Genomic DNA, 71,823 nt, shown 5'->3' with positions numbered 1-71,823 from the left:
TGAAATATAGATGATATGCAACAAAGGACCCAGCTGGACTTGAACCAGTTTAGACAAATGGAGGCAGTGAAGGAAGACTTGTCTATTTGGGCAACCATACAGTAACCAAACTATAAAGTATTGCACCTAATATAAGATATCACACGCACCCACATGTACAGGTGTGAAGAAGCTTTTGTTCTGCATTCTTCATAAGTTCACAAATAATAGTCCTAAAGAGGAAAACAGAAGTAGATCCAATATGACCTTAATTATATCATACTTTAGGAAATGCCCTTTTGATCAGTTCAGTGCTTGTGTTTCATAAACGAGGCTTACGGGTCTTTTAAAAATCAATGGTGGAAGAAGTATTCAGATATTTCCCCAAACACTCAAGTAAAAGTACAAAAGTGTTGGCATCAAAATCAACTTAAAGTACAAAAAGTAAAATTAGCTACCTGTTATAGAGAATGGCTCATTTCAGATTTGTATATTACAATATCTGGATTATAATGATGGATGCAATTATGTGTTTATCACTTTTAATGATGCAGCTGGTTAAGGGGAGCTCATTTTAAATACTTTATATAGGCCTACTGTGTAGTGTAACCTGTAATAATGCCTCATCATTTATTAGTTGATTTATATTTTGTATGAATAATCTGAATCTGCACAGTGACTTGTAACTACAGCTGTCGAATAAATGTGAGTGGAAATAGAAAGTACTGGTAACATAAAATGGAAATACTCGAGTTAAGTACAAGTCAGCGGTGTAGTCTACGTGATAGGCAGGTATACGCAGTATACCCACAAAGAAAGCTCCAGGATTTCCATATACCCACTCAAAAATGTGCAATGGCACATAAAAACAACAAATTATAATTTTAAATGTTCTGAATTGTCATCTGCGGGTTTTTTTTTTCTCCTTCACATTTCCATGGGGGAGGACACCATATATATAGGCCCATACATATACAGTACAGCATTGTTTCTCAAATGGAGGTACGTGTACCCCTAGGGGTACTTTGGAGGACACTCGCTTTTTTCAAAAGAAGAATTCCGCCTTTTTCAAGGTTTTTGTCACATTTTTCGAAGTTTTTTATACCATTTTCCACCTGTTCTTGCCTTACTTCCTTCTACCAACGTTTTAAGTTTTTTTTTTAAGTTTTTGTTGCCTTTTTTCATTAGCATTTACATGTTTTTCAGTTACATGGCTGTTGTTGGTATATCTATCGCTGATCAGAGTATACTTGGCTTAAAGAAACAATTCAAAAGGGGTACATTATTAAAAAAAAAGGTTGAGAACCACTACAGTACAGTATACCCACTACAATACATTACCACACCACTGGTACAACTACCTCAAATTAGGTTTTAGTACTTGAGGAAATATATTTAATTAGGCTACCTTCTGTCTAAAATAAAAGACTGGAGTAGATCTTTGCATAGGGGACTTGTCTAATTTGGGGTTGAACGGGTTAACCAATCAGACAAGAGGACAGAGGGCTATAAATATAGCTTCACGTACAAGAAAAACATCGGCAGGGTCACATTCCTTTATGTGTGGGTGTGTCAGAAATGTTGTGTTCAACGCTACTACGTTTCGGTTTAAATAAAGGTTCTGTCGGGGCTGAACGGGCCCCAGGGGGTTTGAACTATTGCCAGTGAATGCACAGGTGTTGTTTTCGTCTGTCCTATCACTGGCGGCGAGAAGAAGTCATCATCATAGGTCATCATAGGCTTCTTCCGACATCAACCTGTGAGGCGTGTCTCGGTTGGCTACGGGCGGTCACGAGACTGGTGACATCACGTAGGTGTTAAAACCGGCTGTATGAAGAAGTCCCAGCAGTTCCGACTCCGACAGACAGACAGACAGACAGACGGACAGGGCGAGCCACACCTGAGGACACTAGTTATCTTCTGCAGTTATGGCTCCGCAGACGCGATGGTTTCACCTGTTCCTCCTTTTGTGCTGCGTGCGGAGCTTCCAGTGTATGACAACGATAGGTAAAGAGATATCTTTTTATTTCTCTTTATCTCTGTTGTTTTTGTTGTCTTAAAACATTAAAGTCAGACAAGATTATAGGATCCAAAAAGCGCTTTACTGAACTACATACGTCGAGTATAGGCCATGTTTGTTTGATGTGTTGGTCCTGATTGCCTTCATGTACTGTGTTAGTCTGTCAGAAGTAGTTTGATAACACTAAATGATTAAGATTAATGTAAAGTGAGTCGCTGTCATTCAGATGGTTTAAAGTCCAAGTGTGTAACTAAGTACATGTAGCCTACGTATCTTACTTAGCCTACACGTTAGAGGTACATTTGATCTAACTTTATACTTGTATTCCACCACATCTCAGAGGTAAATATTGTACTTTTGACTTCATTACATTTGTCTGACAGCTTTTAGTTACTTTTCAGATGACCTTTTTTCACCCCCTCTCTGTCTGGGGGAAACCAGTATCTCCGGTTGTGTTTATGTTGAATGTTTGTGATGAAGTGTTCCTTTATGTGTTGAGAAAATTCTCCTACTTCCTAAAGCTAAATAACGTCTTTATGGATCATCTGCATCATCAAAAACCTGAAAGCAGGGCTGTTTTTCTGACGCCATGATACGTGATTCTCACAGGACAGCAAGGCTACAAACCTATTCTCATATGGTGCAATGCTGTAGATTCAGGTTTGGGTCAGATTACTTTGAAATGTAATCCATTACTGATTACAAATTACATGGCAATTTTTGTAATCAGTAATGTAATCAGTTGGATTACCCAAAACATGTAATGTAATCTGATTACTTTAGGATTACTCTTAGATCACTTCAGCAAATCTGCACCTTAAGTAAAAGACACCGCCACAGAATTGATCAATGAATTCTCATTTTATTTTTCTCTTTATTATTTCATTACATCTAAGAAATCTTTTTGCTCTCATTAAAGCATTCCTGTATGAACTAACTAAAAACTTTATTAACTAAAGACGTTATATTTATTACTGAGTACTTTCTGTACTCTGAACATATCAGTTTCTCAGTACATATCCTCATATCAATCTGTTTAACTCTTTTCTCACATCATACTGAATGTTTAAAACTAAAAACATTCCTAAAACATTTTTCTATCTTTTCTCATATTTCTCTCTCTGAACATTTCTCATAACTTGAATGAATGAATCCTAGGATAACGTTAAGATATATATATATATATATATATATATATATATATATATATAAATAAATATAAAATCCAATATACCATTATGAGTGGTCGACATAACGTTTAGCCTAACCATTGCTACCATGATCAATACTGATTTGGCAAATGCAAATTGAACCTTCACTAAATGGTGAAATAGGTGAAACCATTAGTTTATCATCATTGGACCACCTGATGGCTAGCAATGTTTGTTTGAAGAATGCTGAGCATGTTCCTGTAATGTTAATGCTAACGTTCAACTTCCCTCCATGTGTTTCTTCAGATTTGAAGTAGATGTTAGCGCCGTTGATAATACTTGCACTTTTGCTTTGCACAACTTGCACACAACATACACATTATTATTATTATTATTATTATTTATTTTTTTTATTATAATTTTGTCTTTAAATCAAAGTTGTGGCGATATCGCCAACTAAATGCATTTTTCCCAACTGAAACGGGTCTGTTTTTCGACGTTGACGGCTCCTCCATCTTGAGTTTTGATTTTGAAACATTTTTTTGTCAAGAAACTACACAGGCAATTGGATGATAGTGACATCTATGGGACAAACTGCTTGTCAAATTAAAACATAGTTAGGCTATCATAAAAACGTTGCATTGTTTGCATGATAAAATGTAATCGGGTAGGCTAATCCTCAACAATGTAACTGTAATCTGATTACACATTTTTTCATTATCTGGGCTGATTATAGTTACTTGAATTTTGTAATCTGATTACGTAATCCAGATTACATGTAATCCGTTACTACCCAACCCTGTGTAGATTACACTACCCAACAGCATATTTAGGAGTTACGAGCCTAGTTTAATCATCCACAGCATTGAGTTTCACATGTAGGATCAATTTGTATCATGCGTCCATACTTCTCCAAATTTGCTCCTTCTGTTCCTGTTTGTTGCGTCAAACTTGTTAGAGATACTGTACGTAATTCTCACAGCAAGGCTACAAACCTATGATGTTCATGTTCTCATAGAATATGATGCAGTGCTGTAGATTACATGACCCAACAGCATATTTAGGAGTTAAAATGAGCATAACTGAATCATCCACAGCAGTGAGTTTCACATGTAGGTCAGTTTGTATCATGGCCACCCAGCGTCTTTCTGTTCCTGTTCGTTGCGTCAAATATGTAGTGGCTGGCAGATATCAAGAAAATATGTTTTGAAGAAGAATCTTGTAGCCGGAGATGGGTTATTTAAGATCTCTTTATTAGCACAAGAGAAATGAGACAATTCTTTCTGCAGAAAAGGCTCCCTTCAGCTGTTTTTTTATACTACCTAACACATGGTTACCACGAGACATCCAAACACTCCCAATAAGGTCAGTCATCCCCCTACTGTCCACCATACCTGATCCATCACAGACTCGCCATCCCCCACAGACGTTAAGAACGGCACATGCACCAAAAAGCAAGTCAAAGACAGGTTACGTAAATCCCGAGTCCTCAGAGTCATGAGACCAGAGTCGAGAAGAGTTTATACAGAAAAATAGGAAAGACAGATTAACATAGGTCACAAATAGTAGGTTGAAGTACTAGATTAATACAGGAATGTGAAGAGATAAAACCGAAGTCATTCACCTGTTTAAACTGTGAACCTGTTGCACTTCTGCTTTTCATATGTTTTCATGTCATTATTTGACTCAGAGAACAGAGGCCTCACTGGTACAGAGAAAGCCGAAGGGGTGTGGCTCAACGCCCAAGTCAGTCAAGTGTTGACCAGCCGTCTAACAACCGTCTTCATCCCAATCGTCTACATCATCGTGTTTGTTGTGGGACTGCCCACCAACGCCATGGCAATCTGGGTGTTCCTCTTCAGGACCAAGAAAAGACACCCGTCGTCCATCTACATGGCCAACCTGGCTCTGGCTGACCTGCTGTTTGTCATCTGGATCCCCTTAAAGATAGCGTACCACTTCAACGGCAACAACTGGATCTACGGGGAGGGCTTGTGCAAAGTGCTGGTGGCGTTTTTCTACGGCAACATGTACTGCTCCATCTCCTTCATCACCTGTATAAGTGTTCAGCGTTACTGGGCCGTGGTCCACCCGCTGTCCCATCAGCAGAAAGACAACCGTGTAGCTGTCGCCGTCTCCGTCACGGTCTGGGTGGTGGTCTGGCTCCTCACCATCCCGCTCTACCTGTATGAACAAGAGGTCCGGGTCCCGAACCTCGACATCCAAACCTGCCACGATGTCACCAGGCCCAGTCAGAAGGAAATAGCTGCGGGCTACTTCCTGACAATGGGAATTGTGGGATTTGTTGTGCCCACCGTCGTGTGCATCATATCCTACGTCCTCATGCTCAAGTCTCTCAGGAACAGCATGGCGGACCCCGACATCGCCAAGAGGCGACGAAAAGCCGTGGTCCTGATCATCACCGTGCTGGTGATGTTTTTGGTGTGCTTCACCCCCAGTAATATCATGCTGCTGGTGCACTACGTCCTCCTGTTGGTTGGGGCCAACAACAACCTGTACGGATTTTATATCACCACCCTGTGTTTGGCGAGTCTCAACAGCTGCTTCGACCCCTTTGTTTACTACTTCATCTCCGAGGACTTCAGGGACCATGTGAAGAACACGTTCCTGTGCAGGAGTGAGAGGACAGTGGAGAGGATGAGGGTCTCCTTCAGCGCTCTCAAGTTCTCCAAGAAGAGCAACACGTATACGTCTGATTCAGGGAACACTCGGAGCACTGAGTGCTAGTGCATTTTTGGTTTTTAGGTTAGTCATCATTAAACTCCCCCTAAAATAACTTATTTCGTCTCTGGGAACTTTGGGGAGTCATCTGTGCTAAATACCTCCGAAAAGCTTTAAGCTGTCTAAGTTACTGCTTTTTTTTAAAGACATTTTGTATGCATCCTTGACAATTAGGGCTGCACGATATGAGGAAAATATCTAATTGCAATTATTTTGACTGATATTGCGATTGAGATACGATTCACGATATTGGAAGGAATGATCGATTTTGTATCATTATTCTCATTTTCATTGAAAGTTATTAACATTGAAAGAAATTAAAATGATTTATAGTGTGATTTTTGCGAGGATCTGTACCAAACTAAGATTTTTTTTTTTCTTTAGTCTGTAGGATACGATTTTTAGGCTAGGATGTCTCTGCAGCACCACAATACTTAATTCAGAATGGTTTGACACATTTTGCCTTTAACAAATATTGCTCCCCCCTGCGATTTGGATATTGCACTAGTCCATATTGCGATTTCGATAAAATTGCAAATAATTGTGCAGCCCTATTGACAATTCAACTGATATTGAATGCACTTATTATTCTGTTCCATTTGATTTATTGTGGAACATAAATGATTGTACTTTGGTCCTGTTTTAATGTGTCCGATCTTTTAGTCCATGCTGTTATTTTATTGAGATGAATCATTTTCAGTTTTCTGATGTGCTTGCCAGACCCAACATTTAGCATGTTGAGTGACTCATGATACAAGCTAGATAATATTTATTTTGTTCATTTTTAAAGTAGCCATTTTTAGAAGTTTCATAACTACATTACAAGTTGTATAAATACATTTTAAAGTTTCTTAATAAAAGTAAATGTAAAACATTCCTCCTTCACACTGTCTGCAGGTCTTAAAGTCTCAGAAAGCATTGAACTTGTTTCTTAAAAAATGTCAGTTTGAAATTTAATTTACAAAAGTCTTGAATACTTTGTTTTGCCTAACAGTAATTTAAGAAGTATAAATAGCATAAAAAAAGTTGAAGAAGTCCTATCATTTGCTTATAAAGTTGAACATTTAGCTATGTGAATGGTTTTTGTAGCTGAATGTACAGTATGCAGAAAGTAGAGGCGACCAAAGAAAGTTGAAGAATAAGGAATCCGGTAACAATACTGTTATTGTGTTAATTTATTATTATTTAGCACCAAAGGTCCATTAATAAAAGAAAAAGACCTAATAAGAAACTGCAGGGCCACGTTCAATCATGAGTGCAACAAGCTTTGAGGTACATTTTCTTTCTATTGTGTGGGTGTGTCAGATATGTCCCCAAATCAGTACCGACGTGTAGGCCTATGTACAGATGCGGTGTCAGCCAATTTTGCCGAGGCTTCAGACCTGAATGTCATTTGAAAAGTTAACCGACAAAAATTAAACCGGACAGTAGCCTATGTAAACCCCCGAAATCATAAGTTACCTTATTTCACTGTGCTTTGGCTTTGCACATACTGCATATGGTGACTCAAACACACGGAGCTCTGAAGCAGACCTGTGCATTGCTTATGGTGCGTTCTTTTTGTCTTGTAATCGCGAATAGTAGCTTGAGTGTCACATCTGTGTCAAACTCGGGGTCCTCTGAGTTCAGACGACTTGACGAGTCGTATATACGACCTCGGGGGCGTTCTTTTTGCAACTTCTGGTTCGTAACTCCGAAAAACGACTCGTAGATCGACTTCGGTGGACAAAAAGAACGCACCATTATGGTGCGTTCTTTTTGTTATGTAATCGCGACTAGTAGCTCGAGTGTGACGTCACATCCATGTCGGAAAACGAATAACCGCGGGTTGTTGCGTTCTTTTTGTCACACAATACTACGAGTCGGAGAAAAGATGGATTTTTGTAACATTTTTAGTAACATTTAGGATTCTATTAACCCAGTTATTGACATATTACACAAATATATTTCAAAGTTTGATACATGAAAATTATGTTTTGAATAACATTAACTTTAGGCTACTGCTCTGCATTCTGCTCAAGGCTTGGCTTAAAGCCATTGTTGTCATATAGCAACCGAGTGTCTCTAGTCAATTTCAGCACAAGCTACAAAATAACTAATTAGGTGGTATTTAACTCCTAATAAGACTGTAGAGATATGTCTATGGGTAGCAGTATACAGCGCTATGTTTAACTCCTAATAAGACTGTAGAGACATGCCTATAGGTAGCAGTATACAGCACTATGTTTAACTCCTAATAAGACTGTAGAGATATGTCTATAGGTAGCAGTATACAGCACTATGTTTAACTCCTAATAAGACTGTAGAGATATGTCTATAGGTAGTAGTATACAGCACTATGTTTAACTCCTAATAAGACTGTAGAGACATGCCTATAGGTAGCAGTATACAGCGCTATGTTTAACTCCTAATAAGACTTTAGAGACATGCCTATAGGTAGCAGTATACAACACTATGTTTAACACCTAATAAGACTGTAGAGACATGCCTATAGGTAGCAGTATACAGCACTATGTTTAACTCCTAATAAGACTATAGCAACATGCCTATGGGTAGCAGTATACAGTGCTATGTATACGACTTCTTCATTTGGTTACAACAAAGACAAAAGTGCTTAAAATTGTAGAAAACCACAATGTTTACTACGTGTGATGCACGACGTAGCCATCTTTGAAAGTGAACTCGGGGTCCTCTGAGTTCAGACGACTTGACGAGACGTATATACGACCTCGGTGGCGTTCTTTTTGCAACTTCCGGTTCGTAACTCCGGAAAACAACTCGTAGATCGACTTCGGTGGACAAAAGAACGCACCATTAGTGTCCACTCTCGCTGTAAAAAGTAGAGATGAGCAGCGTGCCTTCCATGGTCTGTGTAGCTACCGGTTTATAATGGACGCGCTCTGCGTCAACATGCTGCGGCAGATGTGTCTTGTGTGAGCTCCGTGTATTTCTGCCGTAGTTTTGGTTTTCCACCTCCGACAGAGCAGCGTACGCTTCCCTAAACGTTTGCTCATTCAGAGACCAAAGACCCAAACGGGGCTCTGCGTCTGTCAGAAGGTCTGAGATCTACCATATCAGCAGAGCAACCGCGTAATGCACAGCAGACTACGGTGCAGGCAGATTATTTTTTTGAAATATAGTGACTTGTAATAGCCTATTATAACTTTATTTTTCTCAAAATATCATAACTCCTCCAAATCTCAGAGAACACAGATATATTTTGAATGTGCACAAGGTTTTGAACGTGATCAGAAATCTTGCTCCGACACATCTGAAATATTACAGTCCAGGGGTTTATTAATTCATTAAAATGAATGAATGTATCATTGAGGTGAATCATTGTCATATGCACATTTAAGGAGGTTACTTCCTCAACAAAAGATGCAAAAGAGGGAAGAGTAAATGATGCCTATAGGCTACATGTGTGCTGACTCAGATATAATTAGAAAAGCCGATCTACAGGAGAATAAATAGATGAAAGCAATACAGAATGCCTGACAGCCTTACTTCTAAATATTCCATAATGTTTTTATATTTTGATTTACATAAAGATATTTCCAGCAAATTGATTCACACACACACACACACCTCATAAATAACCACACAAATCTGGAAACAAAAGCATGGGCTTTGGGTTGCCAGACCAGTTATGATTAGGCCAAATGTTGGTGACAGCTTAATAACATCTACAAACTGGGCAACTAAAAGGAACATACACTGGTTATTAACAAGTTGGGCAAGCCAATCTGTGCAAAAGGCTCAAGTGCTGTGAGCATGGACAGAGCCTGTACAGTGTTCGCTCAGGCCACGCCCCCTTTTTTCCAACATGTTGAGACATGCCCTGGCTTGCAGAGGGCTGTCAGTTGAGTTTCAGTTTATCAGTTAAGTTTCAGTTGGTGTTCGTGTGCGTCAGTGACCACAAGTAAGTTACAGTTATATTATATTATATAGATAAGTTAATATTCACAATTTATTATTGAGTTTACAGTAAACGACAGCTTTTATGTCCATTGTATAGCTTTATGGCATTCTTATTGTAGTTTCCGTTTTCAGGATATGTTGAGCACTGTATATTTAAGTAAATAGGGAGTTATTAGCCTCAAATGTTTTTATGTTAGTTAACATTGATGTTTATTTCTGTTTCCTTTAGAAGCACACTTACACTGTAAAGTGTTTAAAGATATAGTGCCTGTGCATCTGTATTTGAGAATATATATTAAACCTTCAAGGAATATCCCTGCCTTCCGTGTCCTGACTAGACACCCCATATTGGTGACTAAGTTTCATAACCAGTAAGAGTCCCCATTACAATTTATGGTCCTTCGAGCCGGATAGAGTCAACGATATGGCAACCAGTAAAGAAGGAATCAGCCTCCCTGTTTCACCTGTGAGGATTATTTAGTCGGTCAACATAGCTTAGCACAGATGCACAGGCACGAAGAGGAGAGAGAGCCACTCAGTCCTGCTAGAAGCACATCCTCAATTCCATTAACGCAGAATGCAAATGAAGCCATCGTTCATCAGGCTTTGGAGACAGCGCGGCAACAGAGTGAAACGGCTAAGAAACAAACAGAGCTTTTGGAGCTTGTCCTGCAGCACCATTCCCCCCGGTCCTCAGCTCAGGGGTCAAGGAGGTCATCACGGCATCAGACCCCAGTACGACTCTACCCAGACAGAGTAGGTGAACCACTGCCTTCCCCAGTCCGTGCTACTCACCCCCACCGAACTGATGATCACCCAAGCGTATCTGCAGAACTAACCCACCAGCTAAAACAACTAACAATTCCTCCGCCTCTCAGCCGAGTCACTCAACCCCCTCAGCACACGCTCGATCCACGCTATGGCATTCAGGCTATCAGACAGGAGACTGAACATGATACAGCCGCTCATCTTCAGCCCAGCCATCCAAATGGGTCACCCCAGGGTCCACAGCAGCCAGTAGGCTTGCTAAGATATGCCTCATCACATAGCTCACTCTTGTCCTACCCCATGTCAGCTAATTGTCAGCCAAATGCAGCCGCACCCAGCAGCCAACATGAGAAAGGTAGGGAGCCTTGGTTAGGAAACCCACATCTGGTGCCACCTGAGCCTCATCTCTATCTCCCACATGCGGCTCCTCCCAGATTGCTACATGTAAATCCAGCTCCAGATCGGATGATGCCTCTACCCATGCACCAGACAGCACCTCAGCCTTTTTCCGTGCCTCCACCAGTGCACCAGACAGCACCCCAGCCTCTATCCATGCCTCCACCTGTGCACCAGTTAGTACATCAGCCTGCTTATGTACCCCAACCCCTCTACCAAGGGAACCCAGCCATGTTGTCCCATTATCCCTCCACCGTGTATCAGCATGCACCCCCCAATATAGAAGGCCCAACATTTCCTGACTTTACTAAGGAGGATAGGGCTCAATATGTGGAGCTACGCCTTTCACTTAGCACACTCCTTCATCCTTCTCAGTCCGAGCATTACAAGTATGCCATCCTACTGAAGCATGTCAAGGTTCCACATGCACATCGCCTTGTGCTAGCTCATGCAGAGTCAAGTATGCCCTACTCTGAAGCTCTGAAAGCACTGGATGAACGCTATGGACGTCCATATCAGTTTGTGCTGAAGGAGATAGAGGACATGGAACGCCTACCCCCGATCCGAGATGATAAGGCTCTCGACGAGTTCTCCATCAGAGTGCAGTCGCTTGTCGGGATGCTGAAATCTCTCCGAGGTGAAGGCTATGAGGAACTCCACTGCGGCTCAAATGTGAAGCGCCTTCTAAGCAGGCTCCCCAAGCACCAGCAAGAGATTTTCGTCGTCAACAGTATAGGAAAGACCCTGATAAACTGAAGCTATCGCTCCTTGACTTTTCAGAGTGGCTAAAAGCAGAAGTCAGATGTCTGGACATTGAGCCCTCACTTCAAGCACACAGTGAGAAGGACAAGAAAGAATTCAAGCAGCAGAAATCCAAGGTTAAGATCACTACTATTATGCATGGGACAGGCAGTGCCAGTAACCATCCATCCAACACCCCATCCCAAGTAGCTCATTCTATCCAAACCCAAGGGAAGGGTAAGATATACTGCCCTTACTGCGAGGCAGAGCACTACCTCAGTCAATGCGAGAGCTTCGCTAAGCTTACCAAAGCAGAGATGGTGGACTGGATTAAAGTCAAGAGAAGGTGCTGGAGATGTGGTCGTTCTCACCTAGCCTCTGCTTGCGACCTCAAGAAGCCGTGTCGCCTTTGTAAGTCAAAACACCTTTCGGTCCTTCATGAAGTCAACCAGAGGAGTGAGAACGAGCCCACCATCAGGTCGACAGCAGAGACTCACTATTTGGATCAGCCAAATGGATATAGCCAGGTGCTGTTAAAGATTGTCAGAGTCATTTTGCAATACCAGGATAAAGTGCTTGACACGTATGCAGTGCTGGATGATGGCTCTGAGAGAACCATCCTGCTTTCCTCTGCAGCACGCCACCTGGGAGTAGAGGGTCAAGCAGAAGACCTCACACTCCGTACTATCCGCCAAGACATCAAGACACTGTCAGGCTCACGTGTGTCCTTTACTATTGCTCCAGCTTCCCAACCAGCAAAGAGGTTCTCCATTCAAGGCGCATTCAGGGGAACACCTAGGCCTCTCCCAGTACAGCTACCCAGTTACCCAGCTCCAGAGAAGGTATCGGCATCTACGGCGGTCTGGCAATCCCACCCATCGATGGAGCTCAGCCAACCCTCCTGATTGGGTCTGATAATGCTGACCTGATCGTTCCGATTGAACCAGTGCACCTGGGTTCCCCTGGTGGTCCCGCAGCAGTCAAGACTAATCTCGGCTGGACACTCCAGGGTCCAGCAAAGTACCTGCAGCAACAGCTTCCCACCACACAGTGCTTGTTCACCACAGTTTCCTCCCCTTCTGCTGAGCTGTTCAGTCAAGTTGAACGGTTGTGGCAGTTGGATACACTGCCTTTCAAAAGTGAGAAGTTGGTGACCAGATCCAGACAGGACAAGTACTCAGTGGACCTATTGGAGGCCGAGACCATCCGTGTAGAAGTAAACGGAGTACGTCGGTATGCTACACCCCTTCTACGAGTCCCAAACATGCCCAAGCTGCAAGTTTCAAAGGAAGTTGTTATGAAAAACCTGCGAAACACAGAGAAGAGGTTAGTACAAGACCCACTGCGTGCATCTACCTACCAGGAGGAGATCAAGAAACTAGAGATTGCTGGGTACGCCACCAAGATTGATTCCTGTGAGGCGGACTCGTCAGAGGAGTCGTGGTTTCTGCCCCACCACATGGTCAGGCACAACGGCAAGGAACGGATTGTTTTCAACTGCAGCTTCCAGCTTGGCAGACAAAGTCTGAATAACTACCTCCTTCCAGGCCCAGCCTTAGGACCCTCACTCCTCGGAGTCCTCCTGCGCTTCAGAGAGCATCGAGTCGCAGTAAGTGGAGACATTAAAGGGATGTTTCACCAGGTCCGCCTGCTGGACAGAGACAAGCCCTTGCTGAGGTTCCTTTGGAGGAACCTAAAGACGGACGAACAACCATCAGTGTACCAGTGGGAGGTCCTGCCTTTCGGGACAACCTGCAGTCCCTGCTGCGCGATCTTTGCTCTACAGAAACACGTCAATGAGTCAAGTCAACCAGGTGAAAATGTCCGCCACAGTGTAGAACAGTGTTTCTCGTTGATAACTGCCTGCAGAGTCTACCTACTGAAGAAGAAGCCAGTAACCTTGTGACAAAGCTTAGATCCCTTTTAGCTGCAGGTGGCTTCGATATCCGCCAGTGGGCCAGTAACCAGCCAGAGGTGATTCACAACCTGCCTAAGGAGGCCAAGTCTGACAGTAGCGAAAGATGGGTTTCTCAGATGCATGGTGAAGCTCAGGAGATGACGCTAGGCCTCAGTTGGCACTTCATGGAGGACACACTCCACTACAGGCATCGCCCGGTAGCCCCAAGCCAGACGACCATGCGAAATATCTATAAGATACTAGCAAGCCAGTATGACCCTCTAGGTCATATCCTGCCCTTCACCACAAGGGCCAAAGTTCTGGTCCAGAGACTGTGGGCCAAAGACCGTGACTGGGATGACCCAAACTTACCAGTCGACCTCCTACAAGCCTGGACTACATGGGAAGAAGAGCTCCCTCAGCTCCCGACAGTCAGTTTCTCCCGGAGCTACTTCCCACCGGACGTTGATGTAAGTGCCATCACCCTCGAGCTTCACGTCTTCTGTGATGCATCAGAGTCCGCCTATGGGTCAGTTGCTTATCTGCGTGGTGAGGATCCAACTGGCCAAGTCCATGTAGCCTTCGTGCTGGCACGCTCAAGAGTGGCACCGAAGAAACAACAGTCAATGCCACGCCTTGAGCTCTGCGCCGCCCTCACGGAGCTCAGCTTGCCCAGATGATTCAGAGAGAGCTCACCCTTCAGTTGAGGGACACAGTGCTGTGGTCTGACTCCACCACGGTACTTACCTGGATACAGTCAGAGTCCTGCAGATACAAGGTGTTTGTAGGGACTCGTGTATCTGAGATCCAGGAGCTGACGGATCACCGGTCATGGAGGTATGTGGACACACAGAATAACCCCGCAGATGCTATCACCAGAGGGATGACACTGTCCAACCTAGCCGAGCCAAACCAATTTAGTCAAGGTCCTGCCTTCCTTCAGCTACCACGTGAGAGCTGGCCAGCCACAACTTATTTCATGGAAGTCCCAGATGAGACGGAAATGAAGAGGTCTGCATTCTGTGGCGTTATGTCAGCCATCACTGCTCCAGAGATCCCAGCCGCTGAAGACTACTCTACTTTCGAAGATCTCCTTGAGGCAACAAGTAGGTCACTGCACGGGGCGGCCTCCCAGTCAAGCGCCCTCAGTGCAGATGACTACGCAGAGGCAGAACTCAGAATCCTTCAGAGAGCGCAATATGATAGCTTTCCAGACGAATTCAAGTGCCTACAATCAGGGAAAGCACTTCCATCCAGCAGTCGGCTCTTGTCACTTGCTCCAGAGTACGACGTCTCTAGGGGTCTCATCCGAGTAGGTGGTAGGTTGCGCCGTTCTACTAGTCTGGAAGAAGATGTTGTGCACCCAATTGTGCTAGAACCTAAGCACCATATTACCAAACTTATCATACGACAGTATGACAATAAGTTACTCCATTCTGGATCGGAGAGGGTCTTTGCAGAGCTCCGACGCAAGTTTTGGATCCTCCAGGGCCGCGAAGCTGTGCGTCGCCATCAGAGATCCTGCCCGGAGTGCCAGAAATGGAGAGCAAAGCCTGCTATTCCTAAGATGGCAGATCTGCCCCCTTGTCGTCTCCGCCTCCTGAAGCCTCCATTTTATTCAACGGGAGTAGATTGCTTTGGCCCGTTCCAGGTCAAGAGAGGTCGGGGTACGGACAAGAGATGGGGAATAGTTTTCAAGTGTATGACCACCAGGTGCATCCACCTAGATGTGCTGTCTAACATGGATACCGACTCGTTCCTTATGTCACTCAGAAGGTTCGTGGCTAGACGGGAACTCCTTGAGCTTCTCTCTGACTGTGGGACCAACTTCCGCGGAGGGGGGAGCATGAGCTCAAAGCGAGTTTTGAGGCCATGTGCGAAGAGCTGCAGACCAAGATGGCCAAGCACCAGATCCGTTTCCAGTTCAACCCACCAAATGCACCTCACTTTGGTGGAGCTTGGGAGCGGGAGGTAAGATCCATTAAGGCTGCACTCTACGTTACTCTGGGAGCACAGACAGTTACGAAGAAGTCTTGCAGACAGTTCTGATTGAGGTAGAGGGAATCCTCAACTCCAAGCCACTGGGCTATGTGTCGACAGATGTAGCTGATGTGGATCCCGTAACTCCCAACTACCTCCTCATGGGGCGGCCAGACTCTTCGCTTCCTCAAGTGGTGTACCCTGAATCTGAGATTCTCAGTCGGAGAAGGTGGCGGCACAGTCAGGTGTTAGCTGACCAGTTTTGGACCCATTTCATACGGAACTACTTACCTTTCCTGCAGTCAAGACAGAAATGGGTGAAGGACACGGAGAACCTCACTGTTGGTACGGTGGTGATGGTAATCGACCAAAGGTTACCACGTGCACTGTGGCCCGTGGGACGAGTCACGAAGACCATTAGGAGTGTCGATGGGAAAGTGAGGACTGCTGAGGTGCAGGTGGACGAGAGGACCTACACCAGACCAGTAGCCAAGCTCATTGAGTTGCCTGCCATCCCAGAGGATGCCTCGACGACAGCTTCTGGGGATAGTTGAGCCTTTCTGGGAGATAATTTACACTGTAAATTATGGGGCGGCTGTGCAAAAGGCTCAAGTGCTGTGAGCATGGACAGAGCCTGTACAGTGTTCGCTCAGGCCACGCCCCCTTTTTTCCAACATGTTGAGACATGCCCTGGCTTGCAGAGGGCTGTCAGTTGAGTTTCAGTTTATCAGTTAAGTTTCAGTTGGTGTTCGTGTGCGTCAGTGACCACAAGTAAGTTACAGTTATATTATATTATATAGATAAGTTAATATTCACAATTTATTATTGAGTTTACAGTAAACGACAGCTTTAATGTCCATTGTATAGCTTTATGGCATTCTTATTGTAGTTTCCGTTTTCAGGATATGTTGAGCACTGTATATTTAAGTAAATAGGGAGTTATTAGCCTCAAATGTATTTATGTTAGTTAACATTGATGTTTATTTCTGTTTCCTTTAGAAGCACACTTACACTGTAAAGTGTTTAAAGATATAGTGCCTGTGCATCTGTATTTGAGAATATATATTAAACCTTCAAGGAATATCCCTGCCTTCCGTGTCCTGACTAGACACCCCATATTGGTGACTAAGTTTCATAACCAGTAAGAGTCCCCATTACACAATCAGTGTTTTCATTGAATTCAGTTTATTTAAATGGTCCGGGCTAAGCCCCGAATTTACTCAAGTCCTAGAAACGCCCCTGATAAAAGAAAAAGAAGGCAGTGCACATAGCGGTGTGTTCAACACCACCGTTTATGTTTAAATAAACGTGTTGCTACGTTTTGTCGGAGCTGAACAAGCCCCAGGGGTTGCTTACTAGTATAATAATAATAATATCCTTTAGGCTGAACGTCCCTGCACCAGTTATTTTCGCCTGTGTTATCACTGTGATTCAGTCCTATCACTGGCGGTCAACTTCCGACGAGGCGTGTCTCGGTTGGCTACGTACGGTCCGGAGACTGGTGACATCACGTAGGTGTTAAAACCGGCTGTATGAAGAAGTCCCAGCAGTTCCAACCCCGACAGACAGACAGACGGACAGGGCGAGCCACACCTGAGGACACTAGTTATCTTCTGCAGTTATGGCTCCGCAGACGCGATGGTTTCACCTGTTCCTCCTTTTGTGCTGCGTGCGGAGCTTCCAGTGTATGACAACGATAGGTAAAGAGATCTCTTTTTATTTCTCTTTATCTCTGTTGTTTTTGTTGTCTTAAAACATTAAAGTCAAACAAGATTAGGATCCAAAAAGCGCTTTACTGAACTACTAATATAGGCCATGTTTGTTTGATGTGTTGGTCCTGATTGCCTTCATGTACTGTGTTAGTCTGTCAGAAGTAGTTTGATAACACTAAATGATAAATGTAATATGTTAGATGTAAAGTGAGTCGCTGTCATTCGGATGGCTCAAAGTCCAAGTGTGTAACTAAGTACATACTTAGCCTACCTACACGTTAGAGGTACATTTGATCTAACTTTATACTTGTATTCCACTACATCTCAGAGGTAAATATTGTACTTTTGACTTCATTACATTTGTCTGACAGCTTTAGTTACTTTTCAGATGACCGTTTTTCACCCCCTCTCTGTCTGGGGGAAACCACGTATTTCCAGATGTGTTGATGTTGAATGTTTGTGATGAAGTGTTCCTTTATGTGTTGAGAAAAGTCTCCTACTTCCTAAAGCTAAATAACGTCTTTAAAAAGCCTCTTGGATCAGCAGGATCATCTGCATCATCAAAAACAGGGCTGTTTTTCTGACGCCATGAAAAGTTTTACAACCTTTTAGAGATACGTGATTCTCACAGGACAGCAAGGCTATAAAGCTATGATGATCTCATAGAATATGATGCAATGCTGTAGATTACACATATTTAGGAGTTAAAATGAGCATAACTGAATCATCCACAGCAGTGAGTTTCACATTTAGGTCAATTTGTATCATGGCCACCCTGCGTCCATACTGCTCCAAATTTGCTCCTTCTGTTCCTGTTTGTTGCGTCAAATATGTAGTGGCTGGCCGATATCAAAATATTTTTTGAAGAAGAATCTTGTAGACGGAGATGGGTTATTTAAGATCTCTCTTTATTAGCACAAGAGAAATGAGACAATTCTTTCTGCAGAAAAGAATCTTGTGACTCACTTCAGCCTTTGTTTTTTATACTTGTCCAATCCCTCATCTAACCTCCCAAACACATGGGCCCTCATTTATCAACCTAACGTAGAAACCAGCGCAGATATGAGCGCAGAAATCGTCTTACGACAGGCTTCACGTGGGATTCATGAAACGTTCGTATCACACCAATCAGAGCGTAAGAATGGTCGTACATTGATAAATGCGGCGGCTGGAAACGATCGTCATTTAAATATCACGCCCCAATATATTCTGGGTTTTGAGGCCTCGACCCTACAATTTACGACATGGCGAGACGTAATCCGGCTGAGAAGCGGAACTTTTCAGAGGTGGAGATTGAAACCCTGATATCTCAGGTTCATTTGCACTAACGTGTGGACTATTTGGCAGCCTGAAAACTGGTATTAAAGGCTGTAGAAAGAATGCGGGATGAAAAGAGATCACTGATGCGGTCAACAGTGTTGCCGTAGTAAATCGGACTCCAGCTGAAGTTTAGCCTATTTAATTTATACATCCTTGACACATTTTCTATAGTCCTAATAGTAATATACAGGCTTCTATTGCAATCTATTAGGCCTACATGTAGGTGTACCTATAATTAAATAAACACACGGTAGCGGAGTTTATGCAGTGTCTTTTATTTTACTCGTGTTCGTCGGAACGAGGCAACAGCGCGTTTTCCTGTGCGATGTTGTGCAGAACCCCACAGGCTAAAACAATGTTGCAGACATAGAGGTCTTCTAAAAGAGCCAGATCTGCCATTGCTGATACGTGATCAACTGATGACTTCTGCTTCTCCTGTTAAACTGATTATATGCTGCACCGCAAGTCCACACTGATTCGAAAACTTGCGTACACGAGTTCAGACCAGACGTGAGATTTGATCGCAGCCTACGCTCACGTCCAAATTGATAAATGCCGAGCTTTGCGTAGGAATCGGCGTACGCCCGTCGTACGCCTGTTTTAGGTCGTACGCACGTTTCATAAATGAGGGCCATGGTTACCACGAGACCTCCAAACACTCCCAATAAGGTCAGTCATCCCCCTACTGTCCACCATACCTTATTCATCACAGACTCGCCGTCTCCCACAGACTGTAACACGTAGACCAAAAAGCAAGTCAGAGACAGGTTACGTAAATCCCGAGCCCTCAGAGTCATGAGACCAGAGTCGAGAAGAGTTTATACAGAAAAATAGGAAAGACAGATTAACATAGGTCAAAAATAGTAGGTTGAAGTACTAGATTAATACAGGAATGTGAAGAGATAAAACCAAAGTCATTCACCTGTTTAAACTGTCAACCTGTTGAACTTCTGCTTTTCATATGTTTTCATGTCATTATTTGACTCAGAGACATATGGTATCACTGGTAACGAGACAGCCGAAGGGGTGTGGCTCAACACCCAAGTCAGTCAAGTGTTGACCAGCCGTCTAACAACCGTCTTCATCCCAATCGTTTACATCATCGTGTTTGCTGTGGGACTGCCCACCAACGCCATGGCAATCTGGGTGTTCCTGTTCAGGACCAAGAAAAGACACCCGTCGTCCATCTACATGGCCAACCTGGCTCTGGCTGACCTGCTGTTTGTCATCTGGATCCCCTTAAAGATAGCGTACCACTTCAACGGCAACAACTGGATCTACGGGGAGGGCTTGTGCAAAGTGCTGGTGGCGTTTTTCTACGGCAACATGTACTGCTCCATCTCCTTCATCACCTGTATAAGTGTTCAGCGTTACTGGGCCGTGGTCCACCCGCTGTCCCATCAGCAGAAAGACAAGCGTGTAGCTGTCGCCGTCTCCGTCACGGTCTGGGTGGTGGTCTGGCTCCTCACCATCCCGCTCTACCTGTATGAACAAGAGGTCCGGGTCCCGAACCTCGACATCCAAACCTGCCACGATGTCACCATGCCCAGTCAGAAGGAAATAGCTGCGGGCTGCTTCCTGACAATGGGAATTGTGGGATTTGTTGCGCCCACCGTCGTGTGCATCATATCCTACGTCCTCATGCTCAAGTCTCTCAGGAACAGCATGGCGGACCCCGACATCGCCAAGAGGCGACGAAAAGCCGTGGTCCTGATCATCACCGTGCTGGTGATGTTTTTGGTGTGCTTCACCCCCAGTAATATCATGCTGCTGGTGCACTACGTCCTCCTGTTGGTTGGGGCCAACAACAACCTGTACGGATTTTATATCACCACCCTGTGTTTGGCGAGTCTCAACAGCTGCTTCGACCCCTTTGTTTACTACTTCATCTCCAAGGACTTCAGGGACCATGTGAAGAACACGTTCCTGTGCAGGAGTGAGAGGACAGTGGAGAGGATGAGGGTCTCCTTCAGCGCTCTCAAGTTCTCCAAGAAGAGCAACACGTATACGTCTGATTCAGGGAACACTCGGAGCACTGAGTGCTAGTGCATCTTTGGTTTTTAGGCAAGGCAAAGCAGCTTTATTTGTATAGCACATTTCAGCAACAGGGCAATTCCAAGTGCTTTACATAAAACATTAAAGAGCAGTTAGAAAACGATTAAAAAACAAATTAAAACATTAAAAGACAAGAATAAAACTGAAGTATAAGAAATTAAAGAACTGAAAGATACAATGCGCGAATAAAAGTTGCAGTGCAGTGTAAGAAATTAAACATTAAAGAGCAGTTATCGAGTGTCATACAGTGTCATCAATGCAACTTCAGTATAACAAAGAACAGTTATTTAAAGAAAGGCAACATCAAAAAGATAGGTCTTTAGCTTTGATTTAAAAGAACTGAGAGTTGCTGAGGACCTGCAGTTTTCTGGGAGTTTGTTCCAAAGATGTGGAGCATAAAAACTGAACGCTGCTTCCCCCTGTTTAGTTCTGACTCTGGGGACAACAAGTAGACCTGTCCCAGACCACCTGAGAGGTCTGGGTGGGTCATAGTGTAGTAGACCTGTCCCAGACCACCTGAGAGGTCTGGGTGGGTCATAGTGTAGCAGCAGATCAGAATTATATTTTTGCCCTAAACCGTTTAGTGATTTATAAACCAGCAAAAGCATTTTGAAATCAATTCTTTGAGGCACTGGAAGCCAGTGTAGAGACTTCAGTACTGGAGTGATGTGATCAACTTTCCTGGTCTTAGTGAGGACTCGAGCAGCAGCTGCAGCTGTCTGATAGATTTTTTTTTTAGGGAGACCTGTAAAGACACCGTTACAGTAGTCAAGTCTACTGAAGATAAAAGCATGGACAAGTTTTTCCAAATCCTGCTAAGACATAAGTCCTTTAACCCTTGATATATTTTTAAGGTGGTAATTGGCTGACTTTGTAATTGTCTTAATGTGGCTGTTAAAATACAGGTCTGAGTCCATGAGTACATCAAGATTTCTGGCTTTGTCTGTTGTTTTTAACATTGTCGTTTGAAGCTGAGTGCTGACCTTTAATCGTTTCCTCTTTCGCTCCAAAAACAACCACCTCAGTTTTTTCGTCATTTAATTTAAGAAAATGCTGGCACATCCAGTTGTTAATTTGTTCAATGCACTTAGTCAGTTGTTGTATTGGACTATAGTCCCTTGGCGATAAGGTTATATTCATGTTTGTGTCATCCGCATAACTATGGTAACTTTTATTGTTTTCCATAATTTGAGCCAGTGGAAGCATGTAGATGTTAAACAGGAGAGGCCCCAGAACTGAGTCTTGGGGAACTCCGCACGTCATATTTGTATGCTCAGATGTATAATTCCATATAGAGACAAAGTAGTCCCTATTCTTTAAATAAGACTCAAACCACTTCAGTACTGAGCCAGAAAAGCCAACCCAGTCGGTCTAGTAATAGGTCATGGTCGACCATATCAAATGTAGCACTGAGATCAAGTAATACTAAGACTGAAATTTTAAGTTTAAGTGGATGTCCTTAAAGACTTTAACAAGAGCTGTCTCAGTGCTGTGATGTGGTTGAAAACCCGACTGGAAGGGATCAAAACTGTTGTTTAGTGCCAAGAAAAGGTTGAGTTGTTGAGAAACAGTTTTTTCAGTGATTTTACTTAAAAATGGAATGTTTGATATTGGCTTATCAAAAATTGGTTGCTCATTAGTGACGTGTCTAGATTGTTCTTTTTATGACTGCAGTTTTCAGGGCCTGTGGGAAGATACCTGAAAGAAGAGACGTGTTTACAATCTGTAGAAGATTGTAGAAGATTGATTCCTCCAGGTTTTTACGGTTAATCATATGGAATTGGGTCATATTGGAATTTGTTTTGCCTGGACACTGTGACAACACATACCCTGTTTTAATGTGCCTGAAGGATTTCAAACCAAACATTTAGGATGTTGAGGAATGCGTAATACAAGCGAGATAGAATGTATGACTATCTTCTGTCACACTGTCTGCAGGTCTTAAAATTCTTGGTCTGTCTTTCATTTGTTTGTTTTTTAGGTTAATCATCATTAAACTCCCCCTAAAATAGCTTATTTCGTCTGTGGGAACTTTTGGGAGTCATCTGTGCTAAATACCTCCGACAATCTTTAAGCTCTAAGTTACTGCTTTTTTCCAAGACATTTTTTGTTTGCATCCTTGACAATTCAACTGATATTGAATGCACTTTACTCGATGTAGTCTTCTTCCGTTCCATTTGATTTCATGCGGAACATAAATGATTGTACTTTGGTCCTGTTTTAATGTGTCTGATCTTTTAGTGGATGCTGTTATTTTATTAAGATGAATCATTTTCAGTTTTCTGATGTGCCTGAAGGATTTCAGACCAAACATTTAACGTGTTGAATGATGCATGATACAAGCTAGATAATATTTATATAGCTTGTTCATTTTTAAAGTAGCCATTTTTACAAGTTGTATAAGTTTCTTAATAAAAGTAAATGTACAACATTCCTCCTTCACACTGTCTGCAGGTCTTAAGGTCTCAAAAAGCATTGAACTAATTTCTTTAAAATGTCGGTGGTTTTTAAAAGTTTGAAATTTAATTTACAAAAGTCTTGAATACTTTGTTTTGCCTAACAATAATTTAAAAAGTATAAATGGCAGAACAAAAGTTGAAGTCCCATCATTTGCTTAAAGAGCTGAACATTTAATTATTGATTAATGAGGACTACTGTTGACTGCTCCTCAGATATCTGCATGGTACATTGAGACACTTATCTAGACTATCCGTCCAATCTGAGTTTTCTCTCGCACGACTATTTTGCAGTGGCTCTGTGCGGAGTTTAGTGCTGCCCATGACGATTCTGATTGGTTTAACGAAATGCCATTAAACCGGAGCATGTTTTCCTCCAATCTCGAATGCTATGTGGAGTAGCCAGTACGGTGGCCGAGATGGTTCAACACAAATACAAAAGACACAACAGAAACACAAAAGCTTAAACACAAATACAAAAGCTACAACGTAAATGCAAAAGCCACAACACAAATACATAAGCAACAACGGAAGTGAGCAACAACGGAAGTGAGCGTGTTGTTGTTGACAAACGGAGCCGGCGGATGAGCTGGTGGAAAGTTCTTGTATGTTTGAGAAGTGAAACATGGTTCCTTGCTAATTATGATTGCTGTTGCTACGCAACATGGCATCACGACTTTGCGTAAACATACACGCCACTTTCCTAAAGCCAAATGGCGTGTTATCTGTATGCATTTTGAGCTATCCACGTGTCTACGCTATATACAGCGGATGTAAACATACATCCACGTCACCACGTGGCGTGTAAAAAAAACAACAACAAAAAAACAAAAAAAAAGGTTGGGTTTAGGAAAAGATGATTGGGAAAGGCTTGAGTAACACAAAAAAAACGACAGAAACACGATGGTGACCAACGTCACACACTTAGGAAAACAAACGGTTGGGTTTAGGAAAGAAACATTGGGGAAGGCTTAAAAAAAAAAAAAAACGGTTGATAAACGCCACACGCGGGACACGTATTCACTTTAAACATCTGTTTACCATAACCACACACACACACACACTTTCCAAACCAACCATATTGAGGGAATTTGCCGCTGGGTGCTGATCAATAACCACATATACGGTTAACAAGTTACAAGCACATAACAGTGGGATATAATATTTGTGTGATTTAAACGCCTTCACTAAACGTGACAAACTATAGACTTTAAACGTGGCACTCGCACATTAAAAGACGCTGGGCACCATTTAGATAACGTTATAGCTGTAGCTTCGTAGACTAAATGGCAAAGTATACTTATGAAAATAAAAAAGATATTGAACAACATTGCTTATTTGTGACAATCACATAGCGACAGTAATCATAATGAGCCAGGAACCATGTTTCACTTACTTCTCAAACATACAAGAACTTTGTTTGTCAAAAACACGCTCACTTCCGTTGTCGCTTATGTATTTGTGTTGTAGCTTTTGTGTTTGTGTTGTAGCTTTTGTGTTTGTGTTGTAGCTTTTGTATTTGTGTTGAACCGTCTTGGCCACCGTAGACTTGTAACTACAGCTGTCGAATAAATGTAGCTGGTAAAAAGTAATACTCAAGTTAAGTACAAGTACCTCAAATTAGTTTTTAGTACTTGAGGAAATGTATTTAATTAGGCTACCTTTTGTCTAAAATAAAAGATTGGGGTAGATCTTAGGGCACAGGGCACAGGGGACTTGTCTAATTTTGGGGTTGAACAGGTTAACCAATCAGACAGAGGCCAGAGGGGTATAAATAAAAGCTTCTGACAGACTTCGACAGAAATCGGCATGGTCACGTTCAATTATGTGTGGGTGTGTCAGAAATGGTACCCAATCAGCAGAGACGTGTATGTAAACTCATGGTAGGCTAATAAAACAAGGCAACGCTCCTACGTTTCAGTTTAAATAAAGGTTTTCCCACATTTTGTCGGGGCTGAACGTGCCCCAGGCGTTTTTCTTCACTAGTATAATATGAATACCCTTCAATAGGCTAAACTATTGCCAGTGACTGCACAGGTGTTGTTTTTTGTCTGTCCTATCCATTGACATATATGTAATGGACCAATAGACCCCGTTGCTCTGGATGGAGACCAGTGAAGGCTATTAGAAACACTTTTCCGGTGATCGCTAGCTTTACTGCGCAGCCTCCAACTGAGAGAGACAACGTAGATGTGATGTGAGCAACGTGTCTGAAAGTTGTAAGTCTTCTGGTAGCTGTGCCAAGAGAAATCTCAATCATTTCCAATCTTACAGAGACGGAGAGTGTAGGTTTATGTAAGGAGATAATAAGCACACCCTAATTATTGCTAACTAACATGCTAGTTCAAATTAGTAATTAAACCTAAACAGCTCATGTAAGTCGAAACTGCCTGCGAGCTTCTCCTGTACTCTACGGTAATTCCTCTACTTGGTTATGACACAATCGTTAGCCTATTTTTACAAAAACGTCTGCTACGGAGCCATAACGTGAGGTACAAGGTAATGGAGCCTTTTATATATTGTAGTGTTTCTTTAGAAATAAACAATGGACAAATAGAGTCTTTAAACGCTTCAGATGTAAAGTTATTCGCAGTCAAGTGACATAAAAAAAAATGGCGGTCAGTGGAATGCTAACAGGAGGTGATACCTTTGTAGCAACAAAATGGCGCCATCGGAGGTTCGAGTTCTGAAGCGAAGCTTACCCCCTTGGTCCTATCACTGGCGACAAGAAGAAGTCAATATAGGCTACTTCCGACATCAACCTGTGAGGTGTGTCTCGGTTGGCTACGGGCGGTCACGAGACTGGTGACATCACGTACGCTATATGTTAAAACCCTGACAGACAGAGCGAGCCACACCTGCTGACACTAGTTAGTAGACTCGTTCGAGATGAGCCAGGCCTGCGCAGAATCGATCACCGGCGATGCATGGCGGTTAGATTTGTGCCCGACTTGATCCCGACTTGCTCTGACGTCATTCACACGTGGGCAACGATAACCTCACGAGATCAACGCGGCCGCAGGTTTGAGATGCAGGCAGCACAGCTGCTTTTCACCGACTGCAAGACCCCAGGGCCCAAGGAATGTTGGGAAACACCTGCCCAGGATTCTAGGATCAGACCTTTAGCCCCTAATGAGAATGTGACACGGATACAGTGCCTTGCAAAAGTGTTAACCCCTACTCCCCCCCCGGCTAAATCAGTCATTTCATTAGCTCTGAGCTAGCTACTGAAAAACAACGTCAGCTAACGTTCTTTTACGCTATTAAAACTATGATGGAACTAAACCTGACACTTTATAAGTCACAGTAATAACGACTAATTTGACACAATGTTCTCACATTCAGCAATTGTAGTTGCTTACGTTAATTATTAAGTCTCTGGGGACAACCAACGCACTCCTGCTCTCCTTCTGACAGATTAGATCGAGCCAAAGGTGGGAGAGTGGCATAACCGCCTCTGATTTTCCAACACTACATTTCTGTTAATGGTAATTGTTTGTCCTCTGTCACTAACCGACAACTTCACAAATTCTCAAGAAAGAAAAAATTATTATTTGCATTTTTAGGGGTGCTGAGATGAAATTTAGGGCTTGAGCCCCCATAAAAAGGGTCTAAAATCGCCAATGCGCCTGCCTCTCAGCTGATCTAACAGCTGATTGGTTCAGAATCGACTCAACATGATGACGTTTTATATAAACTTTTTATTGTTTTTGAATTGGGGGGATTTTAACTGCTATTTGTCGGCTAATTCTGTACAGAATGCATGTTGTGTGGCTGATAGTGACGTTTAGAAGTCCGAGAGACTAAATGTGTTCAGATTACGGATCATCTACAGTGTGTTGTTAATTAAAATCAGCGACAGTGACTTCCTGTTCAGCCTAAAGGCTGCTGGAAACAACATACATTCCATTTCACCTTTCCTTTGTATTGTATTTTGTATTGTTTTCTTTTTTTGTACCATCTTCTTTTTTTCTCTTCATGTATTGAAGTAGCCTGATGATGACTAAGATTGCTAAATTCGGCTGGCATCCAGGCTAGTATTGAAGTGCCTTTCTTCTTGAGTTTTATTTTTTTTATTTTATTTTTTTTTTATCATTAAGTAAGGTTGTAACGTTCTTTGAAGGGGAATGAATATCTTTTTGTTATGTCTTGTAAGTATGATGCCTAATTGTTCAAACACTGTATAACATATTTGTAGTTTGCAAAAAAAAAAAAAAAAAAGGCTGCTGGAAACAGCTGGAAACAGCTGGAAACTGTCCAACTTGACAGCGGATTTTCGTCACCGCCCCCGGCTGCTGCTGCCTGCTCTCGTCCACTTTACAGGCGAGGCACAGCTCATCTCAAACTAGCCTACTGTATCTTCTGCAGTTATGGCTTCGCAGACGCGATTGTTTCACCTGTTCCTCCTTTTGTGCTGCGTGCGGAGCTGCCAGTGCCGGCCAAAGGAAGGTAAAGAGCCATCTTTTTATTTCTCTTTATCTCTGTTGATTTTGTTGTCTTAAAACATTCAAGTCAGACAAGATTAGGATCCAAAAAGTGCTTTACTGAACTACATACGTCGAATATATGTATACACATACAGTACAGGCCAAAAGTTTGGACACACCTTCTCATTCAATGTGTTTCTTTATTTTCATGACTATTTACATTGTAGATTCTCACTGAAGGCATCACAACTATGAATGAACACATATGGAATAATGTACTTAACAAAAAAGTGTGAAATAACTGAAAACATGTCTCATATTTTAGATTTTTCAAAGTAGCCACCATTTGCTTTTTTTGATAACTCTGCAAACCCTTGGTGTTCTCTCAGTGAGCTTCATGAGGTAGTCACCTGAAATGGTTTTCACTTCACAGGTGTGCTTTGTCAGGGTTAATTAGTGGAATTTGTTCCCTTATTAATAAAAAAGCAAAGGGTGGCTACTTCGAAGAATCTTAAAAAATAAGACATGTTTTCAGTTATTTCACACTTTTTTGTTTAGTACATAATTCCATATGTGTTCATTAATAGTTGTGATGCCTTCAGTGAGAATCTACAATGTAAATAGTCATGAAAATAAAAAGGAAACGAATTTGAATGAGAAGGTGTGTCCAAACTTTTGGCCTGTACTGTATGTATGTCTGTCTGTCTGTCTGTCTGTCTGTCTGTCTGTCTATCTATATCTAGGCCTTTCAAGCCTACCAGAGAGGTTATATTTCAAGAAGGAAAAAAAATATGGTGAGGTAGACCCGGGTTCGATTCCCACTGCGATACATCAACCAATGTGTCCCTGAGCAAGACAATTAACCCCTAGTTGCTCCAGAAGTGTGTGTCCTCTGATATGTAAGAATTGTAAGTCGCTTTGGATAAAAGTGTCAGCTAAATGACATGTAATGTAACTTCTGCTTTTCATATGTTTTCATGTCATTATTTGACTCAGAGAACAGAGGCGACACTGGTAACGAGACAGCCGAAGGGGTGGAGGTCAACTCCCAAGTCATTCAAGCGTTGACCAGCCGTCTAACAACCGTCTTCATCCCAATCGTCTACATCATCGTGTTTGCTGTGGGACTGCCCACCAACGCCATGGCAATCTGGGTGTTCCTCTTCAGGACCAAGAAAAGACACCCGTCGTCCATCTACATGGCCAACCTGGCTCTGGCTGACCTGCTGTTTGTCATCTGGATCCCCTTAAAGATAGCGTACCACTTCAACGGCAACAACTGGATCTACGGGGAGGGCTTGTGCAAAGTGCTGGTGGCGTTTTTCTACGGCAACATGTACTGCTCCATCTCCTTCATCACCTGTATAAGTGTTCAGCGTTACTGGGCCGTGGTCCACCCGCTGTCCCATCGGCAGAAAGACAACCGTGTAGCTGTCGCCGTCTCCGTCACAGTCTGGGTGGTGGTCTGGCTCCTCACCATCCCGCTCTACCTGTATGAACAAGAGGTCCGGGTCCCGAACCTCGATATCCAAACCTGCCACGATGTCACCAGGTCCAGTCAGAAGGAAATAGCTGCGGGCTGCTTCCTGACAATGGGAATTGTGGGATTTGTTGCGCCCACCGTCGTGTGCATCATATCCTACGTCCTCATGCTCAAGTCTCTCAGGAACAGCATGGCGGACCCCAACATCGCCAAGAGGCGACGAAAAGCCGTGGTCCTGATCATCACCGTGCTGGTGATGTTTTTGGTGTGCTTCACCCCCAGTAATATCATGCTGTTGGTGCACTACGTCCTCCTGTTGGTTGGGGCCAACAACAACCTGTACGGATTTTATATCACCACCCTGTGTTTGGCGAGTCTCAACAGCTGCTTCGACCCCTTTGTTTACTACTTCATCTCCGAGGACTTCAGGGACCATGTGAAGAACACGTTCCTGTGCAGGAGTGAGAGGACAGTGGAGAGGATGAGGGTCTCCTTCAGCGCTCTCAAGTTCTCCAAGAACAGCAACACGTATACGTCTGATTCAGGGAACACTCGGAGCACTGAGTGAGAGTGCAGCTTTGGTTTTTAGGCTAATTCCTCATCATAAAACTCCCCCTAAAATAACATGGATTTCTTTATTGTGACTTCTTCCATATCTGTGAGGAAACTACAGAGAGTCTTCTGTGCTAAAAACATCCAGGGAAGCATTGAGCTTTCTAAGTTACTGCTTGTTTTAATTTTGTAAATACATTATTCTTTTTATCCCTTAAAGTGATGGTTCGGAGTAATTTCATCCTAGGGTCCTTTGCACCACGACCTCGAGGCAAATAACCCCCCCAGAAGCTTTTTCACCTGGATCGAACATTGGGAGAGTTAGCGTTATCAGCTGAATAGCTTAGTGCAGGTGCAAATGGATCCAACTGTGTATTTCGTAAGTTACCCCACTAATAATGCCCAAAATGATACCAAACTTCTACAATAGTACAAATAGGTTATGCACTCATAAAACGATGGATTGGAAAGTTTGAAACATGCTTTGTATCATTTAGAATGATACGATCCGAAACAATTCAGTGACCAAGGTACTGAATCATTTTGGATCGTATCGTTCTAAATGAACCAATATCGTCCTTAAATCGTATCGACAACCACGAATCGTGATACAAATCGTTATTGAAACGAATCCTTACACCCCTAGAAAAAGTGATGTCTAATTATACTTCCTTGCTGGTTTTCGTCATACTTTACCTCGGTCGGTTTGATTCTGAAACAGGTACAGTATATACAGTATATTAGACCTTTGCCCGAACCCGTCAGGACCCGACGTTTCTTTGTTCCAACTTCCAAGTGGCATATAGCCTACGTTAGTCATGAATAAATTATGTTAAAAAAATAATAAATTACTAATTCTAGACAAAAGGCAAAAGAGCTGTGTGAGTGCGCACATTTGAATAATATCGGGCTGTAAACGGGTTTGGGCTTTTAAAAAGCTGTCAATCTAAATGTACTTGTCGGGCTCGGGCTGAATTCTGTCGGGCTCGGGCCTTGTGGGGCCTAACTTTTAAGGCCCGATTACAGCTCTCTAATATATATTATATGGGGTCTTGAAAAGGTCTTAAATGTATGTAAGTAAACCTTGAACTTAAACTTTGTATGTGGTCATTGATATTCTCTCTGAATTACTGACAGGCAGGCGGTTGAAAAGGTCAAGCTGCTGAATGACTTTTTTTTTAATCTCTTTACAGTCTGGTGTTAATCTAGTACTTTAACCTAGTATTTTTAACCTATTTAAATATGTTTTTCCTTTGTTCTGTGTAAACTTTTCTTGACTCTGGTCTCATGGCTTTGTGGGTCTGAGAGTTATGTAACTTGTCTTTGTCTTGCCTTTAGGTGTTCTCAATGTCTGTTTAGACTGGAACTGCCAAATATGTGATACATAAGGGGAACATAGTGTGATGACTGACCTTATTTAGGAATGTTTGGGGAGTTGGATGTCTAATGGTATCTGTTGCGGCTGCAAGCAGTCCAACAAAGTGCTGCCACGAGGGACGTAAACACTGAGAAATACATAAACACACTGTGCTCGAGATTGTATTGCAATGATTTATTCCTCCACATGTAAAATACAAGTAGCACTGCAGTTACCAAATGTAAAGTTACTTTTAGAGTCAAACTAAGTGCGTTTGTTTTTATGCCTTTATCTGTCTTTTATATTGATGCTTTCACCCTGTAGCACTTTGAGATTTGTTTTAAATGTATTGCAAGTAGTTTAAAATCTACTACTTAAGCACTGAAAGTAAAAGTACAAATATTGTGTTATTTAGTTATTAAAGGAAGCAGTCAAAAGTTTGAATATCATATTGTTTATATTATTTCAAATGTTTAGCCTAAGGCTGCAGCCAAAGGAATTAACGAATATTAAATATATTATATTATATTAAAAATAACAAATATTAACAAATACTGAAATAAAATCTACAATTATCACACTGTGCAAGTAAAATGAACATCCTCTCCAGCACAGTAACGATTAAAGCCCAAAAAAACGTATCACACACTAGCTAGTAACATATGCGATGTAGCTACAGGAAAGTTAGTAAGCTAGCAACACACAGATAAACTACAGCTTCACATCACAGGGTCAAACGGTTAACATGCAGGACTCACTGCAGACTGAAACAACTCAGGAATAGATTACTCTGCAAGAATAGCTAAATAGAAAGTAATTAGCATACGTAACTAACGTAGCCGTAACTACACACACTGTTACCACAGTCTCCGTAGCGTGAGGAATTCACAATAGTAACGAGTAATGATGCAGCACATAAAAAAGGTATTAAAGTAAAAGTATTTCATCCATCAAAAATATGTACTCAAGTAAAAGTGGAAGTAGGAGAAAAAAATAATACTCCAGTAGAGTACAGATATAGCCTTTTAGTACTTAAGTAGAGTAGTGAAGTAGTTCTACTTAGTTACTGCAGCTTTGCATATTCCACTGGTTAGTTGGCTTCAGTGTTGTTTGTTAAGGTTCAACTGATCCTCTTATGTGATAAGAGCAGTTTGACACCATGGGGGGAGGGGAAGAGATGATAGGAAATGAGAAAGATGGTCTGTACAAACTTACAAACCAGTGGTGTAGTCTAATGTATTTTAGCGGGTACGCTGTTCTACATAAATATATGGACCAGAATGGACAAAGTGTGGCGTCTGGGTCTGCTCACCCAAGGAAGTTTTGAGTGCCAAAGACTTAATTTTTTGCATTTTGATACACTTTAATGCACCAATTTACAGTGGAAATACTTTTATTCAGCCTATGCAAAGGAAAACACAGATGACAATTCAAAATATATCAAAAATATGATGGAAAGTATGTTGTTACGTGCCATTGCACATTTTTAGGTGGGTATATGGAAATCCTGGAGCTTTCTTAGTGGGTATACTGCGTATACCTGCCTATCACGTAGACTACACCACTGTTAAAAACTTAGTATACCAGAGGATATTTACTCTCATAACGTTCATAAATGATTCCAGTATACTGTATCTGTTTCTCTCTTTTTTTCACATTCATAGTGCCATACTGTGTGAGTTCTGTAATAAAATGTTAAAAATGACTGAAATAAGTAGTTGACAACAGATAATCTACAATGATAACAGATTAATTGTTTCAGTAATTTGATGGTTACAGCTTCTTGGATGGGATCAATTTGCGTTTCTTTCTTGTCTTACATGACAGTGAACTGAATATCTTTGGCTTTTGGATTGTCGGTCAGACAAAACAAGACAGTTGAAGATCACTTTGGGCTTGAGGACATTGTGATGGACATGTTTTAGTATTGTTTTGATGTTTTACAAAACCTAAGAGTCACTCGAGAAAACAATCGGCAGATTTATCGATATTGTACATAATCGGTGTGGACAAGGAATGCGACTCATCGAATGCAGTTCAGTCTGCACATTATTTCCACAAAACTGCACGCATCCACCCAAAATATAAAGAATACAGTAAAGAAGCAAATGAACATAGTTTCCTCTTCCAAACCACAGAAATCAATAGTATCATCTAATTCATATTTAACTCAAACACTTGAGGTTACTTCTCTGATTGCATTTGTAATGCAGTAGGCTACGCTATTTATAATAAAAATAAATAATAATAATAAAGTAGGCCTATATGTTATCTTATCTGTATTATCTATCTATAATACAGACAGATAAAGATATATATTGTACATATCTATCCATCCATCCATCTATCCATATTAAAAAAACAAACAGGCCTACATCTGACTGACAAAGAGCTGTCACACTATTCACACAAAAAAAGTTGGTAAACTTTTCAAAGTAAAGGCTAGGAGGGCCATCCAAGTCAAGTTCTTTCTATCTATCTATCTATCTATCTATCTATCTATCTATCTATCTATCTATCTATCTATCTATATATAGGCTTATATACAGTACAGGCCAAAGGTTTGGACACACCTTCTCATTCAATGTGTTTCTTTATTTTCATGACTATTTACATTGTAGATTCTCACTGAAGGCATCAAAACTATGAATGACACATATGGAATAATGTACTTAACAAAAAAGTGTGAAATAACTGAAAACATGTCTCATATTTTAGATTTTTCAAAGTAGCCACCCTTTGCTTTTTTTGATAACTCTACAAACCCTTGGTGTTCTCTCAGTGAGCTTCATGAGGTAGTCACCTGAAATGGTTTTCACTTCACAGGTGTGCTTTGTCAGGGTTAATTAGTGGAATTTGTTCCCTTATTAATAAAAAAGCAAAGGGTGGCTACTTCGAAGAATCTTAAAAAATAAGACATGTTTTCAGTTATTTTACACTTTTTTGTTTAGTACATAATTCCATATGTGTTCATTCATAGTTGTGATGCCTTCAGTGAGAATCTACAATGTAAATAGTCATGAAAATAAAAAGGAAACGAATTTGAATGAGAAGGTGTGTCCAAACTTTTGGCCTGTACTGTATGTATGTCTGTCTGTCTGTCTATTTATATCTAGGCCTTTCAAGCCTACCAGAGAGGTTATATTTCAAGAAGGAAAAAAAATATAGGCTATTAAGTAAATATCTGTGGGGTATGTTATAAGTTATGAAACAAATATCAAGGTACTAAAATCTGCTAAATTACATCAATGTCATTAATGTGTTTGTATGTTCTTCGTGGTTCCCTGATCTCCATAGAAACCTCTGAAGGGAAACCCAGACTGGAGTAAACCGGGCGGGTAGGCGGGTCCCTGATGACGGTACACAAAGGTAGTCTCGGGGTGTGTCCCTCGGTTTAAGTTGTTTATCGACATTTAAGAAGTCGTTGGAAGCATTCTGCTGAACAGGACTTGCGCCCGAGAGCGTGTGAAGGACACAGACATGGATTTAATTCGGTTACTGTCGCTGCTCTTTTTTATTTTCTGCTGCTTTTCTGCCTCTCATGCTACAGGTAAGACCGGCGGTTTCCCTGTGTTTATTGTGTCGAAAAGCGAGCTAGCTTACATAAAGGCGTCACGAGACTCACCTCAAGAGATTAAAACGCACATTAATATTGAAGTAGCCCATATTACGCTAAATGTTTTTGAACGTTAATTGTTGTCGTAATTAGAGAGACTTTTTTTTTTGACGGAATTGGTCCGCTTCCAAGCAACAGGTGTGTCGTATTATGAATATTAGCCTAAACTGTAAGGTATTTGATTGCGTAGCTTCCTCTTTAACGTTAGCCTAATGTTACATTGCAATACTTCAGTTAGTAGGCTAATAGTTGTAGTTATATTTATTAGGACTGCAACTAATGATAATTTTCATTAGGCTATAATGTCTGCCAATGCCAATATTGCCAATAACTCTTTCCTGACCCTTTTTAGCCTAAAAACGGTCAGGAATTAATGAAAAAATGTCCTAAGTGACATGTTCATGTAACAATTTAAGTAGGCTACACTGTCAGTCAGTATCAGTTTATAATGATATCAATCAGAGAAAAGCAGCTAATCCTCACTTTTAAAAATGCGGGACTATCAAGTATCAGGAAAGAACGAAAACTGTCATTTAACATTTTTTAGTAAACTGTCCGACCAACATTCCTCCACCCAAAAACTACTAAAATCCGGAGAAAAGCAGCTAATCCTCACTTTTTATTCACTTAATCTTGTTATTTCACTGAGAGAGCTCTATTAAGAAGCTGAGCTCAAGGAATGTTTAACATTTTGTTTGGTAAATGACTTAAATCAGGGGTGTCAAACTCAACTTCACCAGGGGCCACACTGAAAAATGAGAATCACAATAAGGGCCAGACATGTATAGTTTACTGAAATGCTTTTATTTAAAAGTCGATTATCTTTGGCTGTTTTATTGCATTTCTCATATAGCTTTCTCACGTACAGTTTGGTCGACATAAAACCCTAAAAAAGTAAGCCAAAAAAAGTTTCTTAGCCATCATAGAATATAGCAAAACATGAAAAACAAAGATTTAAATTTTTTTTAAAGCAGGCTACCACACAGCTGAACCTGTTTCACAGCCTGAATATGTAAACTCTCTGGTTGTGGGGGGGGGGATTTCTGAGGCTCAAAGTCAGCAAATCTTCCATAATCTTCTTTAAGTGTGACTGACTTTTTTTTGGTGTTGTGCACAGCTAGGCGGGCCAATATTAGTTGTGAACCTAAATTGATATGTGGGCCGGATCAAAATTTACAAGGGGCCGGATTTGGCCCACGAGCCTTGAGTTTGACACATGACTTAAATGATTAATTGATTATCATGTCAGCCCTAATAAGTATTTCATCTTGTCATATTGTTTTAGGTAAAGGACGGGGATTCTTTGGAGTTGAGGACCTTTCAAACTCAAACCAATATATTGTGGACCAGGCAGCATCTGACACACTGAAGGGCGGTCTCACCACAGTCTTCCTCCCAATCGTCTACATCATCGTGTTTGCGTTGGGACTTCCTGCCAACGGCATGGCCGTCTGGGTGTTCCTCTTCCGAACCAAGAAGAAGCACCCGTCGTCCATCTACATGGCCAACCTGGCTCTGGCCGACCTGCTTTATATCGTTTGGATACCTTTAAAAATCTCCTACCATTTAAACGGCAACGACTGGATCTACGGAGAGCCGCTGTGCAAAGTCCTCGTGGGCTTCTTCTACGGGAACATGTATAGCTCCATCCTTTTCATCGCCTGCCTCAGCGTGCAGAGGTACTGGGTGGTGGCTCACCCTCTGTCCCAGCAGAGGAAGAACAACAAAGTGGCTGTGGGTGTCTGCGTGGCCATCTGGTCTTTCATCTGGCTCACCACCACGCCTCTGTACCTGTATGACCAAACCGCCAAACTCAAAGACCTCAACATCACAACTTGCCACGATGTCAACATCATAAAGGACCCACGGGATCCATTCCCTTCCGTGCAGCTGCCGTACTTCTACTTCATCTTCATGGGTCTGGTGGTGTTCCTCGTCCCGTGCGTAGTGATCGTCGTGGCCTACGTTCTGTTACTCAGGGCTCTGGGGAACGGCTTGGAGAACAGCAGCGCCGGAAAGAACCGCCAGAAAGCCGTGCTGCTGATCGGGATCGTTCTGGTGACGTTCCTAGTGTGCTTCATCCCCAGTAACATCATGCTGGTGGTGCACTACTCTCTGCTAAAAGACGGAGTGGTAAATAATGGTTATGCCTTCTACATCTCCACGTTATGCCTGGCCAGCCTCAACAGCTGCCTGGACCCGTTTATCTACTACTTTGTGTCGGAGGACTTCAGGAACCACGTGAAGAACACGCTGCTGTGCAGGAGCAGCAGGACTGTAGAGAGGATGAGGGTTTCGTTCAGCTCCCTGAAATACTCCAAGAAGAGCAAGTCGTACACGTCGAGTAGCGGCAACACGCAGAGCAGCTCTTGTTAGAGACAAGATCAGTAAAGGAGAGCAGCAACAACAAAAAATGACTCAATACGATATCCTGCCTGTGCTTGCTCTGGTTTACTGAAAACATGGCATCGTACACACCTTGTGGCACTGAGACACAGATAGGTCTGTAATAAAGGACAAAAGGCCAATCAGTCATAACCAGGTGACCTCATCAGTCACATCATATAACCAAATATGAACTGTAAATGTGAAGATGACACATTATTTTAAAATGAATATGACTTCATTATGAACTGTTGTTAAGTGTTCATGTGTGAAACATGACTACATGTTTTCTTTTTCTGATATAAATGGAGAGAATGCCTTTTTAAAGACTGCCTTTGAGTCCTCTTGGCTGCACAAAATGAGGTCTTTTAACCCGAGAATGTGACTAGTTAGTTCACTGCACTCAAGATCTTTTAAATCAGTGAACATCTGTATGAAAAGCACTAAACTAACCGGATGTATTCAGAGGAAAGTATACGTGTAGGTTTTGTCAAATCAACAACCCAACCTTCTTAATGTTAACTTGTGTTTTTAGACACGTTCCTGTTTGATCCCGTCCTTTTTTTTTCGTGAGTGTTGACTTACTTTTGAGTGATGAGGAAATAAGGTGGCCCTGTTACATTTTTTTTTTTTTTTAAATAAATTATAAAACAAGATGCAGTTTCTGTGATACTTCCTTGATATGACGTAACCGGTTTAAATTTTCTTTTTCTGTGGCGTGAGTCACAGGCCTTCTTTATCATCATGCAGCCGGAGATGAAATGTAGACTCACTGTCATCGGTCGTTCTCTTCGCCTTTCGTGGGAATGTTAGGAATTCATGGAATGGGTAGTAGTCTTCTTTTAGTGTCACAAAGGACAAAAAACATTTTTTTTTTTTTTTTTTTTTTTTTTTTTTTTTAAAACAAGTCTTTTAATGTTTAGTTAGTTGTTAATCATAGAAACGGTGAGCAAAAAAGGGTGTTTGAGTGGAGTGGGTTAAAGAATGTTTGAGAGTTTGATGAGGCCTGTTGTGATGATGACCTAAAAAGGTTGTCCTCCCGCTAGTTTCAGTCGCCACCTTTCACCTGTATGTGAAACAGAAAACTTTCAAGAAACGCACCTCGCTTTCCTATTTATATTTATTTATTGATACACACCGTGCCTTTCCCATCTTTAGGTCTTAAAATCAGCCTTTCTCTCATTAAATTTTTTAAACTTGAAGCTCATACAGTCTGTGTTTTAGTCATTTTACTTTAAGTACAAATCACCTCCCTTATACAACACATTGTCTTCTAAAAGACAGTATGCTGTCAACAAAGGAGTACTGTGAATTAAAGTGAATGCATGAATGCTCCTTGTCTTTCATCTCTAGATAAGAAGTCCGTCAACTGCCGTGTTTCCAGCAACAGCCCCACCCAAAGAGAGTCTTTACCCTCCCCCAGGTACGCACACAGACTGTGAATTGTGATGGTTTCCTGTGTAATGACTGGTTCAGGCAGAGCTCCGGGATGTTTTAAAGGGGTAAATGATTGTCGTGCGTTTAAGTGTCCTTTTACCTTTTGTCAGCACTCTGTGAAATAGCTTCATTTTACATGTTGGGGACGGAGCCACTCCCTAGCTTTGTTACATTCACACAGTTAACACTGTGTTACCTGGGCCAACACAAACACTCATAAATCAGGTTTTGTCATTTATTAACTTTTTTTTTTTTTTAACCAAGCACCCTGTGCAGTTCATAAAATGGCGCCAGTAAAAGAATTTTTGAAATTTGAAAGCGATTGTGTGTCTGATAGTTGTATAAAACAGACAGGGGAAAAAAAAGGTAATGTAATACCTGTTAAATAGAACAGAAACATTGGATGGGATTTGTAAAAGTTGGGAAATCATTTGCAGAGGTGGAATGTAAACAAATTCCATTTACTCACGTTACTGTAATTGAGTTGTTTTTTGTGTACTCTTACTTTTTAAAGTAGTTTTTTTTTTTTAACTGTACTTTTACTTTCACTTAGGTATGTTTTTTAAGTAAAGTATAAGTATTGTGTATTTTAAATCCCATCTGTTAGTGAGTAAAAGAAGGAAATCTCTAATGTTGTTTTACAGTAAGTCTGTCAACAAACAAACATTCAAAGCAGCTTTGTGCACTTATCAAATCACAAAAGGCTGGGATTTGATCATATAGGTGTAAATAAGATATTAAATAAGTATAAACAAACTATACTATACTATATTATTATTATTACTACACTATATTCCCCCACCCCACCCTCTGGCTGCTCATTACCAGGACTTTTGCCACATAATTAAAAAAATAAAATGATGTGCAGCTGCAGTTATAAAACAGAACGTTTGGAAAAGAAAGTCCAGAAGTGTCAAAAAGGTAGAAAAACCTGACAAAAACGTCGAAAAAACGTGTTGAAAAGGATGTAAAAATGTTGAAAAAAATTTTGAAACCAACCTGCGTGATTATGCAATTTGAAATTGAAAACTGAATCACGCCCTATGCACAGTTTCTGTTAAAAGATACAGATATACAACTGTTAATACACAGATATTTTTGTATTTTTTGTGATATTAGTGTAGGATTGAATGGCAGCTATATCATTGGTTGCGCTTTCAAAAGCTCAGCGGCAACTAGGTCAAGTTGAAATAATTTCAATTTTGAGTGCAGAGCAAAGCGGGAAATCCAAGCGCTGCGCTACGCCAGCGGCAGCGCATTGGAACCAATGGAACCAATGGAACGGCCTGGCTTAACATGCTTAGTTTTTCTCAGAATAGCAAACATGGAACATTTGCACAGCTTTGCTATGACAGTCATGAGAGGTTGGCGTTTGGTATGGCAAGAATGGGAAGTCTTCCATAATATTGGACTAGGATCGTTGCTCACATGCAATTTACCATTACCATTTCCACTCAATTGTACTAGAATAACTGGTACAAAGGTTTGGGTTTGTTGACGCATCATGTGAATGCAGTGTTCCTACAATAAACACGGCGTGTTGCAACAGACTATATTGTTGAAAACCAGAAACACGCCAAACCAGTTCTGACTGCCAGTGTTGTTGCCAAGCGTATGGAAACAAAGAGAGGAGAGTCACAGTGTGGGACTAGATCACAGCCAGAACACAGCTACTCTGACCAACTGTGGAAGTAAACTAGAGATCTTCTGATACTGATGCCAGTATCGGAAAAAAAGCCTCCGATACTGCTTAAAACGCTGGTATCCGTATCGGCAAGTACTGGAATTTATGCACCGATCCGATATCACGTAATAGTTATGTGCTGACTGTCCACTGGCCCACTGTTTACCTCTTACACTGTTTACACTTTTTACACTGTTTACTGGCTATGTTGGCCCATACGCTCAACCCTTCCCTCCCTCCTTCCCCCAGCCTGGACTGAGGTCTAAATTAATACTTGAACAATGGCTGTGACCCTATTACTTCAAACCTCTAATACTGACGGTTGATTTGTCTCTATCCGACTGTCCACTTTATTCCCTTATAATGCCCATATTTAATTTAATAATTTGTTTTACTTTATCCTGGCACTGCTATAGTTTTTATATTACTATGTCTACATTATTCTCTTATATTGTCCACATTTAGTTCCTTAGGCTACATGGTACTGCTTCTTTCGCTACTGACTCACTGCACTTCTTGTTTGACATCATTATATATGCCAGTGGTTCTCAAACTTTTTCACGTCAAGGACCCCTAAACTAACACAAAAGAGATCATGGACCCCCCCCACCCCCCCATGTGATAGGGTTATATCCCGAGGTCCCCCACCTGTTAGGATTTTAGCTTTTAGCTGTTTTATTAAAGATAGTGTATAAAACCCATGCTCCAAATAGTCATTTGTTGGGGGACCCCCTGGAACCCCCTCAAGGACCCCTGACGGTCCCCGGAACCCTCTTTGAGAACCACATATACAGACCACAGATACATGCTACTGTACAAAACAGAAAAGTGTGTATCTTTTGTTTGACTGGAGTTAAATCCTTTAAAGTTAGTCATTGTAGAAGCTGCTGTTTGCTCAATTTTGTGCTGTTTGCAGCGTCCCCTCTCTGATTTGTGTTGGGATGAAGGGGTCCTCTGCTGGTTTGTTTGTTGAAGTGCAAGTAATACCACATATAAGTGAATAAACCACATTTTCCCACAAAGGTTAAGTAGTCACTACTTCAGTAGACATTTATTGGATTGCCACATTATTTCTGCTTTGAAAACAGCCACATATTTTATACATTTGGCTTTATTCTAAAATGTGAAAAATCTCTTGAGCGAGCTCTATCGGTCCAACGTAGTAAGATATTTTGAAGAATAACACCTGCTGCTGTAAATGCAAAGGCATGAATGAAATATTCATTTTTCTTTTTTTCACAGTTGTGTCACAAAGGTATTGTCTTTTTGGGGAGTTTTATTAAGAACTCCTTCTGTAAGAGCATGTTGTCTCAAAAGAGATGGACAGATTAGTATTGCGGCCACGCATCATACTAGGGTGCAGCTAAAAGACCGCTATTCATGCGTGTGAGTGAGAGGGTCAGAGCTGAGGAGCGAGAGAGGGACAATGTACGTGCTAACACGTGTGAAATCATTCTGACAGATCACACCGTCTACTATCAGCAAATACTCAATAAAAGAGTTCAGAACAGGAGAAATGACATAATAACACCAACACATTAACAGAAATGGGAAATCTCTGTGAATGAGAGATACATGCACAACAGTACAGGATCATCTATAATATCATTGTACACGAAACAGAAGTAAAAGATAATTCTTCTCAACAACTTACCACAGAGTCAAATGTTAGACTGATAATCAGCTCCTAAACGGTGAGAGAGCAGTGGAAGACATCAAATAAAAAGGGTGAGTCAGTATAATAATATCATAAAGACAAACGGTAGAGAAAGAAACTGGTTGGAAAAAAAACCAAATGTGTTAGAGTGAGTGCAGGTACAAAAGAGGCAGTTTGAGTCAAAAAGCGACCGAGTCAATGAGAGACGAATTCAAGCTCTTTAGTCTTTTGTCCCTTTCATCTCGTCTGGCTCCTCCACGGCAGCGTGGCTCAGGGGAGTTGGCACGGTGTGGGTGCCCCCGAGCCAGTCCCAGTGAGAGAAGAATGGGGCAAAGTTAGTGTTGGGCCGCTGGTGGTGAGCATCATGCTTGGGCGGACCACCCCACAGGCCAAAGGGCACCAGGTTGTGTATGGCCCACGGGAAGTCGTAGCCGCAGTGGTCCTCGGTGGAAATGTAGATGTTGAAGACCATGAAGCCCCATGTTGTGAGGCAGTGGCACTGGAGCATGATGGGGTCTACTGTAGCCCAAAATCCCAAGTTGAATAACTCGCATCCAGACAGGTACTGGGTGACGAGGCTGAAGGGCTGGTTGTACTGGTGGTGCACGGCGTGGACCGTGCGGTACAGCCACGGTATCCGGTGGTGCAACAGGTGCCACAGGTAATACTGGAAGTCAAAGACCAGCGTGCAGCCCAGGATGCCCAGGAAGAAGCTCCGGAGAGTGGGTGCCTCGCAGGGCAACAGGCTGGGCGGCCTCCACAGCCACTGCGCCACCGCAGCGGGAAAGATGTACAGCAGATGGTTGTAGATGGTGACTCCCAGCGTATCCCAGATGTTGGGCCAGGTGACGGCTCTGTGAGGATGGAGCCTGTAGCGGTTAATGCAGGGCCAGGTGGGAGCCAGCAGGTCAAGCAGCGTGTAAAGACCAACCACGAAGAAGTAGGTGGTGACGGAGAGCACCACGGGGCACAGAGGGCTTCTCAGGAGGTCATGGTGGTTCTGGTGGAGGTAGTCCCAGACGGGCTGCAGGACCAAGCCCTGGGACTGGGCCCCGGTCATGTCCCCATCCGACACACAGGATAAAGTTCCACGTAACCTGCCTGTGCTCATCACTAACGTGGCTTTCTCTTCCCAAAGAGGCCGACCAGAGGGGATTATTGTTTAACAAGCCCTAGGAGTGAATGAGCAGGGTGAGATCCAATCAGCTTCCTCGTATAGGTTAGGAAACAGCAAATTGTCTGGTGATGTCGTGCCAAATTGGACAGGCAGACTGTCTTAGCCTTTTATATATGTGCAAGCCCCACCTCCACTCCCCCCCCACCTACCCCCCGCTTTTTAAAAGAAGGCGCTCTGTAAAGGACCTTTTTCATGGGCACAAGGACTGCAGCCAGGATTCAAGAGCGGGGCCACAACGGCTCTCATTTTTTGACCCAAATCATGGAGAGAGCGCTTCCGTTTACTTGTGATCTTGACTTTATCAGAAAAAAAAAACTACAGGAGCTGTGTGTGTGTTTTTAGCTGTTAACATTATCGGAATGAAAGAATGAAAGCATTACATAAGGCCTGTAACAGTGAGTTATATATTCACTGCTGCGTGTTAATAATCAGCCTGTTAATGCTTCTGCCTCGCATTCATACATCATAAAGCACATACAGTACACATAACACACACACACACACACACACACACACACACACACACACACACAACAGGAGCCCAAATGAGTCATTAATCATAGAAAAGCTGTCAAACGAGAAATGAATTGAAAAGCCCTTTCTTTGATGCTGGACTGTAGTGGGCTCATTGCTCAGTTTGAGTTTGTTTATAGAAAAAAAGGAACCGGGGCAGCGACCACAGCTCTTGTTTCTATGGTGCAACACAATCATTTTGTAGCGAGCGGAGGTCTCACTAAATATCATGTGATACCACATGCTACATAGTCAGACATTAGGGTCATTTAACATATATACGCTCCTACTGTTATCACGTATATTATGTTTCATTAGATTCTATCACAATGATCAACTTTCAAGAGAGAAGCAGTGAGAAAGGAGCCTGGACACCAAATGTTTCATTACAGCATTGCAACACAAAACACATGAAATACTCTTTGGAGTTTTTTCCACAGACATAAATGCAGCTGATATGACAAGAGACATGACTCAAATTTGAATGATTTAATAATACATTTAAAAACACACAGCGAATCAATACCAGTGGTGGAATGTATCTGTTTACATTTACTCAAGTACTAGAGATGGCCCGATACCATTTTTTGCTTCCCGATAACGATTCCAATACCTGAACTTGCGTATCGGCTGATACCGAGTAACGATCCAATACCAGTGCGTCCTATATTTTATTATGTTTTAACAACTGTATACTACTATCCCTGTATGGTTGTGATATTATTTCTATTTTTGTTGTCGGTCTGGCTCAGGTTAAACTCTGTGAAACATGAACAAACACTAACAATGAATGCCGTAGACTCTGTCAAGTCAGTTATAACGGAAAAAGAACATAAATAAACTACTTTAACGTAGATTTTCTTTAGGGCTTTATTACATGGTATCGGATCGGTGCATAATCTCCAGTACTTCCCGATACCGATACCAGCGTTTTAGGCAGTATCGGAGCCGATACCGATACTGGTATCGGTATCGGACCATCTCTATCAAGTGCTGTACTTAAGTACAATTACTTGAGTATTTCCATTTTATTTTGCTTCATCCTCAGAGTCTGGGTCTGCCGAGGTTTCTTCCTAAAAGGGAGTTTTTCCTTGCCACTGTCGCAATAGCCACTGCTAACGCTTGCTCTTGAGGGAATTACTGTAATTGTTGGGGCTTTGTAAATTATAGAGTGTGGTCTAGACCTACTCTATCTGATCTGATATATGATTTGATACTATAAATAAAATTGAATTGAATTGAATCCTCTCAGAGAGAAATATTGTACTTTTGACTTAAATACATTTATGTATTATAGATTAAATGGTCCATAACAACGACCTTCCACTTCCGGGATTGCCCCGTTGCCGCCAGAAATTTGCCGTGTGTCCTTCTTTTGGACCGGATGTCCGTTACCTAACCCTTTCTTTGTGTTGTAATTTTAAACTATGGTCGGTTAATGAGGACTATGGTTAAATGCTCCTCAGATCTCTCCAGGGTAAATCCAGACAGCTAGCTAGACTATCTGCCCAATCTGAGTTTTCTGTTGCACGACTAAAATAACTTTTGAATGTACACACGTTCCACCAAAACAAGTTCCTTCCCGAGGCTGTTTTTCAGAGGCACCGTGGCTCTGCCTGGTGCTTAGCTCCGCCCAAGACGATTGTGATTGGTTTAAAGAAATGCAAATAAACCAAAGCATGTTTTTCTCCCATCCCGGAAATGCTGTGTGGACTAGCCAGACCTTCCGCCGCGGCGCTGTGGAGGAGGGTCTGGCAAAGCGAGACTATAGATTAAACTACTCAGCAGCATATAAAGTAATTAAAGTTAGCTTCACTTTACCAGCTGCAACATTAAAGTGATGAACACATTAATGCATCAATAATAATATAATCCAGTAATATATATTATTCTGAAATGGGCCATTCTGCATAATGAGTATTTTTGCTTTTGTTACTTTAAGTGTGTTTTGATGCTAATACTTTTGTACTTTTGCTTAAATAACATTTTGAATGCAGTACTTTTACTTCAGTAAAATATTCTCCCACCACTGATCAATACCCATTAATGTAACTTCAGGCAAACATTAGTGCAACGTGCACCATTTTCTTATAAAGGCTGTCCAATTCCGGCACCATCTATCGTGACTTCACAGTCCGGAGTTGTCTTCATCAAACAATAATACAAAAGGTCAAAAACATATCTAACCGTTCCCGGGTCTCAACAAACAAAAAAATAAATAAATAAATAAAACAAATGTATGAGATTCAAAGTCTATTATTAACTTCGTAAAAGCAGTTGAGAAAACAATTTCACCACACGTTGCATTTAATAGCCATCCTGATGCTTTCAGTCATATCGTGATCTTCATCAGCAGATTGAAGTTTGCCCTGTTGGAATCGTAGATGTTCACATGTCCACTCGTTGTCCACATGGCCTCAAACGCTGAGGTTCAAAGTTATTCTTGACATTGGATACAGAAATTGAGAAGTACATTTAATTATGACAAATATAATTTTATACATCTGTTGCTTCACATTTTTCAAAGGCTTTTTGCAATTTATGCTTATCAAGGAGAGGAACAAAGTAAAATCAGTGACACAATTTAGAAGTGGAATGATACAGTAGTAGTGTGTGCAGTGTGGGGAAACACAAGATGTAGAGCAATAAAAACATACATTGTTTCTAGAGCATGGGGCTGGGTATCGTTCAAATAGTTTAGACACCAGTACTGATATCAATAACGTGACTTCGATACCGGTTTCTAAAAGATACTTTTTCGATACCAATTTTATAAACAAAAAAAAACAACAACATTACATCACGGCACAAATGTTTTTATTCATTTTTGAGCTCCTACTACATGAGCCCCGTCTCTGTGGGTAACAAAGAGTTTTTTTCCTGCGTGTCTGTACAACGTGTAACGTTAGACAGCCATTCACAAACATTATCAGAGCTTGATAGAAGCATGCTGCGTGCTTATTGGCTCACTGACGCTGATGAGATTTACTCATTTAGGTATTGAAATTTGGTATTGAATGACACATTTTTTCAATCCTCGATACTTTAGAGGTAATTCGGTCAATTCAATTCAATTTTATTTATAGTATCAAATCATAACAAGAGTTATCTCGAGACACTTTACAGATAGAGTAGGTCTAGACCACACTCTATAATTTATAAAGCCCCAACAATTCCAGCAATTCCAGTAATTCCCTCAAGAGCAAACAGTGTGACAGTGGCGAGGAAAAACTCCCTCGCATAAATCAACTTTTAGACAGGACTTCTGCAGGTTTCACAGAGTCAAATTTAAGACTTTAAGACCTTTATGAATGGAATTTAAGACCTTTATCACAACATCAACTGAGCCCTTGTTAGGTCGGTGCCTAAAAAGTATTGAATTCGGTACCCAGCCCTACTGCAGTAGAGCAGCATGCTCACTGAGCAGATCAGACCTCAGCATATGAGCTGATAGCCCTGATCAGCCAGTAGAGTGCAGTAAAAACCAAGTGTTCACCAAAGACACAGTTTTAGATGACACTCGGTGAATGACCAAGTGAATTTAAGTGCACCGATGATATTTATCTGTACTGTTCATAGCCACTATACTGGTAACAATGAGAGCAGCCCGTTCATTAAAATATGTAAAGAGGCTGGGACTCAAAATTGCCAAAGGCCCGTGAGATTCCAGAGGTCAGTGATTCATTGACAACACTCGCTCTATTTTCATCAGCCTCAGGCTCAATGCACCCACAGACCCAGAGGAATTACTCTGAAAGTCACAGAAGTAAAAAATAACCTTCTTTAAAGGTATTTTATGTGGTAAGTATCGCCTAAAGGTCCCACACTCACACAACTAAGAAGAAAAGAGGGAATCCAGGCAGAGGGCAGCTCTCTGTGTATTAGTCTATACACTGTTTTTAAGGATAATACTGCACATTATACCTTTACATGTAGTTATAAAAGAGTTACAAATATTGTCTTTAAACAGGGGTGTCAAACTCATTTTCGCTAAGGGCCACGCTGGAAAATGAGAATCACATCAAGGGCCAGACATGCTTTTGTTTAAGAGAAAAAGTCAAATATCTTTGACTGTGTTATTGCATGTCTCATATAGTCTTCTCACTTTCAGTTTGGTCAACATAAAGCCCTAAAAACGTCAGCAGGAAACTTCCTTAGCCATCGTAGAGTTCAGGACGTGAAATGAAATTACATTTTTAAAAGCAGCTACCACAAAGCAGACTCGCAACAACCTGTTTCACAGCCTAAATATGAAAACTTCTCTTTCTGTGGGAATGTCTGAGTCTCAAAGTTGGCAAATCTGTGTCGCGTAATTGCAGTTTGAAAACAGTTTCCCATATTTTTGGTTTGTAGCACACTTAGGCAGGCCAAAATGTAGCGTGAACCTAAATTGATATGCGGGCCGGATCAAAATTTGCGATGGGGCCTTGAGTTTGACACGTGTCTTAAAAGGAATGGTCGATGGCCATAATCAAAATTGGCTAAATTACATTTTGGGTTATAAGGTAGGATATATTATGATTATAAATTATTTGTTCTCTTAAAACGATTTTTATTATTTTTCCTTCTTTCTCTTCAGATGTCCATTTGTTGCGTCACTGCTGACAGTAATGGGAATGCTTCCTTATGCATATATGTACATATATATACTGTATGATGTCTTCCCATTTATACTTCCACAACATAGGCTGTTTATGTGAGTGGATCTCTTGAGTTTATCATGTGATCTGTACATCATATATCATGGTCTGTGTTTATGTGTTGAAAAACATAGTAAAACATAATTGTAAAAATAAAAATCATGATTGTAGAAGATCTGGCCACCCACTCACTGACTCAGATAAGCCTAAAGAATTGACCCTTTTGGGATATAAAGTACAGCTGTTTTAGTGGATACGGGTGACCGGATGCAAACCATTTCTACCTCTGCTAATGAGGCTCGGTTTGTCTGTCTGCAGGATTAGAGACAAACTACTGGCCTGACTTTCATGTAACTTGGTGGAAAGGTTTAGCATGGGCCAAGAAAGAACCCATACAAATTTGGAGCAGATCCAAACTAAGGGCTTTGATGCACAAATTATTGTGCATGATTTTTCCACTAGGAGGAGCTATAGATTTATGTTTACAGCTGCCACCAGGGAAGCCACAGACAGACACTCAGCAGTGATGTTTAGATGCAGAATTTTTTTATTGATTATCACCTTATATTTTATTAGCGTTACAGAGCGTCATCCTCAAATTGTGCATTGTGCAATAGGTTTCCTAGTGATCCTGACTGCTGGTGCTAATAGTTTTGGAAATATCTGCAGTTGCAGATCTGTGTATTATAGCTGAACTATTGGCCTTGGCGGAGGTTGGCGCTGTCTAAGAGCCCTTCTAGTTCTTTCTGTGTTAGCAACATGGCAGACAGTTGTTGGTAAAATAACTGAGAAGTGGCACTCTACACATCACTAACATGCAACATGCACTCTTCCATTCACTCCCGAGGGAGAGAACACATCCATTGATGCACTGAACCCCCAAACTGCTCCAGAGATGCTGCATCAAGGCTGACCCTGCGCTACTCCCTTAAAATAAAATTGTGTTTTGTGTGTACAAAATGAGGGATTCCCACAAAAGACGCATTTCAACTACCAATTGGCTTGTGTACATTGTGTAGAATGACAAATAGTTTTTTTTTATTTTTTATTTAGAGACTCAAGTCCAATGCCCCTGTGGAGAAAAAAGGTATTCATCACACAGATACACCCACACACTAAGTATGCATATATGAAAAAAAAACACCTAACCCTAAAAAAATTCTAACAAAAGGTTTCTCAGCTGCTTTTTGTAGTATTAGGTGTCCTTAATAACATACTAAAAGTTTACCAAAGTTTGACCACTATAAAAGTGTAATTTTCAAGATGGCGTCCAAGATGGGCAGGAAGCCCTCAACATATCCTAACTCCTTCATTATTTGACCTAGCCAAGTAATCTTGGTGTCTAACCCCATGTTTTCTGGGTCTATGAATCCACTGGACTTGTCTAAATTGCACTGACATGATGACATACTTATGGAATACATTTTGTGAGATAACTGTAAGGTTTTATCTTTTTTGGGGTGAATCAGAGATGTAAACGATTTAGCCTATGTCATGTAACTCGTATTCAGTATGCATTTTTGGACACATACCCATTTTTTGCTAAAACACAGACTTGACATTCAATGTAAAAGTTATTCCACCCAAAAGTAACTTAGGTTAGGTTAGAGGTTGTGGTGGGTAAAAAAAAAAGATTTACACTACGGTCAAAAGTTTTAGAACACCCCAGTTTTCCAGCTTTTAATTGAAATTCATGCAGTTCAATGTCTTATTGTACTCTGAAATGAAAGAATAGAACAAATGAACAATTTAAGTTAAAAAAGAAATCATGGAATCAATTTATAAACCAAAATGTAGTCTACATTTTTGCCATATTTTGGCAGATATAACAGCTGAACACACTCGTGGCATTCTTTCTACAATGGAAATCAAATATTCTTCAGAAAGTTCTTCCCAACTTAAGTTCCCATAAATGTGTGGCACTTGTAGGTTGCTTTGCTTTCACTTTTCTGTCCAGTTCATCCCAAACCAGCTCAATGGGGTTTAAGTCTGGTGACTATGCTGGCCACTCCATGTTTTTAAGCTTACATCTTATTCTTTTTTCCTAAGGTAGTTCTGGCATAGCTTGGACTTATGTTTTGGGTCATTATTTTGCTGAAGGATGAACCCCTGACCAACTAGGCGCATACCAGAGGGTACTGCATGGCACTGCAAAATGCTGTGGTAGCCGTTTTGGTTCAGGGTGCCTTTTACTCTGTACAAATCACCGACCCTGGATCCAGCAAAACAGCCCCAGACCATCAGGCTTCCTCCTCCATGTTTGACAGTTGATGTCACACACTGAGGAACCATCCTTTCGCCTACTCGACGGCGTACAAAAATCCTGCGTGATGAACCAAAGATTTCAAATGTTGATTCATCAGTCCATAACACCTTCTTCCAGTCTTCAGTAGTCCATTGACGATTGTTCTTGGCCCAGGCAAGCCTCTTTTTCTTATTCTGACGTCTTAGCAATGGCTTTCTTACTGCAACTCGACCTATCAAACCTGCAGCTCAAAGTCTTCTCTTTACAGTTGAAACTGAGACTTGCTTATTACAACCACTATTAAGCTGTGCTTGAAGCTGTTGTCCTGTGAGCTGCCTATTTTTAATAACTTTGCAAACCCTTGGTATTCTCTCAGTGAGCTTCATGAGGAAGTCACCTGAAATGGTTTTCACTTCACAGGTGTGCTTTGTCAGGGTTAATTAGTGGAATTTTTCCCTTATTAATAAAAAAGCAAAGGGTGGCTACTTTGAAGAATCTAAAATATAAGACATGTTTTCAGTTATTTCATACTTTTTTGTTAAGTACATAATTCCATATGTGTTCATTCATAGTTTTGAGGCCTTCAGTGAGAATCTACAATGTAAATAGTCATGAAAATAAAAAGGAAACGCATTGAATGAGAAAGTGTGTCCAAACTTTTGGCTTGTACTGTGTATGTATATATATATATAATTGTGCTTGTAATCAGTTATTTATCATACAAATATGCTAATTGGCCAAAAAATATACAAAAAGTATAAGGTACCAGTATTCATGGTGTAGTAGGAATACAAAGGAGTACTGGTCTTTTTAAGGACCTGGCGGCCGCCATTTTGAAAATGGGGCTTTTCCTGAAGTCAAACTTTGGTAAACTTTTAGTATGTTTTTAAGTACATCTGTACTACTGTAAACCACTGAAAAATCTTTTGTTAGAATTTTTTGTGTCCAATTCAGTCACTGAAGTTCAGACAGTGGGAAGTCCTCCAGCGGCTGTTGCTGACACCTTGAACTACACTTTACTTGAACTTCCACATATTTAATATTTATACCCACTGCATCCACTATATCAACTCTTCATACATATAATAACATTTATTTATGTGTACACCAATGCTTAGTCTATATCGACGATGTTTCATTTTCGGGTATGTTCAGGAAATTCCGCCCCGATGTCCCTCATTTCGGCCAGATGTCCGTTACCTTCCCCTCTCTTTGTGTTTGCGTTCTAAACTCCGGTGGATTTATGAGGACTATGGTTAACTGCTCCTCAGATCTCTGCAGGGTAAATCCACACAGCCAGCTGTTGAATCTGAGTTTTCTGTTGCACGACTAAAACAACTTTTGAAAGTCGACATGTTCCACCAAAACAACTTCCTTCCCGAGGCTATTTTGCAGAGGTACCGTGGCTCCATTTGATTGTAATTGGTTTAAAGGAATGTAAATAAACCAGAGCACATTTTTCTCCATGTGGACTAGCCAGACCCTCCTTCGCAGCGCTGTGGAGGAAGGTCTGGCAATGCGAGACTAATTAATGCACAATGACTAATTCAATTGTTATACATGCAACAGAAATGGAGATGTGGACAGCGATATTGAACTGTGAAAATGGTGGCTCTGCCTCGACTGTTTTATTTCTTTCTCTAAGGCTGTGTGGCAACATGTGCGAACACCACTGAAGGTATGAAAGGAACAGGAGCAGCATCATGTCAGGGCTCATCAACAGGCGCAGGTCTACATCAGCTCCAACAGAGCCTCCAGTCAGCCTCATGGTGCACAGCAGAGGAGTGGGTGAAGACCTAAGAGTATAGAGTCAGTGTGAGACATCCGCAGGTTTGATCTCACACATGGGAAAAGTGTCTGCAGTGCCTCACCTGCCCTGCAGGAGGCAGGGTCGTTAACCTAATGTGGTGGCCCCTGTTGGATCCAACAAGGTTAGAAATGCCTCCCACTTCTCATTTTCTCTCTCTCTCTCTCTCTCTCTCTCTCTCTCTCTCTCTCTCTCTCTCTCTCTCTCTCTCTCTCTCTCTCTCTCTCTCTCTCTCCTGGGCTCCACATCCCCCACCCCCACCTTGTCAAATGCATGGAGCATTTTGTGACAGGCTGTACTTAGGTGCTACAGCAAACCTTGAGCTAAATGCTACTAACATTAGCATGCTAACATGCTCAGATGTTCAGTGGGTGCAATGTTTACCATGCCCACCATCTTAGTTTAGCGTGTTAGCATGCTAACATTAGCTAATTAGCAGCAAACACAAAGAGCAGCGGAGGCTGATGAGCAGGTGTGTATATACCAAAGTTACATTTTGAAAAAATAGAACTTTTAAAACTGATTAGCTTCATGAAGAACCAAGAGGATCATCAAAGGTAATTCATCCTGAGGGTGACACGAATGTCTGCACCCAATTTCATGGCAATCCATACAATAGTTGTCGAGCTATTTCACCAAAATGTCAAATGTTAACCTTATGTAGCGCTAGAGGAAAAGTCAGAGGAACACCAAAGTCATGCCGTGCACCGACAAACATGACCAAAATTTGCCAAACATTGAGCTGTGTCGCTTGAATTTGAATAGCCACAAAGTATCCATGCTTAAAGTGTGTAGATAAATGTCTTGATCCCATGCAGGTAAATGGAAGCCTCAAAGCAACAGATGTCCAAGGACCAAGGACAGATGCATAGTATAGATGCAAGCTATGTGACTAATGTGTATTTTAAAACGACAATTAACAACAGCAGTTTTTAACTGTCAATCTAAATTTGTTGTATCCTTGTTTCACGTTTTATTGTTCTTTTGTTTTACTTTTGATTTATTTTTGTCTTTCACATATTCTATTCTTAACATTCTTGACATCTGCTGCCTCTGTTGTTTTAGTTGCTCAGATGATTGCTTGGTTTTGATTTTGGTTACCCTCTCTGTATAAAAGGTGCTATATAAATAAAGATTTTTATAATCCTAGATAATCACTAAAAAAAAAAAATATATATATATATATATATATATATGGATTGTATAGCCTACATTATGCATATCTATTACATATAAAATTAAGGATAAATATAAACATTTATAATAGAAATGGTAACTATAAAGTGCATTGGCACAAAAGCCACAAATAAATGGTGAGACATAGAACTAAAAATGTGAAAATTGATGAATGAAATAATGCTCTACTGCACATGTGGCATCAACACAAGTAGTCTATGTAAATTGTGTAAGACTGGAGTGCTGAAAGGGAACACATGAGTACATTAATGATTCATACATTCAGACCCTGACTATGTTGCACTCATTTCAAATATATGTTTCTATCTTAGACATTTCAAAGCTTAGGTGCAAACACAATGGAAGCATCATCTCCTGTTGTCTTTGCAGTGACCTTCGAGATGCCGCAGAGGACCTGAGGGTGCACGAGGGGAGATAAAATGATTCATCATCTGTCATGAAGGTAGGCACGCTTTTTTTTTTTTATCCCTTAAAGACCATCAACAGGGCTTTAAATTCTCAGTTTTTTCTCCAAATATTTCAATGTATCTAAGATGTCAGGAGTGAGGTCTTGTATTTTTTAAGAGGGGTAGACATGTTTAACTGAGATAAATAACAGATAAACAATGGCCTTTTATTTGAAACAGAGACTGAGAATAAAAATCTACTAAAATGGTCTAAACTTAACTGTTTAACATTTGATGAGACAATTCTTTTAATATTACAGTTTATTTTCTATCCGGTAAATAAAAAAATAAAAAAAATGCTTTGCTCCTGTATATGATACGCACTGAAATCAATTCCTGTGCTGATATCTAAAAATAACTCTGTGTGTGTATTCTGTACTGGAATGATTTGAAACCACCTCCGTGTTTGATTTGGTGTCAGGGGTTTTAATGGATAACCTCCCTGCACAACACTTACTATTAGCAGCTGTGAGGGGAGACTGTGTCAACACCTTAATAAATGGAAAGTTATTTTCTCCGTGGCTGCAAGTGGAAGAAAAAGTTGCAGGCGCACCTGACAACTAACATCCCTCAGGTGTTGTCTTTGGGGGGCTGAGGGCTGAATGGAGTGTTATTCTCCACTGTCAGTTATGACACAGTGACAGAGGAGGGACTCTCATGTGTGAGAGCGGCCGTCGGACACAAAATGACAAAGGATGAAAGCTGCCGTGGCTAAAAATAACCCCCCCGATGAGAACATGACGAAATCCAGTCACAAGGTGAGACTAAGACAATGGTGACCTGCTGGCAAGCAAAGCAAGTCACAACAAGTTTGATTCATTTCACTGATATGAAGTGACACCAGAGGCTTCTTGGGAGGAAGACGTTTGAAACTGAAAGTCAATGGAATATGTATAAGTGGCCTGCTTGGGCAACCCTGTCTCCCTAGAAATAACCTTTTTTATATACTAATTTGCAACAACAAACATGTTTTGGGAGAAACAGACTTTCTTTTTTTTTATTAAAGAATGTAATTGCAAAATGTTTAGTTACAACGCTTATTATTTATTTTCCCTAAAATATAGGCTCCTGCTAGCCTAGAAATCTAGACTCACCCTAGCGGCAGCAAATTTAATTTGCAGCCAGGGGGGGTCTAGGCACTCTCCATTGACTTGCGAGCTGGAAAAACCAAAATCTGGTCAGGCCAATCACATCTTGTATAGAGTCGGTGGGCGGGCTTATGGCTGCTGCTGCTGGGAACAGCGGTCTTCTGGAAGACTTGGAGTTTTTTTTCTTAAAAAAGGAAGATGTGTTCGGAGTTTTGCCGACTGTATACGGCAAAAGTTTAAAGTTGAATCTATCAACTATCTCCGCTACCTTCTTCGTTGCTCTGCCTGGTTGTAGCGCTATCCTATTGCGTGTAGAGGGAATTTGAAAGACAACCGTTTATCCCACCCCTCGGATTGAGCTCTGTCAATGGTGAGTTCCCAGACCCAACATCTTGATGTGGGTCTGGCTTGTCAGGCTAGGCTCCTGCAGTACAGTTTTTACATTTTTATAGTTATATTCAGGCAGTCACAGGATTTGGTTAAGGTTCTGGAAAGATCGTAATCTTGATGCATGAGAAACATGTTTCCCAAATGAACCGAAATTCTTTCTTTCCCTAACCAAAGTGCTTTTGATGCATAAACCTAACCACACACATATTCTCTGGCATCAAAGTCCAGGACATTGCACGGACATCCTCCACCAGATCACCTTCATTTTACCTTCCCACTGACCTTAACCCTTGTGTTGTCTTTGGATCAAATTTGACCCGTTTTCAAAGATTCTTTATCAGAAATATGGGTTTCTTTCAAACCAAATTAACCAAAAATAACATGGGTGGTTCCCAATGATGCTCTTCGCAAATATGAAATGACCCACTACTTTCATAGAATTTGGGGTGTTTTATTTAATTTTATAGCATTTGTGGTCTTCCCGGGTCAAAATTTTGACCCGGTGGTGCAATGGGGCACTATTTTGCTTTACAGCTGATAAACACACACACGCACACACACATGCATGCACATGCAGAGACATACAGAAACACACACACACACACACACTCACACACACATACACCCACCCCCCCCCAAACACATATTCATACAAAAAGCAGCTGAAAACTACCTCATGTAATGGATCACGTTATTGTGCTTTTTCCAGCACATGGAAATGCACACAAACACACACATACATGGAAAAACATGCACATGTACACATATGTGCGCGCACATGCATTCTCACACACACACACACACACACACACACACACAAATACAAACATACAGACACTTTAAACTACAGCTTACCTTGACCTGGGGATATCCTGGCTAATAATTACAGTTTTTTACAATCACTTTGCTACTAATTTCAAAACCTTGACGTCATTTTTCAAAATTCTAGACGCAAAACTCAAAATGGTCATCACTTGTAAAACAGGCTGTCCAATGTTCAAAACATTGCATGGTGCATTCATATCTTTAAAGAAATCTTGCACTTGCACAATCATTGCTTCAAACTGATTGCGAAATCCCATTGAAACGTTACCTTAGATCACCCACACACAAGCTACCCATAGTTTTACTGTGTCATCGTTCGTACAATCATTAAATATTGTAGTACAAAATAGGGGATACATGTTTCATTATGGTACTAGATGTAAATACATCCCTGTAAAAGCACAGCAGTAGTAGAGAAAATACTACAGACACAGTGGAATCATTGAGCAAAACCTGAAATGTATTGATGAAAAACAATACAGTACAATCACAACATAGGTTGATTTGAATCAAAGCAAAATAATTTGCTACAAAATAGAAAAGAAAAGACAGTACTGTAAAATATCAAATGCAGTGTTCCTCAACTTGCTTGTACTGTAAAAAGCAAAAAAAAGAAGTGATTACTGTACTTCTACATCTTCATCAAATCTGTCTTGTGGATTTGGCCACAGTTTCTCATCTACATTGCAATTAGCCAAACTTCTTGGGGAAAAAAAAAAAAAAAAAAAAATATATATATATATATATATTAAGTTTATAAGTATATATCTCAATCATCCGTAAAGAGTTGGCAGAATTGGACAAGCAATTCCAGAGGCCTCCATCCATACAGTGCAGTACTGTCAATACTGTAAATAGTCTCAAAGGTGGTACATGTAACCATAGAAACAGTGTCTGATACAGTAAACAGTAGTACATTACAGTAAAGAATGATGATGAAATATTACATCCATAGATCATGTAGTCTAATTGGTTCATGCTCCACGCTAATTGGTGACAATGAATCTTGTTATCTTGAAACTTTCATGATGTAAACATGGAATATTGTTTGTCTGTTTCCATACAACTATGCATTAAGAGTAATGCAACAGTTACTTATCATTTTGAGTAGTTGTATCGATTGATAATTAGATCATTGTAATGAAATTAATAGACAATCATCTGAAATGTAATGTGTGAATTGCCTTTTGAAATAGTAGTACTTTGATGTTAAGTTGTGTCATATTGAACAGGTGATCTTTTGAAAAGAATTGTATTTTGATCATTGGTTGTGAGTTTTGCGTCTACAGTTTTGAAAAATTACGTCAAGGTTCTGAAATTAGTGCCAAAGTGATTGTAAAAAACTGTAAACAACTAATGATTGATGATCCTCATTTTACTCAGAAATTGGGTATCATTTCATGTAAATGAGGTCTGTTGACCATGAATGAAAAAAATTAAGTGTAAAACTAGTTGTCATGAGTTGGAATGAAGTTGGATAAAAATAGTAGCACAGAATTGAGTGATTAATTATAATTGTCTATGCTAAGCAGTCCAGGTCACTTTTGACCTGGGAAGACACCAGGTGTGATTATTGGCTGCCATTAAAAGTAATAAAATGTTTTCAAACCAGTATCCTGACAAATCACTAACATATACCAGTCAGTGATTATCCATAAACATAGATTCATCTGATCTTAACTATAATGACAATAATTGATAATTTATGCTTATTTTACTCCAGAAATTAGGTATTATTTCATGCAAATTAAGTTTATTCACCATACATTCCAAAAATAAGTGTAAAACTAGTGGTAATGAGTTAGAATGAAGTTGTCAAGAAGGTGTAAAATAGAATTGGGTGATAATTTATACTTTATGCTTTATTAATAGGCAAAACAGACTGGGTACATTTTGACCCAGGAGGACAACAAATGTGATTATTGGCTGCCATTAAAAAAATTGAAATAGTTTCAAAACAGTATCCTGACTAAACTTTGACTTCTACCTGTCTGTGATAACCCATCAACATATGTTCCTGTTGATCGCAACTGTTAGTCAAAATAAATCATAATTTCAGCTCTTTTTAACTCATAAATTAGGTATAATTTTATATAAATGCATTTTTTTGACCATATATTAAAAAAGTAAGTGTAAAACTAGTGCTAGGTTGGAAAGAAGATGTAACACAGAATTGGGTGATCATTTATACTTCATGCTTTATAAACTGGCAAAACAGACCGGGTAGGACAACAAGTGCATGGTCGACGGGAGGAAAACACAAGGGTTAATCCAAGCAGCAATACCGTTTCTTTTAGCAAAACAAATTAGTGGTACATGTGTTATTTCTAGTAGACAGGTTTTGGCACGGGATGTTCTTTTTATTCCTATCATTTGTCTTCGGACTTCCCCACTGAAGCTGAAATGCAAGTTGTGTACATTTCAACACTTTAAAGCGCCCATATTATGCTCATTTCAGGTTCATAATTGTATTTTAAGGTTGTACCAGAATAGGTTTACATGGTTTAATTTTCGAAAAACACCATTTTTTTGTTGTACCTTACAGCTCTCTCTCACTGCTGCAGATCCTCTTTTCATCTGGTCTCTGTTTTAGCTACAGAGTGAGACCTCTTTTCTTCTTCTTCTGTACTATCTTTGATTGCACATGCTCAGTAGCTCAGATGTAGATCATGTCAGCTAGCTAGCTCCATAGACAGCAAAAGAAAGGCTGTTTCTCCAACTTCGGTCAGTTACAAGGCAGGATTAGCCGGTAGACTTCTAAATGAGGGCGCACATGTAAGTAGTTCTTTTGTAGATTATGGTGAACTTGTGTGTGTTGTAGCAGTGCTTTCCTGATATTCATGAATATCAGATGATGTCAAAACTGACGTCACGGACATCTCAAACTTGTCGGCCGCAATATTGAGTACCTGATTCGGCGAGATCGAAAAGGAACTGAGAAGGCAAGCCGCAGCTGGACCGAAGGAACTTGTGAAGTACTTAGCTAAGCCTTGATATTACACACTCCGGTACAGTAGGTGGCGCTTTGCACCTAAACAAGTTGTTTGCGACCCGCCATTAAACGCAGAAAAGAAAAAAGAAGAAGGAGAAGAAGAAGAATAAAAATAAAAGGAACTAGCTATGCCTTCAGTATGTTGTGCGGTAGGGTGCAACAACAAAAAAGGAGACCCCAAAATATCCTTTTACAGACTATCTCAGGACGAAAATAGACACCATCAGTGGCTTGCAGCCATCAAGAGGACAGACTGGACACCAACTTCAAACACTCGTCTGTGCAGTGCTCATTTTGTCTGTGGTAAGTGGATGTCAATATATTGTTAACGGCTAACGGCTAACGGTCGCTAATCGCCAACCGCCAACCTAAAGATAATAACATACGAATCTTTCCAAACAGTATTAAGCAGTCAGGGTGAATTGTTTCATATACTGTCTAACAGCATGAGTTTAGCGTCAAAGGTCAGTTTATCCTTTAATACAAACTTGTTACAATATCTGGTAGAGACATCACATCAGTCATAAACTGAGGATAATTGTTCAAGCTTAGAACCAGTTTAAGATTGTAGTCTGTCTAGCATTTGTTGGAGTCACCGTTTTGCAAAGCATAGCACATATGAGTTCTTCAGTCCTTATTAACTTCACATACTATTGTTTATTTCACTGACATTGTTGCTTTCTTCCACGTTGTTGACGTTTAGAGATAGTTATTCATAATCTAAATTATACTGTGAATTATTTGTCTCACTAGGTGTGAAGACCCAGAACCCTCTGAACCCTGACTTTGTCCCAACAATATTTCCGTACCTCAGCTCCCCCAACAAGAGGAAGAGGATTAATCAAATGACAAGATTCAAACAAACACAAGAACTGAAGAGAAAAAGAGCAGTTAGTTTGGACAGACAAGAGACTGGAAAAGAAGAAGAGGGAGTGGAGATGGACAAAGATGACAGGCAAGAGTTTGACAGAGAAGACAGACATGAGTTAGATGAAGAAGATGGACAGGAAATTGACGGGGGAGATGAAGAGGGGTTGGGTGGAGAAGACGGACATGAGTTGGATGGAGAAGAGGGACAGGAGATTGACAGAGAGGAGCCTGGAATGGAGACTAGCAGTGATGTAGGATTATCTCTAGGTTCCTGTGGAAATGCCTCTTGTGAAGCCGCAATGAAACAATTAAATGAGGAGTGCGTAAGATTACAGACAGAAATTTGGAAGCTCAAGGGTCAAGTAAAGTCATTGTCTTTCGACCAAGAAAGTTTGAAGGACAAAGATGATAAAGTACATAAATGAACTGGCCTTCCTTCATATGTAAAACTAATTGTTGTTTTCTCTTTTATCTCATCATTCCTAAAGTTGAAATCCAGTTTGTCCCCTTTTCAGCAGTTTCTTTTGAAATTAATGCGCCTGAGAATGAACTTGCCACTTTTCTTTTTAGCTCATGTATTTCATGTATCAACGTCAACTGCTGGTCGGCCTGAATGTAATGAATATTAGGCTGTGTAATGTCATAAAGTGGCCAAGCAAAGATCAGATCCTTTGTAGTCTCCCAATGTGTTATAGAAACGGCTTTGAAAATTGTACCAGTATTATTGATTGCTTTGAAATTTTTAGCGAAAGACAAACGTATTCTCAGTATAAGCATCATAACACAGTTAAATACCTCATCTCCATAACTCCACCAGGGGTTATCAGCTTTGTTTCGAAAGGTTGGGGCGGGAGGACAAGTGACAAGCATGTGACTGAGCACAGTGGATTTCTTGACTTATTGTCCCCTGGAGATGTTGTTCTCGCAGACAGGGGGTTTAAGGTGGCAGAGTCTTTGGTTCTTGTTAATGTTCGACTCAAGATACCGGCATTTACTAAAGGAAAACAGCAGCTTCACCCAGCTGAAGTTGAGTCATCGCGGGGACTGGCAGCAGTGCGCATCCATGTGGAGAGAGTTATAGGCCTCGTACGGAATAAATACACCATTTTGCAAGGAACTATACCAATAACTCTGTGCTACTCAACCCCAGATGGACTCACACCTCTGGACAAGATGGTGAAAGTGTGCTGTGCCCTCTGTAATCTTTGCCCCCCTGTTGTTCCAAAGGAGTGAATAAATTTGTGTCAATACATTCATTTCATGTCATTCATTAGTCTATTATGTCTTTTATGCGACATTAATAAGACACACAGGAAACTGTTAATGGCTGATACAGTACAAATATTTTATTTATTTCAATGTCAAACTTCTTCAAAACAGAAGAACAAGACCAGTAAAACTCATTGCTTATTAATTAATTTAGCAGGATATGGAATTGGATAAATGGATATATTTTCAAGATATAAATGGTATATATTGATATATACCATTTATATACAGTGGGGGAAATAAGTATTTGACCCCTTGCTGATTTTGCAGGTTTGCCCACTTACAAAGAATGCAAAAATCTACAATTTTAATCATATGTACATTCTAACAGTGAAAGACAGAATCCCAAAGAAAATTCCAGAAAATCACATCATATGAATTTATTAAAATTGATAACCATCTGATGAGGAAAACAAGTATTTGACCCCCTGGACAAACAGCAAGTATTCTGGCTCCTACAAGCCAGTTAGTCTTTCTTTAAGACACAGCCCCAATCCGAACCAATTATCTACATCAAATACACCTGCCTCACCTCGTTACCTATATAAAAGACACCTGTCAACACCCAAACAACCAGCATCCAACATCACCACCATGGGCAAGACCAAAGAGCTTTCTACGGACATCAGGGACAAGATTGTTGATCTGCACAAGGCTGGGATGGGCTACAAGAGAATCGGAAAGCAACTTGGAGAGAAAAGATCAACTGTCGGTGCAGTTATCAGGAAATGGAAGAAGCACCACACCACCGCCAACCTCCCTCGGTCTGGGCCTCCACACAAGATCTTGCCTCGTGGGGTGTCCCTGATCATGCCAACGGTGAGGAATCATCCCAAAACCACAAGGGGGGAACTGATGAATCAACTGAAGGCAGCTGGGACCACAGTTACAAAAGAAACGGTTGGTAACACACTACGCCGTCATGGATTGAAATCCTGCAGCGCACGCAAGGTCCCCCTGCTCAAGAAGAAACATGTACAGGCCCGCATGAAGTTCGCCATTCACCACCTGGACGACTCAGAAGAGGCCTGGAAGAAGGTGATGTGGTCAGACGAGACCAAAATAGAACTTTTTGGCCTCAACTCAACTCGTCGTGTTTGGAGGGCAAAGAACACAGAGTACAACCCAAAGAACACCATCCCCACCGTCAAGCATGGTGGTGGCAACATCATGCTTTGGGGGTGCTTTTCAGCCAAGGGGACGGGACAACTCCATCGTATTGAGGGGAGGATGGACGGGGCCATGTATCGTGGAATTCTGGACCGACATCTCCGTCCCTCAGTGAGAGAGCTGAAGATGGGTCGAGGATGGGTGTTTCAGCACGACAACGACCCTAAGCACACCGCCAAAGCAACAAAAGAGTGGCTGAAGAAGAAGCACATCAAGGTTCTGGAGTGGCCTAGCCAGTCTCCAGACCTGATTCCGATTGAAAATCTTTGGAGGGAGCTTAAAATTCGAGTTGCCAGGCGACACAACCGGAACCTGAATGATTTGGAGGCTGTCTGCAGGGAGGAGTGGGCCAACATCCCTGCCGAAATGTGCACAAACCTTGTCACCAACTATAAAAACCGTTTGACATCTGTGCTGGCCAATAATGGCTTTTCTACAAAATATTAACATGCTGTTTGTCCAGGGGGTCAAATACTTGTTTTTCCTCATCAGATGGTTATCAATTTTAATAAATTCATATGATGTGATTTTCTGGAATTTTCTTTGGGATTCTGTCTTTCCCTGTTAGAATGTACATATGATTAAAATTGTAGATTTTTGCATTCTTTGTAAGTGGGCAAACCTGCAAAATCAGCAAGGGGTCAAATACTTATTTCCCCCACTGTATATATATTTATAAATGGTATATATAGTAATAGTATAAATAGTATTTACAATTTGCCAGACAACTGGACAGGGCACTCAAATCTAGTTTGCATACTCCAAAACCAGCTGAAAGGCAACCTCCCCACCAAAATAACTATATACAAATCAAAGAAAGCAAAATAACAAATAAAGAGAATCATGCACAGAAAACTTGATACAGTCTACAATGTAACAGTATACCATGTAGGTATGTGCGTGCGTGTGTGCCGTCAAGACTACAGGGAATGAACTAATACAATCTGAAGCATAAAGTCTTATTCTCTAGATCAGAGATCTTCAACGGGGTCAAAATTATTGTTAATTTTTTGAAAGTGTGAAAAAACCCACTGATGATAGGCTTACTGGCCCATAAGTAAGGTAGCCACTAAGATCCACAGATACAGTTCATCCTAAGGATTCACTGTGCCATATGTATGTTTAACATTAAAACATGAATTATAAAATCATACCAAGAATTAATAGGCTATTTTAAGTTTAGTATTCTATGTACTAAAAAGGTAGGTATAAAGGCTTTATGCTGCTCTACACCTTACTGTAGGCCCAGTTTAATATGCAACTCAATTTTATAAAATATATGTAGTAGAGGGTCCCTGCTCCGTCTCTTTCAGTTAAGGGGTCCTTGGCTTAAAAAATGTTGAAGGCCCCTGCTCTAGGAGTAACAGTCTACCGTACTTGTGTGTGTGTGTGTGTGTGTGTGTGTGTGTGTGTGTGTGTGTGTGTGTGTGTGTGTGTGTGTGTGTGTGTGTGTGTGTGTGTATAGCCAACACAACAGGGAATCTTAACTAATACAGTGTTTCATTTATTCTGGATTTTCCTGCATTCATAACATTTCCACACTTTTGGAACTCTAGTCAAACGCAAGCCAGACCTGTGGAAGAGCCCTCTTTTGCACTGTTTAGATGCACAGATTACTGCATTCTCTGGCTCTGCAGCTGGTTCACCACAATAGCACCCTGACTGGGGCTGTTGCTCTGAGGTTGGGGAAACCACTGGACGTGGTACTGTGTAATATTTCCCAAGAAGTTCTGGCAAAATCCTAGTTTTAATAAATTTTTCTACTCCACTGTATGTCTTATTGAAGAACACTTCATCAAACTGAATGCGCTGAATAAATATTTCCACACTACAAAGTCACCATACTGGACCTCAGCAATGCGCATTTGTACTTGGACTTGTGCCATATATTTGTGATTCGGCTTTAGCGCTATCACATTGTCCTTTGCCATTAGACAAAAGTTTGTGTCAGCATTGCAGCTGTTGACAATAGACTGATCTTTAAGAGTAACAGGGCATTTTATCTCAAGCACACCTCTACCGTGGCAAGCACAGGTAATAGTTCCATCCGGCGATGCACCGATCCATGGCAGTGATTTGTTGATGATTAGGCCTGTTGTCTGCACTTGAAAATCAATGTGATGATCTTGCAATGCTGTGATGTACTGTGTCCTTGCTGTTAGCTCACTCACATGTCCCCATCTAGAAAAATAAAGAATAATTTATACTTTAATACATTAGCAATATAGTATGCACTGCAAATCAAGAATAAAGTGTTCATTATTCTCTATGGAGTGCACACACCATTATGTACATGTAATGGCAGTCTCTTTTGAGAAACATGGAAACGTTGTATATTTAGGATTGGGATCATATTCTCAGCTTGTATCATTAAGTCCTTTAAGTGGGATTGTAAGGACATCATTGTTCCTCTGAAATATGGCTATGACAAATAGAATGAAAACCAGCCCTGGGCAGCATACTTTGATATGTAGTCTCTCTTTGTACATTTCTATCGTTACCTCATTGCCCCTGTAGACACCTGACAGGACCGGGGATAGCAAATCCTCTTAATCAAGGATGCAGCACTGCCTGACCTGCCTGCTTTGTGGAAGACTGATGCTGTTACTCTGCCTGCTCTTTGCTCAAACCAAACCTCACTGGCAGACTGTGCTCTGGTTGCCTCTTCTACTGATTAGGACTGAAAGTTGAAAAATGTAATTCTATTTCAACAAAATAAAGCTATTAATGTAAACATAAAACTAAAGACTTGCAATTTGTCAGTACATACCTGTTGCTCTGTTATCTGAAGATTGTCAAAGATGCGTTAAGGACGACAAATCAGCATGCAACTTTGCCTTTGAATATAATTTAGAAAGTGGTTCTGGCAAATTCAGTTGAAGGGTCTTTGGTTTGTATCTGTGAAAGTGGCCCTCGATCACAGACAAGATAGCAGTCCCCTTAGTACTTTCTTCCTGAACATCACATTCATACAGCTTTTGGTAGAAGTCCATATTATCCTCTTCTGTAGGGACATGAATGCTGGGTTGTGGGGAGTATGTTACAGTCTTCTTCTTCATGAATGACATGTTGCAGATTTCCTCGTACTGTACCTTCCCAGTTTTACTCGGAAGAACCCAGGCACAGGACATCTCTGTACTGGACAGTCCATCTTTAAGATTTACCGCTGCTAAGACAGCATACATGAGAGCAGCTGCATGCGAGCATGCTTCACCCAATCCCGCTTTGCAGGTGCAGTGGGCCATTAAAATTGTCCCATTATCATGGACCACGATCCATGGTTGTGTGGGGGTCATGTTGACGGCCTGAGAGTGGTTCACCTTAAGGGAAGACAGCAGACCAATTAGTCTAGTAAAATCAACTCAGTTGTCAATCAATGCATTTACAACACAGTGCCATGTTACACACACAACAGTTTTTTTTATAGTGTACTAAGGGAGTGGAGAGAGAGAAAGAGAGAGAGAGTGAGTATGTGTATTTCATGTTACATGTTACTGTTTCCCTTAATGCTGTCTAATTGTTACAGTAAAAACACTTGTTAAAGCAACCCTGAATTGAATTATGAGAGAGCTCTTAAAAAAGACCATGCCTGTTATTTCCTCCCCAAAACATGAAAACACAACGCTTTTCATTCGTTCTTGTAGTTTGTTTTGAAACCATGACCAGATGATTTAGCTACCCCTTGTGCTGACATACACTAGAGAACAGCTAGAAGTTAGTCTAGATAGCCTTGAGTTGTTATGCTGGCTGCTAACAGCTGTTTACAAAGTTGGGTTAAAAGAACACTGACCTTTCCTTTCACGAGAAACATCTTCTTGTTGTGAAGGTGCCATATCTTCGAGTCAAGGACCCAGCCTGCAAAAAGTACCGATATGCCTCGGTACTCTTGTACGCTTTGAGGCTTTCACCAGTGTATGGCGACGGATTATGTATAAGGTAAATATATATGTCATTGAATGCCAGGATTGGTAGACAGAGGCTGGAAGAACGTATCAGGTATCGAGTAGGGATCACATCCTAACGAGGATATTTTTTGAAAGTAACATTTCTTTTCATGGCAGTCGAGGTGCGAAATGTTGCCTTTCGTAGCCATTTAGCTACACTGTATCCGTACGAAGCTGTAAATTGTAGCAAGCTTGTCAGTTGTTACGGTTGGTACTCGCTCCGCCCACGGCCCCGCCCGGCCGGTACTCAAGATGGCGACAGTCAGTTGGAAAAAGAGTGTGATGACGTAAAAGGTCATGTGACTGATATTCATGAATAGAACGAGGTAGCATGCTAGCATGTTAAAGCTAGCATGCTAACGGTTGCAGTTAGCCAGCTCGTTTCGGCTTGTGACGTAGAAAGCCATGCCGATTTTGACCAGCTCACCCGGAGACTGAAGGCAGGACACATTCAGAAACCGTATCTCACTCAAAACAGCATGGATGGATTTTTTTCAAAGTTTGTATGCGTGTGGAAGCACCAGAGACACAAAATAACACCTCAAATCCCAGTAAAAGTGATTTTCTTTTTCATAATATGGGCACTTTAAAGTCCTGTATCCCTCTATCTGTAGTGTAGTCTATATCCTTGACGTTCCACTTTCGGGATTGCTCCGTTGCTGGCAGATTTCCGCCGGATATCCGCCGGATTTCACTCATTTAGGCTGGATATCCGTTGCCTTGGGCTTCCTGTGTTGGAATTTTAAACTCCGGTGGATTTATGAGGACTTTGGTTAACTGTTCCTCAGAACTTGACCCATGTTGTGCCTTAAAAGGTTTTTAACACGTTGCATTAGAGGGTTAAGATGACTACAAGTACATTTCCTTAACAGGTCTTAACCCATCCTCTGAAGTGCTTCAGAGGGCTGGAGTCACTTCAGGGATGTAAGTGTTGCAGACACATGTGTTAAAAGACCCATGCATGGCCCAGAGTCTGATGAATCCCCACGGGGGCTCCAGGGTTATGCTGAGGCATGTTTTGTTTTCCACTTTGATTAAAACCTGGAAAAAAAAGATGGTTACCATGGGAGTCTCACCTGTGGAATTAATTATCGGCACAAAGAGTATAGGCTCACTTAGCTTCTCCTCATTTCCTCATAAACAAGCTGTGCCACAGCGTCTCTCCTCTCAGTTATACGGGACTCTAACCAGGTAAGAACACCTCTCCCGCAAGATATCTATTTTTTTACACTTATGGAAATAAGATTCATTATATTGCATGATAAAATTGTGAAGCGTTTTCATTGTCAGGAAGCCGCAAGAGTTCTCATCCTTCCAGCAGAATGCGGAGCCAGCTCGAGGGTGCAATGGATGCACTGATAACGGTTTTCTACAACTACTCTGGACAGGATGGAGACAAATACAAGCTCAACAAGGGCGAGTTAAAGGAACTCCTCAACACAGAGCTCAATGACTTCCTCACGGTAAAGTAGACATGTCTGCATGCATGATCATGTTATTCATTTATTGTGTATTTAAGTAGAAGTTGTCACATCATGAAGTAGAATTTTCAGATTGTTTGCTAAGCTTTTTGTTGCATTGAATAGAGACAAGTCTTCCAAAAAGGTAACATTTGCTCATAAGCTCAGTAGGTACCAATGTGTTTTAAACAGAAAAGTCGAGGCGAAGTTCAGACGGACAGACCACTGAAGCATCTGCAGGGAGAGTTTCAGGACTTTAGGCCTTTATGTCCTGACACCACAATGAAACACATTGCAGACTGCTTTGTCCGCTTAGACTTATGCTGTAAATAATAACCGCTCATTTATTAGCTGTTATTTCAAGTAGCTGGAATATTTTTCTAAAACTGGATGAAGCATTTTGTTATCTTTGCCATCAAATTTGGCTAATTGTTTTTTAATGAATGCTTTGGTTTTTTTATGGTTTTTCTCAAGCAACATACATTTCTGATACATTGCTTAAAATATAGCTTTGTTTTAATCAGTGTCGTATATGTTAAAATAGGCAAGAGCTGATCATATTAAACATTTTTATTATTAATATTTGTGGATAGAAGTGTGAATGCAGACTCATTGACAGATCTCCTCTGACCCTAGAACCGCCCCTGATTAGGAACATGTTGGTGCACCAAAGTGTGACCTTTTACATCTCCCTTATTTCCTCAATGGATCTATAATGACCAATAGTAATGATGGTCATTTACTTATTCCAGATCTTTGCGTGGCGCTTTGTGTTCAGATGGTTTAAAATCAGAGCATTCCGACCTTGTCTGAGGAAATTGTTTTCTCATTGATTGCTATCCTGCTGGTGGCCCTCACATCCCAGCACTGTGTGAAATAAAGGATGTGGAGAGGGAGATAGATGAGGTCATTCCAGATAAGACCCCAGCCCCCCTGAGTTCGCGTGATAGCGGCGCGTATGAGCCTGCGATTCCAAATGATTGAGACCACCATGTTAACAAAAGGGCCGAGGCCTGAGAGTCAAACGTCTGATGCCTTCAGATATATATATATATATATATATATATATTTTTTATTCTTCTGACTTCTTGTACTCCCTCATGCGGACGGGAAGCCTCAGGTGCTCACAAATCATCATCATCAGTGGCCCATATCGCCTCCAAAAATAGACATGATGTCATCACATCCCTCGGGCTGCTGGCACCTCTGAGAATAGACGCAGCCACAGCGTAACATTCACCCTTGGTCTCCTCTGACAGAAAACATTGACACTTCCCAAAACCAAGATATGATAGATTACTGCGTGTATGTATAGTTTAGTTTAGAAACGAGTGGGTAGTATTAAAACGATTTTTTTTCGGACTGAAAATCCAGACAGCAGAGGAAAGGAAAGCTTCATTTTAATTTGTTTCTATACTTTTTGATTATTTCAGTTTAGCTAAAGTTGTCTCTCAGTTCAGGGTTGGCAATTTGAATTTAGATAGTTTATTTTATTTTTACTACTTTATTCTATTTAATCAATTTTATTTAGGTTTGAATATATAAATATTTAAATGTTGACCCACTTTGATTTTTCAAGTCATTGTGAAGTCTCACTGACTCTCAAATCCATGTATCTCAGTTTTTTTCTTTTTCAGATAAACTTATTCTTCTACTTTGAAATCTAAATAAACCATATTTAAAAATTAAACCATAAAACATTATTACATTATAGGAAAAATACGTTGTCAACAAGGCTAAGTTAAAAAACATGAACAGTTGATGTTTTGGAGATACGTGGTTTTCACAGAACAATGTAGCTAAGTCATCAAACTGTCAAATTTATTTTTGTCGGGAATAAACATGGTAATATCTGTATTTCACAGTCACAACAGACATTTTTCCTATTTACAGTATTTTTATTTTCATTTAGCTTTTTTTTTTGTGCTGTGTGTGTTTTTTTATTATATATGCAGCCATGTTACTGTGAAACAGGGCTTTGCCGGAAAGGAGAAAGCATAAAGGTGATATTTTAAAAGTAAATGAAAAGTATATAATCCTATAGTTTTTGTTCTGAATTTCTTTACTGATAAGTAATGCAGGATTTATTGTCTTTTCACGTCCCAGTCATACTGCCAACTTTATTTTGATTTTTTTTCCTTTTATTTAGCACATCAAAATAACTTGTACACAGTAACCAATCCATCCTATAAAAACATTTGTAAGGAAGACAAGAACCCCCAAGGGACCCAGAGTGTATCTCTTTAACATAGAGTATGATTATAGTTTAATATGAAACAACAAAGTAAAAGACAAAAGAGAAACCAAATTACATAATACAAGATATACACATCAATACATTTATATTGATGTCATTTTCACTCTCTCAAATGTAGTTTTGAGTCTTTTTAACCATAAAAAATCAAAACCACATTTAAAACGTGCGGCTGAGGCGATATTTTTCTAATTAAAAGAATAAAAGAAAACCCTCGAGTAAGTTAGCCCTCACGGTGGACTAGATTACTAAAAAATGTTAACTTTAATGAGTGCCACGACGCAAAGATCACCGGCGCCTCGGAGGTTGGAGGGCGTAAAAGGAAAGCTACGTCTTGTTTCTGGATCCTGGGGGAAATGAGCAAAAGCAATAAATGTCGTGTGTGTGTGATCCGCTGCTGCTCATGGCTCATTCAGCAGCGACATCACTCTGCTCTCCACTAGACACTGACGGCTTTTTGCCTTGAGTCAATACCAAGCATTCGTGGTTGTGACTCATCCTGCACGGACGGACTGATATTTCCTACATTACAACTTAAAAAGGTATTTTAAGTGCTCTGACAGGGATCTGAAGTGTCAATGCTGTTGGCTTACAAGGCCATACGAATCATTACGAGACTAAAAGCTAGAAAAAGTCCCATTTGTTGCACTAATATTCTCTTTTTATTTTTTTCAGTCTCAGAAGGATCCGATGCTCGTGGAGAAAATCATGAACGACCTGGACACGAACAAAGACAACGAGGTGGATTTCAATGAGTTTGTCGTGTTGGTGGCCGCCCTGACTGTTGCCTGCAATGACTTCTTCCAAGAGCAGAAGAAGAAAACCAAGTAGATGTCTCGTGAAAACCAGCTGGAAATCTCCAATTGTTTAAAAATGTCGTAACATTAAAAAACAATACAGTAAATGTAACATCAGTTGAATCCTTTGTTTTAGCATTCCCCGCTGAATAGGATCGTGAATGTAATATTTATGAATGTAGACACTCTGTCCTATTGTCACAGATTTAAAAACTAAATTTAGTTGTCCTACTAATTTTCAGCCCGGAGCTGTTAAACGACTTTGATCTCACACCGTGCTTTTTCTGATCCAAATTATAGTCATTCTTATATTCGAGTGATGTTTGTAACTAGAAAATACAAAAGTAATGGTCATGGTGTTGTCATTGTCACCTTTTTTTATTGTTTTTGTAGCTTTACATAGACTGTAAGTGGACATAGCCACCGTGACGTCACCCATTGGTTTGTGGACCTCTGTTTTAAATCGAGTTTGGCATTTCGGCCGTCGTCATCTTGGTTTTTTGGTAACCATATTTGGACAAGAAGTTGGAGCCAAGTTATCAGCTAATGCTAGCTAGCTAGCTAGCTTGGTTAGCAATGTGCAACCGTAATTCTCTTTAACTGTGATGTTATTTGGTGTGCTAATTTTGGCTAGCAACATAACGGACTAAAATGACAATATACCGGAAAAATTAACAACTGGTTTAAGGCGACCAAGTTAGCAACTTTCATGAACCGACAAAGAGAGTCAAAGTTCTAAGACGAAAACACCCAAAACAAGTTCATGACTATTTTAATGTACACAGCAGTGTTGTAGTCAAGACCACCTAAACCGAGACCAAGTCATTTGGTGAACAACTGAAACATACAGTATATACACAACTAGCTAATACTGTATAACTTTTTTTCAACCCTATTTCCCTATGTTTTTGTGTCTAAGTGACTGATAGGAACAACTATCTTTGACATTGGTCCAGTATTAAGCTAGATTGCTGCAGTTGGCAGCAGCGAAACAAGCTACGCT

The 71,823-nt window shown here is 40.9% G+C and overlaps 6 protein-coding genes across 9 annotated transcripts; 5 read left to right on the top strand and 1 right to left on the bottom strand.

Annotated features, from left to right (window-relative positions):
• The first annotated feature begins 1,761 nt into the window (after positions 1–1,761).
• Positions 1,762–6,093, top strand: LOC114571025 (proteinase-activated receptor 2). The gene is made up of 2 exons (XM_028601787.1): positions 1,762–1,986; positions 4,841–6,093. The coding sequence occupies exons 1-2, from the start codon at positions 1,908–1,910 to the stop codon at positions 5,896–5,898; spliced, it is 1,137 nt and encodes a 378-aa protein (XP_028457588.1). The 5' UTR covers positions 1,762–1,907; the 3' UTR covers positions 5,899–6,093.
• Positions 6,094–17,114: 11,021 nt separating this feature from the next.
• On the top strand, positions 17,115–20,683 carry LOC114571370 (proteinase-activated receptor 2-like). Its single transcript, XM_028602269.1, has 2 exons — positions 17,115–17,295; positions 19,616–20,683. Exons 1-2 carry the CDS (start codon positions 17,217–17,219, stop codon positions 20,671–20,673), a joined length of 1,137 nt encoding a protein of 378 aa, XP_028458070.1. The 5' UTR covers positions 17,115–17,216; the 3' UTR covers positions 20,674–20,683.
• A 6,778-nt stretch (positions 20,684–27,461) lies between these two features.
• On the top strand, positions 27,462–29,784 carry LOC114571378 (proteinase-activated receptor 2-like). Its single transcript, XM_028602278.1, has 2 exons — positions 27,462–27,587; positions 28,562–29,784. Exons 1-2 carry the CDS (start codon positions 27,509–27,511, stop codon positions 29,614–29,616), a joined length of 1,134 nt encoding a protein of 377 aa, XP_028458079.1. The 5' UTR covers positions 27,462–27,508; the 3' UTR covers positions 29,617–29,784.
• A 4,470-nt stretch (positions 29,785–34,254) lies between these two features.
• On the top strand, positions 34,255–37,808 carry f2rl1.2 (coagulation factor II (thrombin) receptor-like 1, tandem duplicate 2). The gene is made up of 2 exons (XM_028601781.1): positions 34,255–34,507; positions 35,859–37,808. Exons 1-2 carry the CDS (start codon positions 34,438–34,440, stop codon positions 36,947–36,949), a joined length of 1,161 nt encoding a protein of 386 aa, XP_028457582.1. The 5' UTR covers positions 34,255–34,437; the 3' UTR covers positions 36,950–37,808.
• Positions 37,809–41,956: 4,148 nt separating this feature from the next.
• Positions 41,957–42,796, bottom strand: ch25hl2 (cholesterol 25-hydroxylase like 2). The gene has a single exon (XM_028600872.1). The coding sequence runs from the start codon at positions 42,794–42,796 to the stop codon at positions 41,957–41,959; it is 840 nt and encodes a 279-aa protein (XP_028456673.1).
• Positions 42,797–52,158: 9,362 nt separating this feature from the next.
• On the top strand, positions 52,159–70,933 carry s100z (S100 calcium binding protein Z). 4 transcript variants are annotated; one of them, XM_028601646.1, is made up of 4 exons: positions 52,159–52,242; positions 53,685–53,757; positions 67,600–67,772; positions 70,699–70,933. In XM_028601646.1, the coding sequence occupies exons 3-4, from the start codon at positions 67,632–67,634 to the stop codon at positions 70,852–70,854; spliced, it is 297 nt and encodes a 98-aa protein (XP_028457447.1). In that variant the 5' UTR covers positions 52,159–52,242; positions 53,685–53,757; positions 67,600–67,631; the 3' UTR covers positions 70,855–70,933. The 4 variants fall into 4 exon arrangements, with proteins under 4 accessions (XP_028457447.1, XP_028457446.1, XP_028457448.1 ...); XM_028601645.1 differs by lacking the exon at positions 52,159–52,242 and adding an exon at positions 52,434–52,675; XM_028601647.1 differs by lacking the exons at positions 52,159–52,242; positions 53,685–53,757 and adding an exon at positions 67,293–67,500.
• Positions 70,934–71,823: the final 890 nt, after the last annotated feature.

The sequence above is a fragment of the Perca flavescens genome, chromosome 16, assembly GCF_004354835.1.
Source record: "Perca flavescens isolate YP-PL-M2 chromosome 16, PFLA_1.0, whole genome shotgun sequence".
NCBI lineage: Eukaryota > Metazoa > Chordata > Actinopteri > Perciformes > Percidae > Perca > Perca flavescens.
This window is presented reverse-complemented; position numbering and strand designations above follow the sequence as displayed.

Coding starts and splice junctions, on each gene's coding strand:
- LOC114571025 (XM_028601787.1), top strand. CDS start 1,908: ATGGCTCCGCAGACGCGATGGTTTCACCTGTTCCTCCTTTTGTGCTGC. Junction 1,987..4,840: donor CCAGTGTATGACAACGATAG/GTAAAGAGATAT, acceptor TATTTGACTCAG/AGAACAGAGGCCTCACTGGT.
- LOC114571370 (XM_028602269.1), top strand. CDS start 17,217: ATGGCTCCGCAGACGCGATGGTTTCACCTGTTCCTCCTTTTGTGCTGC. Junction 17,296..19,615: donor CCAGTGTATGACAACGATAG/GTAAAGAGATCT, acceptor TATTTGACTCAG/AGACATATGGTATCACTGGT.
- LOC114571378 (XM_028602278.1), top strand. CDS start 27,509: ATGGCTTCGCAGACGCGATTGTTTCACCTGTTCCTCCTTTTGTGCTGC. Junction 27,588..28,561: donor CCAGTGCCGGCCAAAGGAAG/GTAAAGAGCCAT, acceptor TATTTGACTCAG/AGAACAGAGGCGACACTGGT.
- f2rl1.2 (XM_028601781.1), top strand. CDS start 34,438: ATGGATTTAATTCGGTTACTGTCGCTGCTCTTTTTTATTTTCTGCTGC. Junction 34,508..35,858: donor TTCTGCCTCTCATGCTACAG/GTAAGACCGGCG, acceptor ATATTGTTTTAG/GTAAAGGACGGGGATTCTTT.
- ch25hl2 (XM_028600872.1), bottom strand. CDS start 42,796: ATGACCGGGGCCCAGTCCCAGGGCTTGGTCCTGCAGCCCGTCTGGGAC.
- s100z (XM_028601646.1), top strand. CDS start 67,632: ATGCGGAGCCAGCTCGAGGGTGCAATGGATGCACTGATAACGGTTTTC. Junction 67,773..70,698: donor AGCTCAATGACTTCCTCACG/GTAAAGTAGACA, acceptor TATTTTTTTCAG/TCTCAGAAGGATCCGATGCT.